Raw genomic sequence first — 69,665 nt, 5'->3', positions numbered from 1 at the left:
TTGATTTTGTTGCCCATTCCGGGAGACATCTGTGGCGTTAGCGCTAACCGACAACAAAGAGGTGAAGCAGGACTCCGGGTGAAGTAATGATGCCCACGAAACTGCCGCACGCCGGCAATCAGCACACGGCGCTTTGGCGGTTTAAAGGTCCGGAGCAATTAGAGAGGCACACGTGTTAGACATCGCACGCAAGCTGACGCGACCCACAACGAGCTGTAGCGGGGCTTGGAACGGGAAGGCTCTCCCGCGCCGCTTCCTGCATTCCGTAAACAACATAAATAATCTGTTAGATGGGCTGATCATAATAGAGATTTATTCCGCGATGCTTCTCAGCCGTTTGATCCGATCCATTTAATTAGCTTCCGGATGCTGGGTGTAATGAAAAGGTAAGGAAGAGCGCAGGCGCTCCATAAATAACCCAGGAAGCTTGGAATAACGACAGGAACCTAATGTCCAATTAGGTTAAAAGGGTGCGGGAGACAATGGCAGGCTAGGGAACGTTGCAAGCACGTCGCTCAATGAGGCACTGAGAGACATTGATTAAAAGCTAAATGGATCCATTACTACCCTCAGAGCGTTGCTTATCAACGGCTCCGGCCATTGTGAACTCCGTCTCACTCACCTTCCATCTGTGCGCACGAGCGCATGCACTGTGGAGAAGCACACGCGGTGTGGTGATTCAGTGCCCCGTGAGCTACGTGTCGGTGATCTGTGCAGCCCACGGAGGCCAATAATGTCCCAGCGTGAATGGCCTGATCTGATCATGTTTTCTATCGAGACTCAAGATTTTGCAGTTTGGTTCACAAGGGCCTTGGTCTGTATGTGTTTTGCGCGCCGTATACGAGACAAGCTGAGAAAAGGCGCATGAATTCCCAGCAGCCCCCACTGTCTGTCAGCGCTCTCCAGACGTGTCTGTGGTCTTCTGTGGTCAGCCGGCGGAGAGATACCCCCCAACACCCTCAGACGGCCACTGTGGGAGGGCGGGGAGGGGTTGGGTCAGCCCCTTAGCTTCTGGTATCGACTGGACATCCGTCATCAGGCTGACAGCGGAGGAAATCACACAACCAACCCTCCCAGTCGGGCGTCTCTCCAGCCGCCCCTAGACTTACTTCACGTTCCTGCTGACTGACCACCGCCTCCCCCCGTGGGGTCTGTCAGCACCTCACACAAATCAAACGACCACTTTCCTCTCGCCGCCGAGACCTCGGAGGAAGTGAAGGGCACCACGTCGGCCCAGCTTCTGCAAAGACATCCCAATGCTGGGGGTATCGGTGGGGGTATCGTGGGGGTGGGGGTAGGGCAGCCAACCCTAAGCAGTACGGTCTCCGAAGCCAAGCACCCAATGACACGTGTTGGGCTAACACATACCGAGGAGCATCTGCTGCTCCCCTGAGGGTTCCAGTCGAAAGGAGAAGCTTTCTGTCGTCTGAACAACTTTTTAATTTGTCTCCTCCACCAGTTTATAGCGAGATCACAGTACCTGCCCTGTGGCATCGCAATGCTGCCAGTCTCAGTGGGGCAAAGTTAAAGTGCACATCCATGCAGACAGGCAAGTAGCTAGTGGAAGGTCACATCACATGTAACTTTTACACCCCTCAGGAAGCGCCACCACACGTGAGCTATCTCTCCAGGAGGCTCAGAGACTACAGCGCCTAACCAGTCACCCCTGTGTGTACACGTGTGACGAAGGCGGATTTGTAAGGTGAGGCTTCAATGTTTCAAAAAAGGCTCGCGCATCTGTGCCATCTTCAGGAGGGAGTTTGTCGGCCTTGAAGAGTCTCCTCACCCACGAGCAGGACTTGCATTAGCGCTCCTCCTGCTCCCTGGGCGCAGCTTTGCGTGAGCCTGGAGATATTCTGTAAAGGTTTGGGAGCTTTATTTTTACGTGAACTGCACCAGCCGCTCACATCTCTATAAATATCCGAAATCATCATAAATTTTTGTCATGTCAGAACGCGACAAGCCCTTGGCACGAAACGAAATAACTCATTTCTAAAATTAAGTCTCGTGATGAAACTGGTCCATTATTAAAATTGATGAGATGCTGTAATCTTCACTTCAAACGCAGATCCTCGCGGTTTCCAGTGCAAGGGGAGGCGAGAGCAGCTCTCTAATGCAATATTATAGTAATTAAACTGCACCTCCCATAGGACACTTGCTAAACAGCGCTTCATTAAACTAACAACCTGGGTTCTGACACTTAAGGTCAGTACGCAGATGCGCGTCTCCCTGTACTACTGATCACAGTCACTGGGTCCGAGAGATGCTCGGGAACGCACACCAAGCTTTAAAGGAAGGGTTGGGCGATGCTTACCTTTGTGTTCAGGTATATCAGAGCTGCACAGATGCCTCATTTGCTGTCCTCATAAGAGTAAAGCAGTAGCTGCAGTGTGAGCTGGGAATGTTGATTCAGCAAAGGACTTCCCCCTGGGTTAATTACCATTCCTGCTGTATTCAGATCAGCTCAGACAACATGCAGCTCGCTTCAAATGGTCCTGTAAATGACACTTCCTCCCTCACCCCTCTCGGAGGTTTTAGGCCCTCCCGTTCAATTTCTGTGTGACTAGGTCATTCAAGATGGAAACAACAATTTGTGTTCATAGTTACAACCTCTTGTAGTGCTCTGGTATGGCTGGGTTCAATCATCAATCACACTTCCCTAATGTAACATGCATGCACATACAATTACACACTACAGTAATCCCTGAGTGCGAATAATGGGAATGGAATTACACTTCATTCCCTCGGTCCTTCCTTTAAAGCACCTGAATGGAAAACCATAAGCCATGAATCACAAACGGCATCTCCTAATCAACATTCCGGCTTGTTAATCAGATCCGACAAGAGGGTGCAAGGATGGTATTCCTGCAGCAGAGGAGGGGAGCATCACTGGGGGGGGGGGGTCATTAAGGCACACTGGTGGTCCATAGGGGATACCGAGAACTTGCACTGAGAGGGAGAACACGCCACTCAAAGATGTTGGGGGGGGAGTTAATTACACAGATAAGCCCGAGGGCTAGCGGGAAACGCCTGTGGAAGCAGCAGCAGCATGCGGCAGGCGACCCCGAGCTAGCGTCGCTCTGCTTACCGAGACAGAAAATTTGATTGCCTTTTTTTTCTTCCGAATTCCACCGCAAAGGTTCTGATTTTGGCTCCGGGACACAGACTCACCAAGAAGTCATTAGAATAGGTGCGTGTCTCTGAACCAGGGGTGGGTAAGAGAGGCGGAGCACTGCTACTTGGAGTGTAGTAAATATATGACTAAAACAATACCGAAACTGCAGTTAGGAGGGGAAAGAGGACCTGTTGGAAAGCAGGGTCAGACATGTGGACATACTATGCTGTGCTCTTGACCATACCCAAGAGATTGTAGACCAATTATCTTGGCAGTAAGTGTTTATCTGCAATTAAAAACACCATAAAAACATAAATACTCATAAAATAATAAAATAAATATGGATACAAAGGAATTTTTTTTCCTGTGCAAATGAGGTGAGAAGGCTGAAAGAACACAGGTTTAGTTCCAAAAGCTCTTTGTGATTAGCATACTTTCAATATGGATATGGCTTCAGACCCATGAAGACTTACATCTGTGCCCAGACTGGGAAGAATGGAACCCCTCCCTCAATAAAACTGAAGCTGTATAATTAGGATATATTCTTATATAACTGGGACCGCTTGGGAACTAAACAAATAAGAACACATACGCAACCAAAGTCAAAAGATTTTACCATGAGACCAATTTTTTAGCACATAAATACTAACAGCCTTGATAAAGAGCTGTAAGGATAATTTTATTGGGTAGCCTAAATCTTTTGGACTTTTGTTTAAACCTTTGCTTAAAAAAGAGCTTCTTTTTTTTTTTGCTGAAATCATAAATGTAGCACAGAGGCCTAAGAACTGATGTATACTAAGCAAATTGCAGGTTCTCCAAGAACAGGAAGCTCCTCACTTTGGCATGTTGATGAGCACAATCTGAGAACCACGGCCAATCAGGACACCGACATTCCTGTGGTTTTAGGTAAATAGTTTTGCATGAGCAAAAAAAAAAAAAAAAAACCAAACCAAAAAAAAAAACATTTGTCCAAAACTATCCCCACAGTACAAGGGTCTCCAACCACCGTTACATACTTCCCCCCATTTGAATGTGATTCTTCATGAATTGCTGTAAACCAGATGTGTCCCTGGCAGACTCTGTACTCATTCCACCAAGCTTGAGGCAGATGGTAGATCATTGGCTGCAGGGTGTCACCATGACCTCGCCTCGTGCTAGACACGTCCCTCAAACAACACCACGCAATTGGACGTACTCAGACACCGACCTGGGTCAGTCTTGCCCAGCCTTGGACAGGGTCTGTCACGAGGACCTTCCCCCGAAGGAGCAACAGTGTGGAACGAGATGAGTAAGACAACAAGCCTGCCTTAGCCTCTACGGCCTCCCCTGCAGTGGGAGGAGTGAGACTAGCTGAGACCTTAACGAGCCCAGCTCGCTTTCCTCTGAGCCCACGAGGCTCCGTTAAGACTCTCATGGATTTGAGTGTCACTCAGGGTGGATAATGCGGAGAAAGCAGACATGCCAGACATCCATCTGCTGCCAGCGAAAGTAGATGATGAAGACAGAGAGCAGGCAGAGAAGACACTGTGGACGCCATCAACTTATGGCACAAATGAAAGACAGCAGAAGAACAACGGCAGGAAATCCTCAGATCTTTTAAGCACTTGTAGACGTTGTCACAATTCGTGACTATGATCTCATTTAAGCTTTCGAAAACACTCCACCATCATTTTGAAATATTATTTCTGCACTGTAATGCTACACACTACACTCAGCGGCGAGCACTAGTGGCTGCCTCTTCGTAGGTAAAAAGAAAGATCCATACTGAATATATCACTGCGGGCAGGACGAGAATTATACACCTCACATGGAACTGACCCGCAAGTAGGGGTCAGGTTAGGTCAGAGGGGTGAAAAGACGATTAGTCTTCCTAGATAGTGTAGAACCGACAAGCGAGTTGTAAAAAAAAAAAAAAAAACCAACACAAAAAAACCCTTATCGAGTCATTACTCTTCCAACATCGCCTTGACTTGGAGTGAACAATGTACTCACGTGAGCTGGGACTGCCCCAAGGCCACTCATCACGTCTTAATTCACTTCCTGTCCTTTAAGCCGCCCCCACACACCTGCTACACTCACGATCCTGGCACAGAGAGAGAGAGAGAGCGAGCGAGCGAGCGAGAGAGAGAGAGTGGGGGGGGAAGCGAAGCAGAGTGCAGATGTCAGTAGATAAGAACAGGATCAAATCCATCTGAGGAGGGATAAAGTGAAGAAAGACAGAGTGAAGTCGCATAAAGTCTGTTGCTAACACTAGAATAGTAAAAAAAAATATCTATATATATATATGGTAAAATTTTAGGAGGTGAGCTTTAAGTCAGCAAAATGGCAGCCAGAAGTTTATGTAGAACTCATATGTCAGTCATAGACATTATTTTAGTCACATAATACTAATATTGTAGAAGGTGACTGTAACTGAATGATATCTTAATCCCTTACATTATGTGTGATATAAAGAAAATTTTAAAGAAAAATTGTGTGGTATAAAACTGTAGGCAGCATTTGGAATCCGAAGGGAGTTGGATATAAAGGTGAAGTGGCGTTATTAGTACTTTTGCCAGTATTTAAGTTAATACAGACAGAATGGTCTAATGCATGGGCAGGCAGATTCCTTGCAAGCAAACTCATGCATATAAACCAGCCAGCGGCCAATTAAAGGCAAAGACCAGAAGGAAGGGGGCGTGGCCAATCAGAGCCAGAGTCTGGAGCACCAGGGCCAGGGGCGGAGTCTCCTAAGGCAATGTCTCCATGGCAATGGGTTTACACAGGGGATGGACACAGTAAACATCTAAAGTATATAAATAAACTAGCTAATAACATTTATATATTGCCAATATGATATGGGATTACTAACAGTTGACGATGGACATTGTGGCTCAAACACATCCTTTAGCTTTCTCCACTGTAAACACCTTCTAGTGTAGGAGAACAGCTAAAAGGTGGTGCATCAGACCACATTAAACTTTCTTGCTGTTTGGAGTTGCATGCTTGGCGTCCCTTCCAACCACGACCACAGTCATTCTTGGGTGATGTCCTTCCATTTAAGAGGCTTCTGTACTGCAGCTCTGCCATAAATTCCTGCTTTGTGAGACTCCCAACATGCTGTTTTTGTCATTACTGACTTACAGCGGTGCTGTTTCAGTTCTTATACTCTGTAGTAAATCTTAAGACCATGGTACTGCCGTCTACCTGTTAGGTGCAAGTCGCCCCATGTCAATGAGCTATGATGTGCACCCATACGCTGATGTATTTCATCTGTGTTTGGTATATTCTGTCCTGTACACTGTTCCTCTTGACAAAGCCAATCCTTTTATGCAGTTCTTGAGACCAGATGTGTCATAGCTCATGCCCTGGCCAATGTTAATCCCTTCCTTTTGCACTGATACCTCTCGTTAAAATGTTTGGCCCCTTTAGTATCTGACACATTCTCCTAACTGGTCCTGGACCCAGTGTGATTCACCTGTTGTCGGCATTTGTAAGTATATATTAGGTAATTCAGCTTTCAAATTCATTACCATGTGTTTCTATCTGTTTTTTTCTAAAGGATGCAGTATGTATTGTGTGAGGGACAATACTTCTGAGGTAAAATATCTTTTTACAAGGAGGTACAGGAATAGAGTGAAAAGTAACACACCCTGAATTCATATAGCTTGTCGATTCAGAAATCTTCTTACACCCCAGCACCTTGTCTGCACCATTAGTTTGAAAATCCCAGTCTTCGTATGGGTCAGATAGACTTAGGCGACAGGTTGGTCTGTTTGTGTTCATGCACCTTGTGTTCAGCCCTTGACTGTACTTAATCCAGTCTTCCCAGCACAAAGCTAGATAGTGGCTGTCCTTGAAATGCACTGTTAAGTGTAACAGCTTTCTCGATGCTTTCAGTTGCTCAGTAATCAGCCATCATCATCAACAATGAAATAAAGCCATCTGGCCAATAGGAAAAGCTAGAAAGGATACCAGTTTATCTTGGCATCAGATCCATGTGGCACATACTCTTGGGGTAACCCTCCATTCCAGTACACAACACCATGGTACGTGACCTCCAGGTAACGTCCCTCTGGACATGGTGGGCACATTAATGACCATCTGCTCTCCGAGACCCAGTCAATGTCTCTCTTAATGAAGATGAATGGGAGAAGGTCCAAACCAGGAGGATGTCAGCATGCGGCTAACGACACACCTTCAGCTGTAATACCTGACATCCTGCAGTGACTGATGGGTAGCCGCACCCAAACACCGGCTCAGGAACCTCCAACTCCAAGCTTCTTCTAAAGTACCGCGCCGCCCCTCCCCCACGCGCTCGAATCCTGGGCCTTTAGGCTACCGCTAGTCTATGCCGCCACAACTGTCACAGACGTGACTACTAAAACACCATGCCGTTGACATTTTATCTTTTTAGCAACGTCTGCACCAAATGCTTCTTGTTGCAGGTCTTTGTGCCTGATACTCTGTGACCACAGGAACAAAGTTATATCACATGCTGAGAGCTGTTCAGTTTCTGTGACCTGAAGTGCCACTATGAGAAGCAGGTCAGTTGTTAGCAATGTTGTTTGTGACACTTTTAATTAGAAAAACATGGCAGGTAAAACCTGAAAAAGATGCCTGTGTGTATGGGGTTGAACATAACAGAATGTTTATGAAAAATCCACACTGACATTGACGCACATGCACACACACGCACACATTCTGATATGTTTCGAAATTTCAGTGTATTTTATTGTGTTTTATGAAAGCTGCACTTTGCACCTTTATGTGAATAGCCAGTGTTGAGGTGTAAACTTCACACTTTCACACACACACACACACACACACACACTGTATATAAATCTAAATATATATATTTAGATATTTACTGCTATGGATCTACCCCATCAAATTGACACCCTGTATGGTCCACCACAAGGGTAGATGCCAGAACCTTCACAGCCTTATCTTTTTGATCTTTTATTTTCATTTTTTCATGAAAAACGGACACAATCTCAAATGAATCTGTTTATTTCGGTCTGTGACTGTAAGATGATTTCAGCAGATTACTATGTCATTTGCTGTCATTTCCCTGCATTACTGCAGATCCTTTTGTGCCAGTACAGTCAGCAAGAGATGAAACTAGCAGCGCTCTGGTCTCTGCCATGGCATTTATTACAGGAATCAGTGGGATTAATATTGTGCTGCGGGGCGAACCTTACAGCATTTCCCAAATACAAAACACTGGCTTTGTCCGCCGGCTCTCTCAGCAGAGGAGTCAGCTGTACTTTAATTGGTATCATCTACTTGAAACGACCAGAGTAAAAGAATACAGTAGGCAGAAAAGGAGAAGCCACCAAGGGAACTTTAATATCTGTGGCCTTCCCGCAATATACTCTTTCCTGTACCCAGTAGCTGGTATAATTTGAGATAAATTAAAAAATAATTTCCAGAAATGCTTCACCCCAAATGCTACCATGCCTCCTAATTAACGAGGGCTAGTCTACCAATATAGCAGACGCATTATTCGCAAGGTTAGCTGGTGCAGGTTTGCAGCGTCCCTCCGAGCCTTGCCGAAGGACTCCGAATGGCCCCGCAAAAGCGAGCGAGACTGCGGCTGTGGCCTCTGCCGTGATGACGCGGCAGAAACGCGGGGCGCGTGGGACGCGTGTCCGCTCATTACCTTGACATTCACACAGCGGGTGACATTAGCCGCGCGCGAGAGAGCAAATAAGCTCTCTGAACCTTTAAAAGCAGAGGGGTGTTTAATCGCTTTGAAACCCCACCACTGGTGTCTTCAAGGCACGAGGGCACGCATTACAGAAGCGCTGGTAATGAGAGCGAGGCCCGTGACAGCAAAAGGGCACGAGGCTTTAGCCGCCAGCACCCGCGGACATTCGGACGTCCGCGCGACATGCCTTCTGGGTCTCGTTTCTAGGTGACTTTTGTATAAAGTCGTTTTGTATAAAGGCGTTTTGTATAAATCTTTCAATTCTCCACCCACGGTCCTATCAGAAACCACATCTAAGCGGGCGGTGGCAGCTCAGGTGTGATGAAAGAGACTGAAATGAAGAAATTAATGAAAGATGTACGTTGCCCTGCCGCTGACGCGTCGTGGCGAGAAATGACCGTTTCCATTTGTTGAGTAGCACTCAGACTTGAACAAATAATGGCCAGCATTTCTTTGTAGCCCACATGCCTAATACACAGGGAGGAATTGCACAGAAATAGATGAACACGATGATTGGCTACGTTTAGAAATTATACAACAGACGTAACAACACCTCTCTGGCGATGTCTCTCACCCGGCTATCTCTCCCCAACACAATCATATTGCCATAATCCCCCGCTGAGGCTTGTGTGGGCGTGAGCAGGTGACGAGATGGAAGACGGGTGGTCACAGGGTAGCCGGCCAACGCACCTCGTTTCTGTACTTACACTGCCCTCTGCTGGTTAAGGCTGTCCTCTCATCCCTACAAGGCATCGCTGAAGTTCGTTTGTGTGTACACCACAGACGGGAATCTTTTTCTTTTTTTTTTTTTGTAGTTCCTCGGCTTCACTGGTCGATTGTTTTGGAAATAAATATGGAGGGACAGAAAACAAAAAGAAGCCCAACTGTAATGATTCCAGGGGTAAAAATCTGACCCAACAGAGAACAGCAATTGCAGGCGATTTCGTGTTGCACTAGAGGTGGCAGACTGGCGAAGGCATTCTAGACATACATCACTTGGGTTTTTGCAGAGTCTTTCCAGCAGTTTCCACTAGAGGCCACCCTTTATTTCAAACACAGTCATCAATCTTTACAGGGTCTAATACGGCAGGGTGTTATCATCACCACCAGAGAATTACGGTCCAGCCACACAGTCATCTCAACGCTCACAAGCAGGTGTTTTGGGTTTTTTTTGCCTGTCATACATGCGGAAGCGCCTTTGTCCGAATGACACTTTCACGCCGAGCTGCCTTTAAGGCGGCTGATTCTCGGGAGTTTTCTTTCTTGATTCCCGTGCAAGCGCTCGCGAGTCGCCCTAAAATAAACAATGAAGTTGCCATGCCAACGAGAAGCAGAACTCTCTGTGCAAACACTCAAAGTGCGCGCAGAAAGGCAGCTCGAAATGCGGCACGCACTGCGGCTCAGGGGCGCGCGAGAGGACCGTTAAGCAGGTATCAGTTATATTTGGCACATCGCGTGTGCTCACAGAACTCAGCAAACCCAGAGTATCCAACGCACTGCTTGGGGAGGACATGTGCGAGAAAGGATGGAATCTAGATATTAATATGTTCGGGTACACTGTGAATCACTTTACCATCAAGTTCACGCTTAAGTACATTATCTGTAAATGTGTCGGTAGTGCTGCAATTTACATTGTCTATTATCACTAGGACATTCTAAGAAACCGGGATGACATGGGAAAATGCATCAGAGATAATTCCAGCCTACACTATCAGTGGATGTGTAGGTCACTGCATACATCACAGCCGCAGTAAAACTAATCAGCACCAAGCATGGCCTTTAAACAGCTGCGTGGATGTCAAATACACACACGGATGCCCAAATCATTGTTATTAACTTAAGAAAAAAGTTCTATAGACAACATTATGACATTACGAGGAGGATGGTGGAATCAAAGTTGTTGAAACCCTCTGAGGGGTAAAAGTGTATCCAAAACCTATACCCGCCCCTGGCAACGCTGCCCGCTACGCGCCTACCGACACAAAGGTACAGACCAGAGCTTAATCTTTAATTGCCAAGTTTCATTCAAGTTGGTAACGCCGATGACGGAATAACTTTTTTTTTCCCCTTTTTGTAATTTCCCCTTGCTTTTATTGTTTCTTTTCCAAATACCAAATAACGGTTGTAATCATTAATGCCCATTTGAACACGATTCACGATGTCGTTTAAAGCGCTGTCATCTGCGACATTCCATTGCGAACAAGGTGTGCGCTTGAAGTTCCACCTCGAGGTCTTCTGAGAAAAACAAAGACTTCTCAGGTAGGTACGTTACGCTACGAACCTTCCCCTTCAGAACTCACATTTAACATAAAGAATTATTACCTTGTTGTGGATACTGTGCTTCTTATTCTTACGAAGCTATTCTGTATTTCGTAAGCGCTGTCCATGAACGTGACCGCGTACCTAAACTAAATAACGCGATGACGTTCCATACAAGCAATCCAAAAACCTGTTTCATGAATGACCGAAAAGACCATTTTAAAAATCGTCTTTTTCTACAGCAGTCTGAGAGGCTATGTGAATGATTTTCTACTGACGAAAGAAGAATTGTTTCAAAGTGAACTAAAGAAACAGTCTATATATTTGAGGAATGCCAAACCTATTTTCATTTTTGTTTCATCTGTGAAAAGACTTTTCCTCACTCCCTTATCTTGACCACAAAATCTATCAGTATGTCAGACCATATTCAGTAAGGTCACCATGTTTGTAAGGTTAGACACAGTGCGATGCTCTCGTTAGCTAAATTTCGCTTGTCTTCAACATCATAACCTGTCATACGGCATTAATGGACTTGAAAATTATATTATTACAAAAGATTAATGGACAGGGACATTGTGAATCTAAATTAAATAATTAAAATATATTCAATTTCAACAGTCACTGCTTGCATTTGTTCTAATTACCATATTTTAAAGCCCATCAGCGTTATGTCTGCTCTCTACATGCTATTTCACCTTCTCCTCACCAGGATGCTGCCTGTGGCCCATTGTCGTCTTTGCCTGAAGCAGCGTTGAGGGAAATGAATGGAAAAGCCTGCAACCTACTGGTATCTCCCTCCGGGGTGCCCCAGTCTCTGGGTGCCACCAGTGGGCATCAGACGCCCCACATCCGGGTGCGTGCCACCTGCCCCCATTCTCCCCCACACTACGGCACCGCGCCGACTGGGAATGCCGTTGTCCTGCCCACCCTAAGCTTGCGCAGGCAAGTCCTGACCAACGGGAAGCATCAGAGCACCCTCGGCATCCCACGATTGTCGGGGCAACCCTCACTTCCTGGCCCAGCCAGCAACCCAGGTGGGGTGAGACCCAGTGGACCACAGACTGGCATCAAGGGTAAGAAGTCAAACCTACTGATGCTGAATTGTCACTGTAACACTGACTATAGGGCTTTTGTTGTTGTTTTTTTTTCAAATGCAAAGATGGAATGCAAGTTCTTTCTAAATTATAAACAGATCGTGACTGAGAAAGATGCTGAAATTAATTAGGACATTCTTGAGATGAAAGACTGACTTTTCACAGTGGAGCTTTTCTCCCTGCGTTTAGCTAGCCTCGATGATCAAATATGTCACCATGTGGGATCTTGAAAGAGTAGATGGTGCTCATAATTCATAAACAGGAATGTATCAACGGTGTGTCGTTTCAAAGCAAATAGGCAATCTCCATGCCTTCAATCCTGTCCCCACTCCTTCCATATTTCTCAGCCCAGTGATCTGGAATATGGGACATGATGGTCCTTGAGAGATACGGTGCCACGTTGCCATCTTTACCTCTCAGCGCGCTACATAAAACAACATAAACACACACGTTTTGACCACCAGCCAGCATGGATGCTGATGGACTTCTGCAATCGAATTTCACTTGTACAACAAACCAATGCAGCAATGACTGCGCTCTATGAAAACCAAGCGGCTAAAATGCTTCAGCATTAATGAGGTAACAGCAGACCTCAATCTCTGCCATCTAGCTGAGGGATCACGGCCACAGCCAAAGTCTAATACTTTCGTGAGGGCTTCTTTCAGAGCGTAATTCTGCCTTTTCTTCCCACAACAATGACACTGCTGATTTCCAAACTGGAGTTTATACTTCTGCATTGTCAAGCAACCACCAGTGTGCCTTCCTCCCCACAAAACCCTTTCCTTCATATTTTTGTTAATTAACCAAGCAGAAAGCTTGCTCCTAAACCAGCCATGCCCAGAGAATGAAAGGAAAGGTATTAGAAGTTAACAGAGCAGAACGGTTTTTCCGGGCCTCCGCAGGTTTGGAATTTTCATGAGTATTGTTGTGTTTCTTTTAATGTGAACAAAAAAAGGCATCATGTTTGTTTATGGACAACAAAGATGTAATAAACCTGCCAGCAACAACTATTACAAAATGAGATGAAAGGAATATGATCGTTTTGGTGCTTTTAAAACCACATGCCTTTCACGATGATCTGTTTCACTTCCCTTTATCAGACAGAGCGGATGTGCCGCACTGTCCTCAGTAAATATTTTATGTCATGGTGTGTTTGAGATGGGAGGGATTATATTTAGTTAAGTCACTAAGTTCAAGTTGTGAGATATAGTTGCCCATTTTCAGTGTAGTACATTACACCAAAACTAAATTAATGCGATTCTAAATTTACAGAATTAAAATAAGTATTTATCCAGTAGTAGGAAACAAACAGCATTTAAATGGAGATTTGTAATGAATTAACAGGCTGGCAGAATGACAATATCAGCTCTTTATCCTAAAGAATTATTATAGTCATGCCATATGGTGACACACTTTAGTAAATTAACTAATTAGGACTTTAAGAAAGAATATTTTTTAAGAAAGAGGTTTTTTTTTTTAATTCAAACAGTTTGAAGTTTAACTTCTTGATCTATCATTGTCTACATTCTCAATCTTTAATCTCTGTGACCACAATCAAAAATGGAAATTTTGTGATGTGCAAAGTATGAATAATATCTTCTTTACGGGCATAAAAATGCAGACAAACCATTTAAAAAATGTCTTCTCTTGCATCCCATTCCTCTGCTGTTTCCCAGGCTCTCAGTCACTGGTGCCAAATGGAAAACTACTGGGACAGAATGGGCTATCAAACCTGCAGGTGTCCAGCAGTGCCATGGTCGTGCAGAGCCTGAGCCCCGTGTGTTCAGCCGCTGTCCAAGTCTCTGTAGCTCCCTGTCCGCCACACTCGCTTGGTCTGTTTGTGCCTTTCACAGATGCCAGGTAAAATAGTCCAAAAGTCTGAATGATGCAAATAAATAAATGTACTTCTTTTTTTCCCCCCTTTGTTAATCCATGCATGTTCTGGTTATGATACAGACTGGATCAGTTGGCATTGCAACTGAGCCTTGAAGCTAATGCTTGTGCACTGGTGCAGGTCTGTGCTGTCCAGAGAGTCCCTGGCCTCCACCACTCTCAGCCTTGCTGAGAGTCAATCGATACGCAGCAGCAAGTTGGACTGGCCTCATGGCTATCGCGTGCTTCCACCGCTCGGGCAGCCGAACAGCTGCAGTCAGATGGCTGATGGAGCAGAGCATCTCAGCATCCCTCTAGGGACCGCAATGTCTGGGGCAACCAGTGCCTCCAATCCAGCTTCTCTTCCCGCTTATCTGTTTAAGGAGGACGCCCACAGCCCCCGGCATTCCGGACGCCCCAAGAAAAGGGCCCTCTCGGTCTCGCCTCTGTCTGACGGCATTGCCATCGACTTGAACTCCATTATTCGAACCTCTCCCACCTCTCTGGTGGCCTACATCGTGGGCTCCCAGAGTTCTCCAGCCTCTCAGCCGACCCCTTCTCCCCTGCAGTCTGAAGTATGTGGGCATCTCCTGGGCGTCAGGGGAAGCTGCATTCCCAATCCTAGTTTCGTCAACCCGAGCCCCAAAGTCAGCTCCACGCTAGGCGAGGCCTTGAACAGTTACTGCCACCCCGACACAGTGGCCTCCTGCATGCAGAGGTTGGAAGAAGGGGGTTCTCACGACAACCAATCAGGAGGGAGTAACCTGGTGGTGGAACATCAGCATTTGTCTGAACAGGAGCTCCCAATAAGCCACACCGCAGTGGCAGCTAACAGTGTCTCACAGAACAACTTGCCAATGCCTGCACAGCCTCAGCTCGGAAGGACAGCCACGGTCAAGCCCCTCGGCCTCCCTCGGGGTGCTCCGCCGCCCTATTACTCCCACCATGTGCATCAATCACCAGTTGGTCACATGGGACATGCTCGGAACCCCACAGACCTGCGGTCTGCACCACCTGCGGACAATCCTAGAGTTCAGCCCCTGGCCCTGGGCCCCATGCTGGAGGAGGACGAGGGGGAGCTCGAGGATTCCGACGGGGTGCACCGCTGCTGCTGGCTGGACTGCAGCGCCACCTACAGCCACAAAGAGGAGCTGGTCAAGCACATTGAGAAGCTCCACATGGAACAGCGCAAAGGAGAGGACTTCACCTGTTTCTGGGCGGGGTGTCCACGGAGACACAAGCCATTCAACGCTCGCTACAAGCTCCTGATCCACATGAGAGTACATTCTGGAGAGAAGCCCAACAAATGCACGGTATGCAGACTTGACCTACTATTAGAAGAATACACCTATTACCATTCACCTGTGAAGAATTACCCAGTTCCCTGTCCCAACTCTGATTACCATGTATCCATCTGCAGATTTCAAAGATATAATAGGCATTCAACATGTTTCATCCGTGAGTCTAATCTTCCAATCTCTGTCGTGTCTCTAAACATTGGTAACCAGTCTAGGTAGGAAGCAGATTTAAATGTTTTTTTAAAGTGCTGTTTGGACAAGGCTACCGAAGCATCGCAGGTGGTTTTTACCATTTGAAACTAAAATCTGGAGTTCCAAATGATTTAAGATGCCAAGCAGTTTAAAATCCATTGTGTGCTTTGACATGCTGTCACGCTGAGGTTAGGTGGAACAACCCTTCAGTTTCGGGTGCCTGTTCCTCTCGCAGCTCTGGCCACCAGCTAATTTGTAGAAGTCTGTGATGATTGATTGACAGTGACTTAAGTAATTATATAGTTATTTAATATTTTTTAAAAAGCACAAAAGACATACAGTTAGGCACTGTCAGGGAAACACTCTGCTTCCTGCCACTGACTTCTCCCAGCTGGACAAGCTGTCAGCAGGCGAGATCCTGCCAAAGGCCACGGTCTAGCCACAGACAGGCCCCGAGGTACAGTCATCTTAGCTTTATTGACTTTTATTCAACACCAGACGGAGTTATTTCTGCTGATGCAGCTACACGCTTTACTTTAGAGCCAGAGGCCCTGGAAGACACCAGAGCAAGGAGACTGATCCGCAGCCATGGTCTGTTCCGTGATAGCCGACGGGTTGGGGTTAGTGAAGAGGCGATCTGCGGTCATTTCTTGCCTCGTCTGATCTTGGCAATCATTAACGGCGCACATACCTGCGGTCGACCTTTCTCTCCAAACACTTACTCATTACTTAAAACTGCTCCTGTTGCCATGGAGCCCAGAACAGTTGGATGGTTTTGTCAAGCACGTAATTACAGACCAAAGAGAAGGAAAATGGTCACAGCCACTACCCAAGCTGAAAATATCCATTCCCTTTCTGTAGTCTTTTGTCATTTGCGGAAGTTTTCCCTCCCTGTAGAAATGCAAGCAGCTTTTGTCAAAGATTTATAATAAAGAATGAAAAGACAGACATGCCAGACCTGAATGACCAAAAAGTTACGTGAGCTTTGAAAGTGGAATTAAATAGATCATATTACAGGTCACAATAGCAGGGAGTTAGCCAAAACGTGTCTCAGCTTGTTCTGAATTTCTGGTGATGAGCTTATTGTTTACTTAAAGATATATTTTCTTTGTTTTTGCTGCTCAAAAAGAAACGTTGGTACATTTTAGTACGTGTAGTTTTAATCAAGCTGTACTCTACCTTTTCAGATAGGGCTACAACAAGATACCTTTTCTTTGAAGTATTTTTGTAAAGTATTTCGTTTGTGACGTTTTCCTGTTTTTGCACAGCAGAAATATCATGGGCTCTTACAATTATCCTTCATAACTCCTCATCAGTACATATTGCATCAAACAATAGACCGCAGTGAAGCGATAACAGCTCCCTTTTGTATCAGAAGCGCAGGTAATCATGTTCAGGGTTACCATGGAATCCAGTGGAAACTTTGGGCTGTCCACCAGAAATAGCAGCTTGAAACGCAGGCTGTCAGGAGGTTTGGCAGGGATCTTTGAGGATCATTCTTGAGTCGTCCGCCTGATCCAGCAGCTGCTATTGACTGTCTTGTGGTTTTTGTGATTGTCCTCTCGTTCAGCAGCTGGGGGCGGTCATATTTTGGTTCTTTTCACAGCCCTAAATGATGCCTGTCATTTATCTACTACCATTTGAGGTTTCAGGATAGTAGTACATCTTAACTTTTCTTTGGATTTCTTACTGATAAGAAGGCAGTTGCATTAAATGAAATGCCATACACTTATAGCGATATCTTGACCCTAAGAACGTTTATGGTCATCCATTTTGGCTCCTACACCCTGAGAAACTTGAAATTCTGGCCCTGTCTAAGTTACTGAATTCTGTGCTAATCATGTTACCTACCAAGAGGTTTGGCAGTATCAAACAAATGTGGGCAGGGAAAGTAGACTGGAATCCAGAAGCAAGACTTTAGTTTTGTTGGGTTTTTTTGGCTTTTATCACTGAAGCCACAAGCCTTTGTTTATGCAAACATGGGTACTGTTCCTCTGTTACATCAAATGACCCTTATCTTAAAACATTCTCTTCTGACCATTCTAATTACTCTAACACTTATTCTGGTTACATTCTGCTATGTTTTACAACACTCTGTCATTTTATTTGCCATGAACAGGCCTTAACCCCCAACTATTTAGAGCACTTAAAAATGTCCAAAGACTACCATGGCAGTAAACAATAATGGAGGGTGGCTGAGAGGGTGTAGTAGTTTGTTGTTGATGTGTTGCAGATGCCAGTGCTTTGAAACAATGGAAGGAGGAGAGGGGTAGATGCTACCAGGCTGCATGTCTGGCACGGGCCACAGGTGCCACGGCATGTCCACAGGCTGGCCGGGCCCTCGGGCCTTGTGCGGGAGCCGTGACGCCGCATCTCTTCAGCCCGGTGGCCTTTCTAAGGAGCCAGTGTCTGAGGCATTATTAAACGACTCTGAAAGGCTCCTTCGCGCCTAACACCGCGGTGTGTTTTCACCACGGTCCCGATCTGAATGCGTATTGATCCGGCTGCATTTCTGTCCCTGCCTTGCGTTCCTCTTGTGCTCGGCAGGCCGTCGTGATTGTGCAGGGCTAGTTTATCCCCCTAATGAGTAAATAGTGATTAAAGAAGACAGCAGTTATCATTTCAGGATTCGATAGTTCTTTGTCATAAAGTTCAGAGTCCTTTGCAAAAAAACAAAGACAAGACAAAAAGCAGAGCAGTCATATTTTTGACACATCTTAGAAACTCAATACCAGTAAACATTCTGTGTAATCAGTAGTCTGCAACTGTCATTTAGAAGCAGCCATTAGGCAGAATAGTTGTTGTGTTCTTTTTTATTTAGTATTTTGAGAGATTATTTTTCATTTATGTGAAAAGACTGTGAAATAGCGGTGCCTTCCTCCCGCTTCTTTGATAACCAAGTGTTTAATCCCAATTCCAGACACTCAGCTTCTAACACAAACACCATGTAATAAGAAGCTGGACTAAGAGAAGCCAAAGAGGATGGCACAGGAACTGAGTACCCACTGCGGTCGACAAAAATTATGCCAAGCTGCACTGGTACTCACTATTATTTGTTTATTTATTTACTTTACAAACACGGCCAAAGTGACGTCCTCTATTTTGTGGACATCAGTTAAGGCAGACAACACAAACTGCTCTCCAGGGAAGCAAATTATTCCAACACCGCTGCATTCCTCAGTGAGAAAACCACATTAAGGAATGACAGGATAAACGTTTTGTTCTTCAGAGTGCAAGGCAACGGTTTAGTAGAATTAAGGGTCAATCATGGAGCTCCCAGGCGAGCACAGTCAAGGTGATTATTCACAGCTGGTAGCTGCAGTTTCTGAGGGTCCAGGACGGAATCAAAACCAGTCATACAGCAGCCCATTCTCACACCCCGAAGGATCGATTTGACTTGACCATGTACGGATAAAAACTGTACTGGGAAGCCTTAAGGAAAAGGAAGTCCGGAATATTTCACAAGAAACCAAACAGCAAAAGTAATGAATGTTACAACCAATTTCCACTCTCTGGCAGGAGAGCAGTGGCGTGATAACAATCTCGGCTACTCTCCATAACCTCGCGCAATTAGACGCTGGATAATGATCGTGTTTTCTGCTTCTTGCCCCGATCTAAATAAGGTCATCGGTACTGTTCACAACTCAGTGGCTTGTGCGTAGTTCCAGCCGTGCCGAGACACATTCCCTGCTTGGCCCGGAGAGGACAAAGTGCAGGGGCCACACATACTTGGAGGGTGAGCTCACTGCACTGGAGTGCTTTTTTGCATGACGAAATGGGAAAACCCAGACAGAGATACTCTGCTAACGAAGCACAATGATAGAGAGACCTTCTGCCTCTCATCAGCGCTGATCACTGCTTATGTGTAGCAGCAGTACAGGAAGAGTACAGGAAAGGTTTTATAGGCCTCTCTAACTATGCTACCAGACTTGACAAATTTATGGAGTCTTTTAGATACGCAGGAAGCAGACAGCAAACTCAGGGAGGGTATAGGGCTGTAGGAGTCACGGGTAGGTGCCTGATTGGCTTGAACAGTAGAACACTGCCCCCTCCTGGTTAAAACACGCAGAGACACTACTTGGGCCCCTAAATGGTCCAGCAAAAGTACTTCCTCAATTCAACAATAATTGTTTTCTATGCCATCTCTCTCTCTCTCTCTCTCTCTCTCTCTCTCTCTCTCTCTCTCTCTCTCTCTCTCTCTCTCTCTCTCTCTCTCTCTCTCTCTCTCTCTCTCTCTCTCTCTCTCTCTCTCTCTCTCTCTCTCTCTCTCTTCCATGGACAGTTTAATGGCTGCCACAAGGCATTCTCCCGCCTGGAGAACCTAAAGATCCACTTACGGAGCCACACAGGAGAAAAGCCCTACACGTGCCAGCACCCAGGCTGCCTCAAATCCTTCAGCAACTCCAGCGACCGGGCGAAGCACCAGCGCACACACCTAGACACAGTGAGTCCAGGCCTACCGGCCCTACACCCCTGTGCCACAATCTTAGAAACGAGCTGCCATGTGGAATTCCTGGAGTGCCTCAGGGCTACCTGCGCGTGCCCGTGCATATCTGTGCAGAAACCATACGCGTGCCAGATTCAGGGCTGTCTGAAGCGCTACACGGATCCCAGCTCTCTGCGGAAACACGTCAAATCACACTCCACCAAAGAACAACAGGCCAGGAAGAAGGTAAGAGGGAACATGGCTGGATTACCATATCGGTGTCGCATACGCTCATCACACATGTCATTTAGGAAGTAATTCTTCAACAAACAGCACATATCTCGGAGGCCCAATGATATTCAAGCTACCCACAGCAAACGGGGAAGCCATATGTGCAGATGTTGTTTTTCTCTCACTGTGTACATATTTTTTTAACATGTGCTAACATATACTTGTGATATACAACATGCATCAGTTTTATAGGAGATGTGCTGATAAAACTGGTGAACTTATAACTTGTGTAGGAGCAGAGCTCATTATCACAGAAAGAAAAAAAAAATCACATCACCATAGATACAGCAACTTAAGGTATGCTGCTTCTTGACTGCAATGAAAAAAAATGTGTACTGGTAGCATGTGTTTTCTTCAGTTAATGTCAGTGAAGCGCTTAAAAATAGCATGCTTATATTCCAGTGCGAGTGCTACGCTATAATTTAAGCTGTTTTTAAGCACATCACTGACACGAACTGAAGAAAACACATGCTACCAATATTACTATATATTAATATTAATATATTATGGCTATGTGCTGTCCTTCCATAGTTCTGCAGTTAACCCCAAAAGAGGAACTTCTATTTGTTCATGTGTCAATATGATCAAAACCCCTTAAGGAAGCAAGTTTGCATATTTAAGAACCAAAACCATTTTTCAAAGACAGCCAAGAGTTTTGTTTAATTCCTTTTCCTGTTATTTAGCTGAGAGCCAGCACAGAGGTCTCCCGCGAGGAACTCTCCGAGTGCTTATCTATCCAGCCCCTGCAGCCCAGCCTGTCACCGCTGGATTTGATTCCGAGCGATTTGTGCCAGCATCCAGGGTCGGCCTCGGACGCATACACAGGTTTGGGGGTTTTTGGGGTTTTTTTTTGCATGCGCCGAAGTGTGATCAGTCACTCGTCGCGTGAGCCGGATGACTTCGTTTTTCTGTGTGTGCACGACAGGTGTGTTCTGCGCTGGCCGGTGTGCCCAGGCAGCCGACGTCCACAGCCCCGCGCCGCTGCCTGCTGTGACCCCTGCTCGCCCATCTCCGAGTGGAGCACGCTTCCCATTGGCCCCCCCGCCCCCCCCGCCCCCGGTCAACTGCAGGTGCTACCCTTTTACGGGCTTCTTTCAATGCAAGTCTGCCTCTTATATTAGGTGGTTTGAGAAATAATCCATGACACTTATTTTATCCACATTAGCATTGCTTGGGTGATCCATCTTGTTCAATCACAAAACGAAGACACTTCCCTATTAGGAAAATGGCACAGGAAATGAACTAGGCAATTTTAAGAAACAGGCTATAACTGAGGTGTACAGGTCTTGCAGAAAGTGGTTTAAATATAACACTCTAACCATGCCACAAACCGAACATCAATGTCAAACTAAAAAAAAAAAATGTGTAAAGGCTTTGAACTGCTAAGAAATTCATTAATTTATTCATTCTCTTGTTGGTAATAGCAGAAGGAGACCGCTATATTCCATGGTGACCACTATAGCAAATGAATGACAATAAGGGTTTTTAATTGCGTACTTTGAGAGCCGCGGCAGTCCGGTCCTTCCCAAAGACTCCTGCCGTGCCTAAAATTGGTTGCTGGTTCACAGGAAGTCTAAAGGAAAGTTTAAAAGGAGGAGGATAAAAAAGACTGCTCATGCTAAATCTCATCTATAAGCAGAGGAAATGAAGGTACATTTGTACTCATTTGAAACCACAGATCAGGCCAGACAGAGAAACTGCCACATAAGTTGGCCTAACTTCTGTATGCTTCTGTCGGAGTCTCTTCGCAAGGGTGATGAATTGGTTCACATAATCCTTGCCATTCTCATGAATGCATTGTGAAAGCCCCTACTCCTCACACCAGTACGGTTTGGTTTACTCTCAATGCAAGAACCTGCCATGGACTGAATTGCTATTTAGTTTGCATTCAGTCTGAGTTCACCTTGGCAGAGAAGGTGGTGATGACTGACTTAAACGCTCCGGCACTCTTTTTTTCTTTTTCTCTGATCTGCAACAAACGCGTCCTTGCACATCGGTTGTCATGGCTTTATGGCTGCAGACTCATAGTCCAAATAATCTGATTAAAATAAAACACCATTTTGCCTCGCCGTGAAAGGCACCAATGGGCTTTTTGTGAGCCTCACACGTCCACTGTGGCAGAGGCGCTCGGGGGAGGGGTCCGCCAGGCGTCACGGCCTGCCAGCAAAACCCATTCCTTCAGTGGGGCACTTCAAAGGTGCCCAGAGGGGACCCGCTTCAGGGCTGGCCGAGCCAGATGCCTCTGGCTACGTGCTGCGCGACTGTTCCAGCGACAGCGGCGGGCCTGCAGCGCACGGCGGGGACCCCACAAAGACGACCATCCAGTCCAGTAGGAGCGAACCAGGTTCAGCCACGCCGGTCTTAAGAGCCCACATTAATTGATGCTGTGGCCACCAAGCAGAAGAAAGCAGAAATGCACTAAGTGCTTTAAAGAATTGAGAAAATGGGATGAAAGGGTGAGGCAGACGGATTGCTGTAATTATCTCTCTGTGTGTTAAATCAATTGTAAAATCCCTGTGACCCTTTTTTTCAATGATTTTTCTATAAAGGGGAGTCGTTCTCATCTACTGCCACAGTTCTGATGCAGTTGTTACAGCCAGGCACGCCCTTTGTTCTCAGAGAGCTTGCAAATAACACACCATAACCTCCTGGATTGTTCGTTTTTTTGTAAACTCCCGTATAAATGTGGATCAGGTGCAGTGCTGCAGTGCCTGATGGTAGACTCTCGAGGTCCTGGACTAAAATGTCGCTCTCTCAGGTTCGACGATCCTGGAGTCCAGCAGCCAAGCTCCACCCCCCATAACCGACCTCCTCCTGTACTTCCTCATTCACACCACCACATGATTGCAGGGCAAAAGCAAAACTCGCTACCCAGAGACCCCAACCTCTCCGCTGCGTCTCTCCCCCGCCGTCAGGACAGTAGGTTCCTTGTGTTTATTTTTGTAATATATTTTGTAATATAGTAGTAATAATAATAATATTTGTAATGTCATATACAGTTTATGGAGTGGGCAAAGGATGCAAAGTCCAGCCAACCAAAACACATTTGAAGTGTCAGCCTTTTTCTAAGTCCCACCTTCCCGCGCGAGAATGCGTTAAAACTTCAAAGCGAAACAATCAAAGGGTCCCCAGAATCGAGGGAAGAATTCCAGGTGTAAAAAGAAAAACATGTCCAATAAATCAAAGTAGTAAAACGAAGTTGGAAAGAACTCTTATTATTTGTTAATTATGCACACATATACCTACACATATAAGGCGTATTAATGGAGAGGGGAAAAAAAAGTCCACCCACCAGAAGACAGGGATTCTGTATGCATGAGCCCCATGCGCAGTGTTATAAATGCACCTTCATTTCACTCTGTAGGCAGTGGATTGCTGCTGTTGTTGTTTTTTGGTTTTTTTCCTCCTTCTGATCTACATTACATCCTAACACCATATCTCATTAGCCGTCGGGTGTTTGCAGAGAGGTGAGCCCGCATGCATATGCAAGGCTGCGCCCCTGCCGCACGCGGTCTTTACGGCACGGGAAGAAACCCGGCTGAATGATTCATGAATCTGTACTTCTGTTGCAGCAGCAACAGATGGCTGTCTGTTAGGCAAAGTCAAAAATAGAGCCCTCTAATACAGTCCGTATCGTGTACTGTGTAAGCCTGCTCCCAGTCTTTTCCAAGCTCACGCTTCTTACTCAGAAGTGGATATCAGATCAAATTCTACTTGTGCCTTCTTTTGACTGCATGGCAGGGAGAGTTCAGTTAAGTAACCTATATCGAAATGGTTTGATGAATGCACTGCAAACCCCTATCAGGAAAAAAGGTAATACTCAAAACCTTTTGTGTGTGTGTGTGTGTGTGTGTGTGTGTGTGTGTGTGTTTGTCAAAACACTCCTCAGGTTTCCCTAGTGTGTGTTCCCCCTCCTACAGTGACTCACCACACACGGCGAAGTCGGTCGCCTCTTCTTCCATGAGGCTGATCCCTGTGTTGGAGGACAGTCTGGGTCCCTCGATCACGACTCACAGGGAAGGCGATCTGAATCACAGGCCACTCTCAAGGATCACAGGTGCAGGAGCATTCATGCCATGTTAACACCAGTGCACCACACCTTTCACTTACTATAGAGAACCTTGCAATGGGGAGAAATCCACAGCTCTAAATCCATGCTCACCACTGCAGTGTTCCATCAACACGTTCCATCAGAAGATTCCTTGGGGAATCAGGACCATTCGGTGGCAGAAGACAACTATCTTCACATATACACTCCGGATCAATGCCCAAGCCAGCTGTCTTGTGCCTACATGGAAAGGTGAAATCCAGCTAGTACGGTCTTCTGCACACAGGATTGTACATCTACCGTACACATCTGATGCACTGCTTACTTTTTTATTGTCTTTTAATCATAGGACCGATTGTGTGCATTTTCAAAGACAGAATATGGTCTATATTTTGCATGTTAAATTTTAAAATAATTTTTATATAATATCTTGAATTTCCATAATGCTAAGAAAACGCTAATCAATCATGTCTAAAAAAAACAGAACATTCCTGATTTTTTTTTAAATTTGCTTCACTGGAGGACGATGCCCCCTCTTGGATAAGTATGTGTATGTAAAAGAAATAAGCCTTAAAAGGCACTCACATTCTTACATTAAACCACCAAATAATGACTACTACTGTATCAGAGGTTGCTTATTCTGTTTGTGTATCATGGCATTAACTGCAATGTATTTGTTTAAATTCATAAAGAGGCAGTTAGGGCCATCATTCTGTCCTAGAGAGAGCTCTCTACTAGAGCCAGAAGTCAACGACATAAAGAAAAGCATTTTTGCAACACTGATAACCACAGAGCTAACACCTTTATTATTTTGGCTTACAATGGGGTATCTCAGTTGCAGAATAGAAAGCATCTAAAAGTGTTGCTGTCTGGAATCTTTGGGAATATATGAAAGCTTTGCTTTCAGGCCATTTGAAAGGGTCCAAGCAGGCCATGTAGAATGCCTGTGCAGAAAAGAGCCCCCTTAGGTCATATTTGGTCACTTAATTCTGAACTTCTATGGTACATTTGACATAGTCCACACACTCAAACTGCATTCTCTCCCATCTAGCCTATGAGGTAAATATCAGGAGGATACAGTTCTAGCAATAAGCTTTTCGACAAGAGCCACTTCTGACAAAGTCAACCAACACATATTTAATCATAGAAAAGGGTGATGATAGAACTCTCCGTTCTAAGATTGTATAAAGTGAACAGCACTTTTAGTTCTGTATCTAAGATAATCATTAGTATCCTTGACATCAGCACTTTGACTCATATCAGGTTTCTCGTCACCTCTGTGATTGTTCCATCTCTTTACCCAGAATCATATGCACAAGAATTCCATTTAGTACTACAGGAAGCTAAGAACAGGGATTTGGCCAGCAATAGCCTTAAACAAATAATGCTTTAGGAATTCTTGATTGTGGTTTTAATATGGTTTAAAATAAGAGCAATCTTATTTCTGCCTAACATGTTTAACCTTTGACAAATGCACTTGCCCATTAGTAAGAGTCCTTTTTGCACGACATAAAACTACTGCTTTGGTATTATGTAAACTGTACCTGTGTCACAAAAATAAATTCAAGACTGTAAAGCATTGACCTACTTTACTTTCTTTTTTGTAGTCTTGATTTGTTTGTTTGTGTGTGTGTGTGTGAGAGAGAGAGAGAGAGAGAAAGAGAGAGAGAGAAAACATCGCAGAAGAATCACATTTTGTGTGGGCAATATCAGAAACCTATGTACAAACTGGGCAAACTTGCATCTAATTAGGAGAAACCATTCTTTCAAACGCACTTTGGAATTAAAGTCACATTAACTAAGTTTAAGGCTCGTTATTTTACAATTTTATGTTAAGTGGGTATTTCCTAAACTCCAGAATTGAACATATTTTTAGTTTCGTGATAGGCGATTTAAGATGTGCCATCAGCAGGTATCCCAAGGCACCGTCCGCCTGGACGCAGCCGTGCGTGAGGGAGGCGCTCCTCCTTCCGCCCGGCGCGCCTTTCTCTGCTCACTCCACCAACCTTGACGTGGCGGGCATGTCAGAGGGGAAGTCCCGCCTTCGCAGCCACGCTTTAATAAAGTATTGATCAATTATTCTGCCAAATGAATCAATAATTGACTTGGTGTTGATTCAGACATATGTGTCTCAGCAGGAGGGCTTATTAGGTCCATTCGGATTCATCAGTTTATCCGACACTTCCCGAGGAACTTCACAAAGCTAGACGGTGAAGACTAATTTCTGACCAGCTTTTGATTTTAGTACATTTTTCTAATCGGCACGGTTATAAGTTCACCTACATTTATTCGGTCAATGCCGTCGGTTCCGGGCCTGCCGCCAGTTGAACACTCTCACCGTTCCTGAACTTTTATTTGCCTTTGTTCCTCCTCGCGCACACTCTCCCCGCCCCTGCGCGCACCGCTGGTTTGGTTGAGGCTGCAGGGCGCTTTATAGCAACTGTTGCTGTGGTCGAGCGCCATAGCCACCGTAGTCCTGGAGACTGTAACCCAACAACAACAACCCCGCTCCATCATCCCCGCCGCTGCCATCCTCATCCACACGACTCCGCACACTGCAGGTGAATATCGCGGCTGTTTGCTCCGCTCTATTACCGGACGCTACCTGTCGGATAGTCTTGCCACATAATATTTGATGGTTAAGAAGGAAATGCAAAAAATAATTTATTGTGTATTGTTAAAACCTTTTGAAGCTAACCAGCTGTGTCGGTCAGCTAGCTGGCTAAGTTTGCTAGCCATTTGGGAATGATTTCATTGTAGCTAGCTAGGCCAGTTCCTCATTTATACGCGTCCCTGTCGAGCTCCGCTGTTCGTGTACTTTTTCCGAGCAGTATTCTACAGCAGGTACGGATATCTTCCGCATAGCCATGGCATCATTCGACCGGTATGGGTTGTCGTCAAAGATGCAACAGTGTCTACTTGGCAGAGAATTAAGTATTGAAACGTGTACCTGTCTGGTGTAGCTCAGTCATTAGCTGGGATGGTGGTCTTTGGTTAGCCAGCATCCCTGTCCCCTGAATCCCGGAGCAGGTGTTTCCCCTCAGCCAGCCAATAGACATGGCCTGCTTACAAGCTGATTGCTATTATATTAGCTAGCGACGCAGCTAGCCAGAAAGCTAATAGACCAGTGTGTGTTGTCGGTGGTCCATGTAGTGATTTGAGGACCGTAATTGTATTTTCCTGGCTGCTTTTCATTCATGCAACCAAGCTAAGCTATCTAACTTCTCTGGGCAGGCTATCTTAGCTAGCTAACACACCAGTAATGCTTGCTAGCTAATGCAATTGTGCAGGTGCCTTAGCTAATAGAACGGGATCCTGTAGCAATAAGAACATTTTGTGGGCTGATTTTGTTTTATACATGTACTTAATGTTGTTTAAATGTTAAGTAGATACTCAAATCCTTGTCCACATTACATTGCTAGCTTGCTGCAGCACCATTTGTTGGCTATCTATTGTTATAGCTCTCCGCGGAAAGGTGCAGCTTGATTGCTAGCTAGCGTTAGCATAGCTAGCCATTTAATTAGCGACCAAGCTAGCTTAGCAAGACAGGAGTTGCACACTTGGCTAACCCTCTTTGTTATCGCCTTGGATGGTTTGTGCAGTGGTACTTGTGCGGTAGGCCTGCTTGTTATCCACCAACACTTTACACTAACACATTCAAACTGTTCGAAGGGGGGAATACTGCTCCACACTAGTACCTCGTCCGAGTAGCCTCCTATGTGCCTTAATACTGACTGCCAATTGAGCAAGAAATATTTTTCTTTAGACCTTATAGCTTTATTCATGTGCCTGGAAATATTTTTATAATACTGTGTGACTGTTGTATTTACTTGTGAAATTGTAACTCATATTGTTTGTCTTAGTAAGTTCACCTAGAGTGATGATTTGTGTTATTCATAACTGTCTAGAAATTGCACAAAGTCTCTGTTATTATACACAAGGTCAGCCTAAAATTCTTTAATATGGTGTAATAGATTTTTTTTTATGCTTTGTTAAAATCGACTTTTATCAGTTGCCATAAATGCACTACTGCCAATATCATATTTTCACAGTCTGCCAATGTCATATTTTCATTGCTAATCTTCATATACCTATTAACAGCCAGTGCTGTGTGTGTGTGTGTGTGTGTGTTGCCTTCACCCGTTATCTTCTGATGCAATACGTAGGTTCCTAGTCTATACCCCATGGAGTAAATGAGGAGGTGCAGCAACACTACTTTTCCACATGTAGAGTCTAGAGTGACTCTGGACACAATTTTCTATGAAGTAACAATTTCATTATATTATCAGCCAAGACATGGTGCACATCATTGTAGGATTACTGTGTTGTCCTTAACATTGCAATGGAATTTACCATTTTTTCTGTCTGAGCACAGATGGATATCACACTGCACGTTTTCCAATCTAAATAGTCAGTTGTATCTGCTTTTCAACTTTGTAAACAAAATGCTGACAGTTTCTTAGAATTGCATCAGTATCCGCTGTGAGATGTAACCCTGTTGTGTTCATTAGGCATGGGAAACAGATGCGCACCATGAGCAGGTTGGAAGGACGCAACAGGTGCATAGTAGGCAAACCTGGAGGGGCTGAACTGGTGGAGGAATTATTCAGGGCTGGGTTTCGTGCCCGTGTCGAGTACGGAGCTTCATTTTTAACACTTGCACTGTTTTTTGTTTCTTTGTTTTTTTTTCCTTTGGGAATGCGTTCAGGTGGTGGTAAAGTTTTGATTTGGAGATGGACTGAACAAGGAAAGTATTCACTACTAATGACACCATCATATCAAGTTGCAACAAAAATTGTTTTCATTCAGAAAAAATATGCAGACTCTGTGGGGGTGGGGGAGTTTTTGCTGCTTTCTTTAAAAAAAAGACATTAAAGTGAGCTTTAGAGAAAAAGAAATCACGGTTCAGATTTTTCTTCCCTTCTTTTATTGTCCAAGCACTTTGGGGTGATTTTGGGTGTCTAGCCTGCCCTCCTCCTGTCCAGAGGACAGGATGTCTGAAACAGCTAGTTATCAGATCTCATTACCACTTATCTGAAGGCGGGCGGAGGGCAGGGGTGGGCCTGTGCCACCTGTCCTTTGTATCCTGTTCCTTTTCCAATCACTTTAAGAGACGGGCTGGGTAAATAATTCATATCCATTTTCATTGCATTTCATCCTAAACAAACCTAAGACTGCTTATGTGTGGGTACAGGGGGTTGTTGACATAAGAATCCCTCAAAATCTAGGACTGCTTAATCAACTGAGTTTGTTTTTAGCCAGTTTTCTTCGACTTTTTTTTTTTTTTTTTTTTTTGGTGCCATTTTCAAATCTGTCATAGGAGACACTAGTGTGCACCGTAACACAGATTATATTTGAGCATATTTTGTTTACTATATGTGTGGTGAGTTCACTGTAACTCTAATGCACTTAGAACAATGCCAGCTGCCTTGGACTGAACAGGTGCAGCTGATAGGAGCAGTGCTCTGACATTTGATCTGATTCAGCCTGCCTGGCCCCGAGCCCAATGATGTAACAGGGTTTGACCCAGCTTCGTCGACAGCCCGTGGCAAAGCAGCGGGAGAGTGGGGTCGCCGATGGCAGCCTCTGTCAGGGTGGGGAGGGTGGGCAGAGCAAGTGCTGGCCTTCTCTTGGCCCTTTGTTAGCACTTGGCTTTTGAGGCTCCGGTTGCTCTGTGGAGTACAGAGCTTAAGTGGGCCACAGGGGAGCGCATGAATGCGGAGAAGGTGCAGAGGGCCTGGGGGACAGGAGGTGGGGGGGGGCATGCTGGAGGAGTCAGGCAGGTGCCTGTTTATGGAAAGGTTTATGCCTCCTCATCAGGCTTTTCCAGTGAGGCAGAGCGCCTGAAGGATGCAGTTGGGCTTTGTTTTGAGGCTCTGTTCAGCAAGACAATTCGCAGGGCCATAGGATGGTTCTCGGCCACGAAAAAACTCACAGCTCAGGAAAACGACATCTGAAACACGGCTAAATCTTTTGTTTAGATGCATTTTGGTCGTGTTAGCCTAGTGTGAACTGCTTCGGTGTTCAGGCTTGTGGCAACTGAAATCCTTCCTTCTCTGCAACCCTAAAATTGTGTACTCTTTTAAAATAAATAAATAAATAAATAAATAAATCGAGCTAGTTTTACGATCCTCTGTCCCGAAGACATGCGCACAGCAGGTTCTCCCAAAAACCATCCGGCCTAATCAAGTCGCTTGTGCAGTCACTGGAGACGGCTACGATTATCCTCGCTCCCTTAGCACATGCACGTGTTGCTGTGTAATCAGACATTAAGAGTTTGTATGTGTGCACACGTGTGTGTGTGTGTGTGTGTGTTTGTTTGGGGGGATGGGGAGGTGAAATGCACCTGAACACCACCTGCATTGTCCAGGTAAATGAGGAGTAGGAGGAGGAGGAGGTGACGGGCGAGTGAGTGCACAGCCTCAGGGGAGAGCCTTTCGGCTGTCAGGAGGCACGGGTATAATTAGCCAGGAGAGACCTCATGATGGAAACTTTAAGCCAGAGCCCGGGATGCAGCTGGAAAGCCTTATTCACTCTGTGTTCATGGTGGCTGGCTGGCTCGCTCGCTCGCTCTCTCTCTCTCTCTCTCTCTCTCTCTCTCTCTCTCTCTCTCTCTGTGTGTGTGTGTGTGTGTGTGTGTGTGTGTGTGTGTGTGTGTGTGTGTCTCATTCTCTCACTCTCCTGTTCTCTCTGACTTTTCTCTGTGCCTCTTTCTGACACACACTTTCTTCTCCTCCCCCCCGCGCAGTCTCAACACGTTTGACGTGTTTGTATCGGTGTGGTGGGTATCCGAGAAAGACCGCCCTTGATTACGCTTGACAAAAGTGGTCACGTTTTGCCAAGATGTGATGGTTCTCTTCTCCAGGCTGAGGAATCCTGTCCACTCAAACTTTAGAAACGCGCAGCCGGGCTACATGTGTGACTGCTGAGACAGCAGCCATTTTGCACTAGCCTTTAAAAAAAGAGCAGAACGTGAGACCTGACCGAGGAGCCTTCCGAGCCAATTAATTATTAACCGTCTTCATTACAGCGACCGCGGCCCGTGGCACGCTCCATTTATTACGTCACCGTGTTCTGAGCAGGGGGCGTGCGTCGGTTCACACGGTTTACCCAAGCCCAGGTTTCTGACAGGCGACCGGGAAGAACCGATTCAGTTGTCGCTCGACAAACATTACTTTCTAAGATCTGCTCGCAAATGGATGCGGTGCTGTGGACGGCTCAGTGGCACCAAGTACGATAGCAGGTGCAAAATCCGAACAGTCCTGCCTCGTTTCAACTATCTTAATACAAATATGTTGAAATGTTTGATGGAGCTGGGGGGGAGGGGTTGTTATTTCAGAGTTGTGGGCGAGACCCAGCTGGCCCAGGTGTCTCGCTACGTCACAGGTCCAGCGAGTCATCTGGGCTGGAGCAGATGGACGCAGACACCAGATGAGCGTCCTCTCAGCTCGGCGCGTTCCGTCCCGTCTCCCTTTTCCCGCAATTTTTTACACGGGGCTTGTGCGAGCGCTCGCGCGTTCAAGATTCGATTGCAGCCAGGAGATTCAAGCAGTGCGCACACACTGGAAGCGCAGCGGTTTTATTTGTTTTGGGGTTGCTGTTTTTATGATATATGCCTAATTTGAATTTTCGATGCAGACGGTGTCTTGCGCTCGTTTTTCTCATTTCAATAAAGGTGCTCTAATGATATACCATGGTGCAAGGCTCTGTGGCTTGTGCATGTTTTAGCGAGATGATTTGGCAATACTTTCCACTGTGTTTCTCAAGCTGAACCAAATTTAAGTCCTTTTAAACGTCTTTATTGTGCTAAGCTGCAGCGTATTTGAGATAAGTAGTGCATTATGTAAATTAAAGCACTTCCAGAAGAGGTGTGGTCAAAGGCACAGTGTAGCCAGGTACTGTACTGGTGGGCCAGTTCTTCCATTAACTCCCACTCATGCAGAGAGAGGAATATGCTTGATTGCGACTTCAAGCAGGGACGTGTTCTTCTATTAATTTCCTTAGAGGCCGTTCATGACATTAGTGTTTCCGGCAGGTTCGTGTCACGACTGCGAGGTGCATAATTTGGTGACTGACCAATGGTTGTTTATCCCCCCTGACCTCTCCATTCTACAGGCGCCATGCAAACCCCAGAGGTGGGCGCTGACTCTGCATCTACCGTGCCCCTCCAGACCAGCGTGCCTGTCCAGCCTGCTGTCTCCGCCCAGCAGGTGGCTTCTCAGGTGCCCGTCCAGCAGCAGGTGAGCCTCCACCTCCCCCCAGAAAAGACGGCGCCGCTGGCATGAGTGCATATCGCACGCCTCTGGTGACGGAGCTCTCTCCCCTCCTGTCCCAACAGGCACAGACTGTTCAGCAGGTCCAGCATGTGTATCCAGCACAGGTGCAGTACGTGGAGGAGAACAGCGGCGTGTACGCTAATGGAAACATGTGAGGGCATTTATTTACTTCTTAAAGCACTCTTCCCACATCGCTATAGAGAGCGCTGTGGTCTTAACTAGGGGCTCACGCACAGTCCGTAACACTGCCTGGACAGCTTTCAAAAGGATTTTGCATGAAACTACCTAGTAAGTATTGCAAATATTCGTTGTCGTTCGTCAGAGGAACCGACAACGAGCTACCATTTAGAGCCCAAGTTGATAGTTCGTTTCGTTGCTTAGCAACAAAAGATGCACAAATGTCCTTCCCCACATTTGGCTGAAGCATCCCACAACAGGGTGTCTTGCTGGGGTGGGGGTGGGAGGGCAGACGAGTGGGGGGGCAGGGGGCTGTCCAACACCTACCGATGATATACTGGTGCTGAGGAGGAGGCCCCGCCTTCCCAGCCTGCTGGGCTCGAGAGGCGGAGACTTTGCTGACATGCCAGAGCTGCCCCGTACCCAGCGGTGGCCACACGAGCTCTACATGGCAGTGTTCTCGACCAAACGACCCGTCTGGTCACGTCCCTCTATGCACCCGCTCTAAGAGTGCTTTAAAGAACTCTCACGGGCCAGGCTCACGCTGATGCTCTCCGTACTGTGTGGGACTAAAGTCTGTTATATTTAGAACGTTGCGTGGTGTCATGTTTCTTGTACAGCAAAGAAACTGGTTGTCATCGCACTGAAGTCAAGTGCACGTTTCTAAGTGACACCTTCACTGCATTATAATTATACTGTGCTCCTCGGGTGCTCTCTGTAGCCATGAAAACGCCACTTTCAAACTAAGCTGCAGACAGGTGCTTTGTGTTTCTCTAATCAAATAGGGGTCCAGTCCCCCCAGGTCAAGAATTTCTCTCAACTGTCAAAACGTTTAACATGGTTGTCATAAGTATTTCTGTGAATTTAAATGCTTTTTTTTTTTTTTTGCTTTTTAAGTGTCCCTTTTTGTTTTTATTTTACGTCACTATACGTGACCAGCGTTCATCATTTAATAATCTCTCTATCCCTCTAGGTGGTTAGCTCAGAAAGCACAGGGGGATGTATTGCTCAAATATTAATTGTTGTAATGAGTCTGTGTAAAAGAAGTCCAAGCCAAATGTTATATCACGAAAGAAACCTGATTGGTGTCGTTTAAAGAAAAAAAACAAATGACTGTTGTGTCCTATATGTGGCGATTCCTCTGCGTGCGTTTGTTTAAAAACTAGCCGGACATATTCGTATTCGGAGCCTCAGCTGTACAGCCAGAACAGTGGCGGCAACTACTTCGACACGCAAGGCAGCTCCTCCCAAGTGACCACGGTGGTGACGTCGCACAGCCTGGCCAACAATGGCAACGGCAACGGCAGCCTGGGCATGGGGCTGTCCGGCGGCCAGATCATCAGCAGCTCGGGTGCTTACCTGATCGGGGGCAACTCCATGGACAGCCCTGCCCCTCACGCCACCGCCCAGACCACCAGGGCCTCCCCGGCCACGGTAGGTCCCGCGCCTTGCCTCCACTGCCACAGCAGAAACCCCACTGCATCCCCGAGCTATGGCGTCTACGACTCTGTGTGTTGGTTGCGAGGCTCTTCCCTTGGAATGAACTTTAGTCAACTTTTAAACGGCCTGTTGGGGACTATTTTTATTTTTATTTTTTTGCCCATAGTACTGGCAACCTGACCATCCAACCCCCTTACCCCTGCAGAAATATATATTAAAAAAAAAAGCAGGTGTCTGCTAGCTCAGTTTTGACCTCTAGTGGAAAGGTGTGGTAGTGTTCTGTGATAGGCCTGTTTTTGCTTTGCTCTTGAGAAATTCTGCACCCCTCTCTTTATTTATTTATTTATTTATTTGTGGTTTGAAAGGAATACTTCTCCCAGACATGCTAACAGAATGCTAAGGAGGCTAACAGCAAATGAGAGAGCCACTGGCGTGGTGGTTGGCAGGATCTCGTTTTCACAACGGCGACTGTCCACTACCAGCACTGCCTGCTTCCTTGGGTGAATTATTCCTTCAGAACAGAGCAGGCCCCCGTGTGACTGTTGGCCTGCTGCACTGCGTGTCTGTGTGGTGGTTGGGAGGCTTCTGCTAATCTGTACCTTGGTGGTTTTCAGTATGGGTCTCTGCTGCTACAGCCTTTTATTATTATTTTTCACCCCCCTCCTTTTTTGTTATGGTCTCCCCCCTGCCCCTTTTTCCTATTTTTTCTTTTGCTCTTTGGTCTATCAGATTGAAATGGCGATTGAGACGCTCCAAAAGTCTGAGGGTTTGTCCAGTCAGAGGAGTTCACTGCTCAACAGCCATGTAAGTTGTAACCACGACAACAATGTCTTTACTCTTCCCCTCGCCTTCTCTTCCTGCGCTGTTCCGCGTTTCCTTTATAAGGCTGTTTCTTGCTTTTTCGTTTTATGGTGGTGGGGCTTGGGCGGTTTTTTTTTTTGTTGTTTTTTTTTCCACTGTTATTTATTTACTAATAAAGGTCTAACGGTGTGTGTGTGTGTGTGTGTGTGTATATATGAGGGGGGAAAGCTAAGACATTAAGAATCTCAGTTGCAAGTCTGTAACATGAAAAGTTTCAAGTCACGCTTTCTTAACCCACAATTGCTAATTTAAAAAAAAAAAAAAAAAAAAAAAAAAAGCTTCTTTCTGTATATAGTTGGTTGTGTGTCATGAATGTAACGCTTCACGATTGTATACAGAGTTGACCTCCCCTTGAGTAGGCTGACGTAGCCATCGGTGCGCTCTCCCCATAGCTGCAGTGGCTCCTGGACAACTACGAGACGGCCGAGGGCGTGAGCCTGCCCCGTTCCACCCTCTACAACCACTACTTGCGCCACTGCCAGGAGCAGAAGCTAGACCCGGTCAACGCCGCCTCGTTCGGCAAGCTCATCCGCTCCATCTTCATGGGCCTGCGCACGCGTCGCCTGGGAACCAGGTAGGCCCAGCCTGGCCCGCTGCACAAAGGTCCCTGCTCTCTTCAAACCCCCGCCTCCCCACGTTCATGGATGCAGCGTCCAACCTGCTTACCATGGCCATGTTTTGAATGCAGAGGGAACTCCAAGTACCATTACTACGGGATCCGGGTGAAGCCCGACTCTCCGCTGAACCGTCTGCAGGAGGACATGCAGTACATGGCCCTCCGGCAGCAGCCTGTCCAGCAGAAGCAGAGGTATGTGCTCCAGGCTCTTTGATGTGACCTTAAACCAGTGATTGAGCTGACTATCAGTTGCACGCGATCCACGTCATCTGTGTGATCCGTGCCTTTGGGCAGGTTCAAGCCGGTGCAGAAGGTGCACGGCATGTCGGCCGAGAGCTATCCTGGCAGCGGGCAGCACACCCCCAGCGCCGCCGAGCAGACCGTGATCGAACAGAGCCAGCACCATCAGCAGTTCCTGGGTAAGGCCGGATACTCGCCGGCACCACCGTGTGGGTTGCAGCCGTGAGTGGCGCTGACGTGACTTTCCGTCGCCCTGCAGATGCCTCTCGGGCTCTGCCCGAATTCATGGATCTCGACCTGGGAGAGAGCGGAGTGGACGGCACAAGCGTGGAGGACGTCAAAGCCCTTCAAGCACTGTACAGAGAACACTGCGAAGTTAGTGGCTCAAACATTTTCTTCCAGGCGCAGTGGTAGTTAGGTGGTTCAGGTACTTGGGGCAGCTCAGTGGTTAAGGCACTTGGCTTGTAATCGGAAGGTTGCTGGTTCAAGTCCCACCACTGCCAAGTTAGCCCTGTTGGGCCCCTGAGCAAGGTCCTTAACCTCAAGTTGTACTCAGTCATAACTTTTAAGTCGGTAAAAGCCGTAAATGTGAATACCATGGCCATATGTATACGCAGGCCATCTTGGACGTGGTGGTAAACCTCCAATTCAGCCTGATCGAGAAACTGTGGCAGACGTTCTGGCGCTACTCCCCCTCCAGCTCTGTAGAGGGAGCCACCGTAACGGAAAACAGGTCAGTCAGCCTCACCGCACCACTCCTCCACCCACGTCATAACAACCGTTCCGCCACCAACCGTTCGTCTCCACGGTGTGCAGCGGCGTGAGTGAGATCGAGGGGCGCCTGCCGCGGCCCAGACTGCTGCTGCTGTGTCGGAGCGAGGCAGTGCTAAAGTGGATGGGCGCCTGCGACCACCTGATGTACCAGGCGTTGGTCGAGATTCTCATCCCCGACGTGCTCAGACCCATTCCTAGTAAGACTAAGGGGTCTTATTGCTAATGCCCATTGCTAATGCCCCGCACCCCCATGTGAACACGTCTTCTGCTTCTGTCCTCACCAGGTGCCTTGACTCAAGCCATCCGTAACTTTGCCAAAAGCCTTGAGGGCTGGCTCACCAACGCCATGAGCGCCATCCCCCAGAAGATGATCCAGACCAAGGTTGGCTCCCCTGTTCACTGCTTAGCCTTCTGTGAATTAATGCCCTGTCTCCATGGTAACCGATATTTGGTGCAGCCAGGTGGAAAAGGGAGATCTAATGAAGTGCGTTTAGAGCGATTCACCCAAAAGTGCTAACAAGGCGAGCAGTGAGTAAAGGCTGGAAGCGGTTAGAACGGCCTCGCTGGCACACTGCTGACCCCACCAGCCCTCATCCGGTTTTAGAAACATTTACAAGTCTACTTTGTAGAAGTCAGATTTAGAAATTTAGGAGATGAGCGTGACCCTCCCATTTCTGTGCGCCAGGTATCCGCTGTTAGTGCCTTCGCCCAGACCCTGCGCAGATACACGTCGCTGAACCACCTGGCCCAAGCAGCGCGGGCCGTCCTGCAGAACACCTCCCAGATCAACCAGATGCTGAGTGACCTTAACCGCGTTGACTTCGCCAACGTGCAGGTCAATCCCAACACACTTCAATCCTGCGTCCCCCGCTCTGCCCTCGGGTGGATCCGTAAGCCCTGACACCGTGCTTGCCCCGCCCCCTTTGTGTTGTGCCCTATAGGAGCAGGCCTCGTGGGTGTGCCAGTGTGAGGAGGGCGTGGTTCAGCGGCTGGAACAGGACTTCAAGGCCACGCTGCAGCAGCAGAGCTCCCTGGAGCAGTGGGCCGCCTGGTTGGACAACGTAGTGAGCCAGGTCCTCAAGCCCTACGAGGACCGGCCCAGCTTCCCCAAAGCCGCCCGCCAGTTCCTGCTCAAGTGGTCCTTTTACAGGCAAGCATCAGCGCCCCCCCATCAGGCAAACATGCCACATTACACAGTTTTGCAATGTTTTTTTTCTTTTTCTTTTTTTGTCTTTTAAATTGACTTTTTATGATGTCAGTTCAGATTCTGATGCTAATGATGCTAAACACAAGGCATTTTGTTAACAGATGTAAACCGGATATTTCATTACGTCTTCGCAGTATTTAAGTGACTTAAGACTGCAGTTCCTCTGCTTGGGTCGCATGTACTAAAATAGACTTGATGTCATGGGACTGTAGAGAATCGTACAGGAATTGAATTGGAGATTATCCTAAAGGATCCAGTTTGGGGCATGCATGCTCCTGAATTTCTAACCGTCGTGTTGTCCCACAGCTCCATGGTGATCCGGGACCTGACCCTGCGCAGTGCCGCCAGCTTCGGCTCCTTCCACCTCATCCGCCTGCTCTACGACGAGTACATGTTCTACCTGGTGGAGCACCGCGTCGCCCAGGCAACCGGGGAGACACCCATTGGGGTCATGGGTGAGGTAAGGAGGCGAGGCCACCCCCCCCCCCACCTCAGTGGGGGACATGCTGTGGTGGTTCCTTTACGTTGGATCACATAAGCCATTCTCTGTGGTGGGTTTGCATGGAGATTAAGTGTCGCTAGTCATTAGCGTTAATTGGTATTGGGTTGGAGGACAGAGTTTGTGCAAGAGTGGTTTAATGATGAACAGCAGAGCTTCAGGTCTTAAAGTTAATGGCACAGTTCTACGAAGGCTGGTGAAGATCAGCATCGGAGTGCCGCTTGTTAGGACGATAATCTTAATTATTTTTGTGTTGCCTCTGTTCTAGTTTGATGAGCTGAACGCCATGTCACCCACCAACATCGACAAAGGTAAGCTACAGGTGTGGCGCACAAGCCATGACTTCTGCTGCTGCTGCGCCGTTTGAATTCTTGAGATGAAAGTGAGCCACAAATGCATTCAGCGGGATCTCGGTCCTGCTCGCCTTCATGAATAAAGTTTTCTTGGAGCATTTCTGTAAAGGCACTCCATTCACTAGTGTGAGTACATCAGTGAATACCAATCGCTTGTAAATTAGGCATATGTGCACTCATTCACAATTGCCATAATCCACATCCTGGAATTACACACGTCTGCCATATCTGGGATCTATCTGACTTACTGATAAATCCAAGTAATCCGAGACTTTCGACATGTCCAAACCAAATTAGAAGGAAGAAAATGTCAGAGCTTCTCATGTGGACATTGTCGGATTAACTGTTCAAGTTATATTTGTATTTATCTGTTATTTAAAGTAAAAGAACATGTATATTTCTTGGATCAAACACCAACCATTTCCTCAGCTCACAGGATGACCAGACCAGCTCGCCTAAAATTCATTAGCTCAAAAAACAGAAAACATCTGGATGTCTTTCAGAAATTCTGCATACTTTATACATGGTCAGGAGCAGCAGGAAATTTTGTTTGCACTCGCGAGCATTTTGAGACTACAAACATTTCATGAATGCAAATATTTGCACAGACATTTTTATTTAGAAAGTATTTATGAAGAATTTAGTTCTGCATTTACTACTCTTGCGTATCAGACGGCCGCGCTACAACCGAGCTGGCCGTGCGATGCTGAGCAGCTCCAGGGCATGCGTTCTGTGTTCCAGATGAGGTGAGCGAGGTGGACAGCGACCTGGACGAGGAGATGGAGGAGGCCGACGAGCCGCTAGCCAAGCGTGAGAGGGCAGAGGCGGAGGTGATCCAGGTGCTGCACGTGGGGGCCATGGAGGACGGCAGCAGCGCCGTGGTCGGGGTGTTGCAGCCAGGCATGCTGGGCGTAGCGGGGCAGCCGACGCCTCCGCTCGCGGGCCCGGCCGAGCACGTGCTCGGCCCGGCCGCCACCACCAGCACCATCCGCCACTGCGGCAGCGCTGGGAACGCCTATGCGTCTGTGTGAAAGGGTGGAGGCCCCATCGCACCCTCACTCTCTCTAGCTTAGTTTTTGGGGGTTTTTTTTTTCCTCTCCGTGACGCACTCCTTCATCCACCATCGCCCCCCTCCATCTTTATCTTTTATTTTTTTTTATATATATATATATATATATATATATATATATATATATATATATATATATATATATATATATATATAAATAAAAAGCTTTCTGTCTCTCTCTCTCTCACACACACACACACACACACACACACACACGGCAACACTACCCATGATGAAAGCTGCTCTTTCTGGATGAGCTCGAGTCCTTTGTCGTACATTATGAACCTCGTCATGATCAGAGCAGCCCTTGAAAGAGACGGTGCTGACAGTCCATGTCTAAAGTGCTTGTGTTGATGATAGGAATATTGAGGTTTTTAAATCTTATTCTTTTTAATGACAACGAGCTCAAATTCAATCCACTAGCTCCCCGAGGAAAACAGAAAAAGTAATCACTGTTTGTTTGATTCTGGAAATTTTATTTTTTACTTTAATGTGTCACTTTTCTATTTATTTGTACTATTGGTCATTGTTTACGATTTTCTATGTGGCTTTGTGTTGGAGTGGGAAATATTGCTGTATACTGTGCTGCTATAACCTCAGGCAGGCTGGAATCTCTGAACTTCTTGAGCTTGCATCTTCATCGGACTTTACTTTTGCATTGGAGTGTTCCCCTGGCCTTCTGTTTGTGGAATTAGTTGCTTGTTAGCTTTTGAGAGGATTCCTTTTATGTACACTACATATACAGTGCATACTTGTGGGGTTTTGTAAAGAAAAGAAAAAAAAAAAACACATTTCCTTTTCTCTGATTGGACCAAAAACAGGAACGCGTGGCGGTTGGCTGTTCCAGGCTGTTGTAAAGCTTTGTTTCCTTTCTCACCTGTGCCGTGTTGTAAAACCGAGCGAATGTCAGGGATTTAATGTACCTCGGGTTCATCACAGTGCCTTAACCCAACAGCAGCTTCTCATTTCGTCTAGGCTGTCCTGCTGAGAGAGGCCGTCCCTTTTGTAGTGGAAAGCACACTGCCAGCCAGTTGTGGTTGCTAGATTGCTGATGCCTGGTCTCTGAAATTGGATTAGTGGTCGTGCACTTGTGGTCTGTTATCAGTTTGAGTAGATGCACTTCTGAGTCGTGGCCTGACGACTCAGGAATGCAGCTGCTTTTTTTTTTTTTTTTTTGTGGTAAGATGTCTTTATTGCTTCTTAACTGCTCTAGGTCTGTTCCCTCTGTTGCCTCAATGGTTAAATGAGGGAGTGTGTGTGTGTGTGTGTGTGTGTGTGTGTGTGTGTGTATATGAGGGCTGGAATCGAACCAGGTTGTATCTTGTTGATCGTTAGGTTGTTTAAGTGGAGCCGTCACCCTACCTCACACCAGCTGTGCCAGCCCTTGGCCATGAGCCCTGCAGTTCTGACATGTTTCATAGTTCTATCATCTCCACTCGTCCATCTCAGCACACTGACTCTGCCCAAATTCACGTTGTACCGTCAATCCATCTAAGACCCTGGATATCTGTATAGAGGACCAAAAGTTGCTGTTTGCTATCATTTTAAAGACAAATATTTATTGCTCTAAATATAAATCAATTCCAACATTTTCTGTGTGGTAGAGCTGGTACTAAGTAGGTGGTATTGTTTTGTAGCCCTATTGATTGGTTGAGCCATTAAAATTGACTGTGAACGGGAGGGTCAGTTTAATTTGCCAGTTTATTCATCATAATTCAGAGACCAATTGGGACCAATGTTTTTTCAACAAAAAACAGGAAATGAGTTGGCTCTCACTGGCCACTGGTGCTGATTTATATAATGGACTACTTTCCTCCCCAGGTACTTGACATGTACGGTTATTGATTTCCTGTCATGTAATGGAAAAACACTGGAAAACCATATTGTCACTACTGATATATATTTTTTTCTTTCTCTAGATTTGGGTAACTTTTCCACACAGTTTCAGTTTCATATGTTTTTATTTTGTTTATTTGCTTTGTGTATGTTTTTGACTGTTTACATATCAAGTATGCCTGACTTCACATTTTAAAGTTTTCCAAAGGCCTAACTTACTAAAAACAAACCTACAGCATGTCAGTAAAGAAACCAGGCCATGACTGAAGTATCATGGTCTTGATTTAGAAAAATGCCTGAAACATTTCTGTAACTGATAATCATGACTGTTTATAGAGTGCAATCTGTGAAATAGAAAACTGTCACTTTTTCAACACTAACAAGTTGTTGCTGCCACTTATGAACTGCTACAGCCAACAAAATGAAGATTTTGTAATTATGTCATTTCTGGCACCTCCCAACTTCCCAACATGGATCTGCTCATGTTTCATTTGAATTTCCCTGTTTGGATCTGTCGTGTTCTCTTGTATCCTCTTGTGCCTGGAGTTAGCGCAGCTCTTAGCTATGGGTTGGTTCTAAATGAAAGTGCTTTTGGTCTTGCATGCCTTTTTGATTGTGCTGCTATATCACGACTCTGTTTCTAGGTTTCTTTTGGACCGTACCACAGTAAACAATCCTGTGCTTGTGTGTTTGTTCCAAATTATGTGGCTGTTGCTGCCTTTGGCCAGAAGATGAATTGCGTACTGTTTTAATTCAACTTGAACAGTTTTTAATTTATTATTATGACCCTGGATAGCCTACCTTTTTATTTTATGTAACACTAAAGTTAGCCTTGCTAGCTTTAGTCAGAATCCAAAATGATCTTTTTTTCTTTTCTTTTTGTCAACAACGAATGGTGCATATCGGCACAAGGCGGTGAATGGAATACATGACCTATTACTTAACATATCAAACCCCCAAGCTACTGCAAACAGGAGAGAGAGGGAAAAGGAGAGAAGCCTCTCTTTAGCCAGGCAGCTTCACTGACCAGAGACTTCAGTGCCTTTGATTTCACTAAGACCTCCAGCACCAGAGGAAGCTCGCTGGCAGACTCTGCAGTAATGTGAAGAGCAGAAAAGGTGCACGGCAGTTGAGTTTCAGCTGGCTAGTCAAAGCAAGGTCTACCCTTAGCCATGGTCCAGGTCTCCCCACTGCCCTCAATGAGCCGGCCCATCAACCCGACCTACCGCAGATATGCACGTACAACATTTACAGGCACACCACTCCACCTCGCCGTTGACTCCGATGACTGATAACTGTGGGGTTTTGTATGGATCTTTTAACATAGAAAAATTATGACAAGTAGAACTATATTGGGATTTCGCCAATAAGAACGCTGCACTCTCATGGTCATCATGCTGTTCCTTTGTTTATTTTTTTTCCTCTTTCTATTGTACTTGGAGTGAAGTGCTTGTTTCTGTATGTTCTGGAGATTTTTTAATGCTTTTGGGATATTTTAAAGTGCCATTTTGACAGTTTACTTAGTGAGTCGTCGCCTGCTGTAGCGCGTCCTAATGCAAGCACAAGCATTGTGGTACTTTCGAGCGACCTGGGCCAGCGTTTGCTCGGAAAAGCAGTCTTGGTTGTAAATAACGAAATAAAACGGAAGGTTATTTATTTACCCTCCCTTTCTTTGACCAGTTTAAGGATGGAGATGGCTAAAGTGTACATCGTGGTTCTTCTCCCTTCTCTTTTTTGATCATGTATTGTATTTTACATTCACATCTGCACTGTATGAGTTTTGGTTTGTTTTTTTTCTCCCCGTTTCTTTTTTGTGTGTTTCAGTTTCTCTTAGTAAATTATATTCTCTGAAAAATTGGTAAGAGCTAACCAATATGTGTAGAGTGATTTGTATTGTGTATTTTACATGAAGGATAACAAAACTGGGGAACTTTTATATTTATAAAGGCATATATTAACATTTAGTGTGTCATTCTGAGGAAAATATAGGAAATATCCAAGACACATGTAGTTTGTTTCTTCTGAATATTTCAGACTTGAGCTCAGGCTAGCTTATTAGTGTTGTTTACTTATTTGTGGCTTGTCTTTCAATTAATAAACATTTTTCTTGTTGAAAACAAGGTTTAGGGGTCCTGTCAGTATGGAATAAGGCCCTCCTTCAATGCAGCTTTGTCTCTGGATAAATCTTGTTTATTGTGCTTGTGCAGAACACCCAGCCTCTGATTATCTCCTAATAGGTATGATAATCTTAACTCCCCACTTTTTGAACAGGAGCTAAACATACATATGCACGCACGCACACTTAAGCATGTCATTTTAACCCAAGTGGCCCTCAGTCAGACACCACAACCAGATGTTATTAGAGCCTCCTGTTTACTGACCTAGAACTCTGACCCTGAGGTACGATCATGATGCTTCTGAATATGTAATGGCCCAAAAATTCACAAGATGGCAAAACTCACTGAACAGCCTACTTTCAAATATATTTCAATTAATTGCCAAAACGGATAATTACTACAAAAGAACAAAAGATCAAGTTTGTGTTGCTATTTAAATTGAATTTTCTTTCCATACAAATAGTTGATTTCACAGGCTGCACATTGTAAAAGTAGCAAAAAGAAAGCAAGCCATTGTAAATCGACTGTAGTACAGACCACGTTGCTGGGATTGTCCAAATACTCACCGTCTGAGTCCTCAGTCAGCTTGTACTTAACGCATAAGAGCACTTGTTCAAGCTCCAGATAATATGGGCACCTTTCTTTCCCCTGTAGTTTCATATGGCTTTCAGTCCTCACACAGAAACACAGTCCTGGGCTCCAGTTCATGTCCGATCAAGACGTTATTGGAATTTATTACATCTTTCACTGATAAACCTGAACATCTTACAATGCCAGTGAAAGAAGGGAATTAAAAAGAAATCGAAGCTATAAAACATTAACTGTTCCCCCAGACTGAGGTATCTGTGTAATCTGCCTCAAAGCCAAGTAGGAATCAAGTATGTATGAGACTGAGAAACATCACAAGCCCTTTTAAGTGCATTTACATACAAATGACTGTTATGGGTATGACATTTAAAACAAACACATCAGAGATCAGCAATGGAGGAAGAAGAACAGATGAACCCAGCAATGTTTTAATAGCCCTGCCACCCAAGTTTAGGGAACCTGCTATGGGTGAGGTCTGGTTATGCTAATTGATGAATCATGTATCATATGGAGAGGGACTGGTTGAGGTGTTGATAAAGTGCTATAATAAGCTATAATTGCATTTAACTACAAGAAAAACAACTGAGGATTTTTTTTTTATTGCCTATCCAACTGAAGTTGAACTCACACTGCCCGTCTTGACCACTCTGCATCTTAATGAGCAAGGCAATGATGGGAAACCATTTAGTCTTATTGTACTGCCACCTGAAAAAAAGTCAACGCTACATGATTTGTCAGATATGCTAAAGGCTTACTCGGTTCTTAACTGTCTCCTACTGAGCAAACGTTTTAACCATTTGTGCAGACTTAGGCAGAACAGGACTTCAACAGTTCTGGCCCCGTAGTCTGAAACCGCAGGTAGCTTTAGAAGAAAAGGACCAACATGGGCCTTGTTCCAGCACAAGTGATTCTATTAACACACATGTCAGTAACTTTATGGCTGACTAAGAAGTCATTAATGTAAATCATAAAACACTGCCCTGTATAGCACTGATTATCTGTTGGCTTAAAACTTGTCCCTGAACACTGTGGAGGGGAGGGGTTCCAAGACACGGAGTAAGGCCAACTGAACGAACACCCAAAATGTCTGGGAAAAATACATAAATCCATGTAAAGACACAGCATCACTTGGATCCTCTCTCATTCATCCCAACATCTGCATGTGAAGAGCTGAAAAACACAAACCACAAACGTCTCCACTGCATAGACCGCTGCACTGCACTGTAGACTCCTCACTTGACATATCACAGGTTCTCACACCCTCCTCGCGTACTCACAAGAGGAACAAGGTCACGTAATACAGTCATCAAATGGGGAAAACGAAATTATTACAAACTAATAATTTGTCGTTTCAACGCAATCGAGCAGCGACCTGCCAGTGCTCTTCTATAAAGAAGCTGGGTGGTTTTTAACGAGGTCACACTCCTACAAACTAGGGCTCGTGCACCTGCCGCTCACGGCATTAGGCTGTCTGACTGCACTGGACTGGGGAAAGAGAAGATTTGAAAAACAAAAACAAATGACGAACACTAGCGCCCTCAGTTCAGTTGGGTGGGGGTGGGGGTGGGGGTGATGCACGCTCAGTCCAGGGGCTGGGGGTCAGCAATGGGCATGGTGTGCAGCACCTCGTCCAGGAGCTGCAGCGCCCGGTGCAGGTGGATCTCGATCCAGCACGGCGTCTCTTTAATGCTCTGCCTGGGGTAGTCGGGCCCCCAGCCCTTCACGAAGCTCATTCGCAGGATGCACAGGCGACGCAGGTCGTCTACGCCGATGCCGGCAGCTGCCGACAAGCCTGGAGCAGGGGAACCAACACGCCGAGGCTCAGTGTTGGCACAGGTCGCCGGCCAAGATATAAATCACTCATGTTCCCACATGTGGGGGTGTAAGTGGAGATTAGAGGCATACAGGCTGGACGAGACAGAGAGAGAGAGAGAGAGAGAGAGGTGTACTCACTGATCGCGGGCGCGATACCCCCCACGGAACCGGGGCCGGGGATGTTTCCGGCCACGGCAGCAGCCTGTGCTGCTGCGGCTGCCTGCGCTGTCGCCGCCTGCTGCTGCATCTGCCGGTGACACTGTCGCAGATCGAACACCTGCGGCGGACGAGAACGAGTGAGCCGTGCGGCACACACGCACCGGGGACCCCCAGCGGGCTCAAGACCATCAGCCTCACCTTGATGTACGCGCTAGGGTAGATCTTGTGCACGGCATCGCCGGGGGCGCGGCCCGCCTCCCGGTCCAGGTAGTAGCTTTGCACGAAGACTGCATGGTCACTAAGGCAACGCACCCACACGTCGCCCTCACCACGGCACTCCAGCTGTACGCCCTTACCGATGTGGAGCCTGTGGAAAGCAGCAGCGTGGTGAGCTTGCGGCCCCCGTGCGTCGGGACGAAAGCGCTGCGCCCCCTTGACCACCTCACCTCGCTCTCTCGATAGCGTCCGTCCGGTGCACGTTGCTCAGCTGGCCCAGGCAGAAGCGGTCGCCTCCGGACGGGTCCACATAGCCGTCCACGGTCACCACGGGGCAGTTTGAGGGGACCTTAAAAGTCTCCCCGACCTGCACATCCATCTCGAAGTAGGCGATGGAGCACCAGTACTCAGGAGCTGGGAAAGTATGGAAAACATTACAGCATGGACCAGAACTGCACAGAAACTGAACGCATTGCGTTACGGTGACCATTTATCTGCGGTGTGCGGCATGCACCTTCACGCAGAACTGAACCCGGGACTAAAGGGGGCAAGAAGGGCAAACTCTTACCCGGGTGGTTGGAAATGGGTGGCTGAAAAGTCATGTCGCTGTGCACAGGCCCTGAGGAGAAAGAGCGAACAAAAAGGTTCTAATGAAACAGTGGCAGGCGGGAACTCGCCTGCCACGCGCCATCAGAAAACCAGACTCACAGTAGTGTCCTGGGTGGTGCATCGGAGGGTGGTGCTGGAGGTGGCCGTTCTGATGGTGAGGTACGGCTGGCGTGAAACTGCTGTTCCTCGTCCAGGTGGGCGTGGCATCTAATGGGCAGAGGCAAAACAAAAACACAGGCCTTCAGCGCAACGAGCCTCAGACACCTTCCCTAATGCCCGTGTTCGGGGCACCAGTGGATCGAGCGGGTGTTTAAAAGAAAACGTCTGATGGAAAGACAAGGGTTCCACCCCCCCGCCTTGTCCATGAGGAAGCGGGGGAGGGGGCATGGATTTAGGCGACGCTGAAAAGCTTTCCAGCTCCGAGTGCAAAGGCTGACCAGCGGAGGCCCAGCGGATGGAACGGAAGCTTACTGTGATGGTAAGTGGAGGGCTGGCCTGGGGGAAAGCCATTCTGCTGTGTGCCCTGCCCTCCCCCTGCTGCAATCTGGAGCAGACCCTCACTGCTATGGCTCCCTGAGAGAAGGCTACTGGTCTGAGCTGAGAAGAGAGAAGGGAGAGAGTCAGGGTTGGGAACGCAGGCACACGAATCATTAACACCAATAACACCACCTCTCTTCATGAGAAAGCTTTTCAGCATGACCCCAACTCTGACATGGTGAAAGACAGGCCAGTGGGTGAGGACCAACATGACAGCCTCTTCGAGGACACATTCCATGAGGAGGTCTCACTTGTAGATCCCACCGCAATGCCGGAGAACGCGGAGGCCGAGTTGCTGCCCTCTGGTGGCGGGAGCAGGGCAGGGCTGCTGAAGGTCTCTTGGGCCACAGGTCTAGAAGGAGGGTGCTGGATGGTCTGGACGTGGCCCTCGGAGCTGGGTAAAGATGACGGGCAATCGTAGTCATACTCATCTTTGACCATGAGGCCAGGGGGACCTGGGTTAGTGGGGGAAAAATAAAAACAAACGTCCCACCAGCGATGTGGTTTATGAAATCTATAAAGATAAGCTGGACCGCAAAAGGAAAGCTAGGATGCAACTTCGTATCAAAAAGTAAATATCCTGCTCACCAGAACCTGACAGTGTGAGTCCAGACAAGTCTGCAAATAAAAAAAAAAACAATTTCCAATGTCAGTTTGAAGCAAATAGAGACAAAACCCCAAATAAGGGCGTGAAAGACCCTGACTGACCGATCCCTGGGGACACCACCCGCTCATAATGGTAAGGGTTCACGCAGACGCTGTCGCACTTCAGGTCAAAGGCGAACTGGCAGTACTTGACGTGCTTTAGCTCGTTCTTGTGGAGGTCCGGCCATCGCCACAGTCGTGCATATATCACATGAGGGAAGCCCTTTCTCCCAGCCACCTGAACCCAGAACAAGGACAGAACTTCAGCCCAGAACTGTTCCGTCACCTCCCAGTTGACTTCAGTAATTAATTCTACCTTCTGGCTTCAGCTAATTCAATAATCCTATCAGAGGGACATGGAGAACAGACATGGAGAACAAATAAAGACGTATAATTACAAGAAAGGGATTGGGCAAAATTTGAAAAGAGAAGAAAAAAACAAAAACAGTGAAACTTTTACAGGCCACGTAATAAACTTAAATAGGTGGTGTCCAGAAAAGACAGAATAATCCATACAATACTCATCACTGTCACACCCTGCTGATGGCTTGAGTTTGCTGTGCCTGAGGCCACCTTACCTGAAGCCGGCCGTCCAGAGTCCGCTGGATGGTTACACACTTGCTGGGATGGGCCCCGTTTGTGGTAATAGCGGTGATGAGAGAGTCAAGCTCATCCTTTTTCTCCTTAAGCTTTTTCACCAGGCTTTCAATTGCCCGTTTAGCGAAAGTCTCGCTTTCGCCGCCTTGCCTGTGACACATTAGACTGTGCACAATGCTGAGGCAAGCGTCGTTACTGGTCGGTGTGTTCGTGACTGACATGCTGACTTAAGTTCCTGTTTCCCAACTTCACGTCTCAGCAGATGATCAAACACTGGGTTCTGGTCTGTCCATTCACTCAAACTAAAAATGTAGCAGGATTCAAATCAGCAAACTCTTAAACTAACGTAGGGTACAATTAACTGATCTGTACCGTTATCAAGATTTACCTTTCATCTTAAGGCTTCATGATACTTGTGCATATGAAAGCAAAATAATGCATATTTTTAGTAAAACTAAAAGGTGTAAACACATTTCATCTTAAGTGTGAAGAATTTTACCTTAGGTTTTACATGCAGAGTTGTGTACCTTTCACTTAATGTCAAAATGAGATGTATAGATTTATATCATCAACTGACATATTTGCTAGCGCGTTGATGAAATAAAGGAAACCATAATCTCGTTTTAGTAAACTTTCTGAAACTTTTCCAAGTGCCCTTATAAACTAAATGTAATAAGTACCAAAAACACAATTTTATATTATGTGAAAGTATCGTAAAGCCGGATGAGAAAGTAAATTAAAAAGAAAACCAGGCTAGCTAGTCTGTTACACTGATAACGTTAACTAGGTTTGGTCTGTTACACTGATAACGTTAACTAGCTAGGTTCTGTCTGTTACACTGATAACGTTAACTAGGTTCAGTCTGTTACACTGATAACGTTAACTAGCTAGGTTCTGTCTGTTACACTGATAATGTTAACTAGCTAGGTTCAGTCTATTACACTGATAACGTTAACTAGCTAGGTTCTGTCTGTTACACTGATAATGTTAACTAGGTTCAGTCTATTACACTGATAACGTTAACTAGGTTCAGTCTGTTACACTGATAACGTTAACTAGCTAGGTTCTGTCTGTTACACTGATGACGTTAACTAGGTTCAGTCTGTTACACTGATAAAGTTAACTAGCTAGGTTCTGTCTGTTACACTGATAAAGTTAACTAGCTAGGTTCTGTCTGTTACACTGATAACGTTGACTAGGTTCAGCCTGTTACACTGATAAAGTTAACTAGCTAGGTTCTGTCTGTTACACTGATAACGTTAACTAGGTTCAGTCTGTTACACTGATAACGTTGACTAGGTTCAGTCTGTTACACTGATAGCGTTAACTAGGTTCAGTCTGTTACACTGATGGCGTTGACTAGGTTCAGTCTGTTACACTGGTGACATTAACTAGGTTCAGTCTGTTACACTGGTGACGTTAACTAGGTTCAGTCTGTTACACTGATAAAGTTAACTAGCTAGGTTCTGTCTGTTACACTGATAACGTTGACTAGGTTCAGTCTGTTACACTGATGGCGTTAATTAGGTTCAGTCTGTTACACTGGTGACGTTAACTAGGTTCAGTCTGTTACACTGATAACGTTGACTAGGTTCAGTCTGTTACACTGGTGACGTTGACTAGGTTCTGTCTGTTACACTGATAACGTTGACTAGGTTCAGTCTGTTACACTGATGGCGTTAATTAGGTTCAGTCTGTTACACTGGTGACGTTAACTAGGTTCAGTCTGTTACACTGATAAAGTTAACTAGCTAGGTTCTGTCTGTTACACTGATAACGTTAACTAGGTTCAGTCTGTTACACTGGTGACGTTAACTAGGTTCAGTCTGTTACACTGATAACGTTGACTAGGTTCAGTCTGTTACACTGATAACGTTGACTAGGTTCAGTCTGTTACACTGATGGCGTTAACTAGCTTGGCTACTTTAGCACCAATGTAAAGGCAGACTGCCAATGTAACTTAGCTTACCTTAGCTATTCGAGCTACCACACATGAGCATAATATTAGTGTTAGTTCTGATGTACGCTCGGCAATTATACATCTAACTATCTATATGAATTTGCTGGGGATAGCTAGCTAACTAAATAAGTTAACTATACAAAATATGCAATTAATGTAGCGTTAACTAGATGTTAGATACAGTTAACTAGACAGTTAGTGTCTGTTAGCTTGGGCTATATAGCTAGCTAGCAACACAACATTGCTGGCTATCGCCATCTAGCCACTAGCTAACAATAAAGTTATTACTATTTACGTATACACAAGGAATACGAACACAGCTACGCTATAGCCGTGCCTGAAGTACAGAAAGAATAGTTACCTTAACGATTCAGTGTTGCGTGAGTTAGCTAGGCTAGCTAACAGGCTAGCCAGACTTTTCCATCGGGGTGCCAACTTCCAGCCGGAGTAGCTATTGCTAGACCTCAACACGGGACCCTACATTGGATTGTGAAAACTGCAGAAATATTAACAAACTAGAGCAACTATTTAACGCAAATATGTAAATAAGTAGTAAGCTAAACAAAAACAATGTTTTGGTCTTGATGCACCATCTTACGCCCAGAGACTGCTTTGATTTCGTAGCTAGCAATATGGCGAGCCGCGCATGCGCACACAGCTAAGTAAGCTAGCTGTCCAGCGAGAAAACAAAAATATGCTACGAAAGTGAGACCCCCGACTACCACTAGAGGGCGTTTGTGCTGTATAAGATGCTGCGAGTGTAGGACCCCCGACTACCACTAGAGGGCGTTTGTGCGGTATGAGCTGCTGCAAGTGTAAGACCCCCGACGACCACTAGAGGGAGGTTGTGCGGTATGAGCTGCTGCAAGTATAAGACCCCCGACTACCACTAGAGGGCGTTTGTGCGGTATGAGCTGCTGCAAGTGTAAGACACCCGACGACCACTAGAGGGAGGTTGTGCGGTATGAGCTGCTGCAAGTATAAGACCCCCGACTACCACTAGAGGGCGTTTGTGCGGTATGAGCTGCTGCAAGTGTAAGACACCCGACTACCACTAGAGGGCGTTTGTGCGGTATGAGCTGCTGCAAGTGTAAAACCCCCGACTACCACTTAGAGGGCGTTTGTGCGGTGTTGAACAGACCGTGTCCGCAGTGCGACGATTCCGTGGTCCTGACAACCTCGAGGCGGTCGGTCCTTCGCGAGTTCATGAGACCTCTTTTCCCAGTCTTTAAACACCATTCTCATGGACAGATTTTTTTGTGACCTTTTTGAAATTTCGCAATTCTGCGAACTTCGCTAATTAGTCTACTGCACCCTGAAACAAGTGATGCCTTAACAAACCTAGAAAAGGGCCCGTATAAATAATGAAAAAACACATTCGCGTTTTATTAGTATCATTATTCAGTTTTAGTAGCATTCGTGTAATAACATGGATTATTTTTGCTAGAGTTTATATTAAAATGCGCATCTTGGAAGATAATTTCATAACTGCTGTCTAACCTCAGCATTCAGGATAGCCTTTTATTAAATGCGTGGACACGTGTTACGTGGCGACAGGCTAATTAATGTTTGATAAAGTCATTCTGAAAGGGCTTCTTCAAGTTCGTAATGTCCTATTGAAATGAAATGGATGGACTCTAAAGGGTAGAGATTATAATAGGGGTGAAATGACTGACTACAGAAAATGACAATTTATGCCTCTGGATGTAACTGAAAGAAACTGAACCTTTCTCCAATTTTCCAGTGCTGGTTTCAGTGGTATCAGAGAGAGGCGTAAGAGCATCAAACATTTAGTGAGCTTAGCATTACATGTTATCTACATAATACTACAGGAAACGGCATACACTGTAACGCTCGTGATAGTTATTAGATAGAGGAAGGAATGTGTTTATTTGCCATTTAAATATTTCATATGTAGGCCTGTATTCATCTCAACAACCACCTTTAATAGAGGCAGACTCATATCCACAAGGCGGGTCAGAACATTGGGTCAGCCACACTACAGCACCCTATTAGATGCCTAATTCAAGAGTGCCAACTCAAGCATGTGGAGCTGGGTGGTGTCGCATAACTGGAGAAAAGTGAGACGTCGAGGCACATAAGGCAGGGCTTTTGGAGGACACACGTGAGGATGTAGAGGCTGAAGGGGCTGGGGGCCACGGCGAAAGCCTACTGCGGGAAGTCAGGAATCTGTCGGCCCACCCCCCCACCCACCCCCCGACGGAACCCCACTTGGAATGAGGTCTCATCCTGAGTGATGGCCGGCAAGTTTCCCAGCTCTGACACCTCCTTATCATTGGCTGTGGGGAAGAGAGTGTGGCAGAGGCTTGTATGGCATGTGGCGCTTAGTAACCATGCAGTGCCCAATCAGAGTTAGAGGTGAAGGACAAGAATAAGAGAATCCATTCATTTTTATTCTCTGCACAGTGCAGGCGCGCTCTTTGCGAAAGACGCTTCAGGTTTGAAATCTCAATGTACACTTGGAAATAATGTCTGACAGCAAGGGAATAAATGAAAATAAGTTAGTAAACAAGGCAGAGTAACTCTGAAGATACCAGTGGAAACCAATTTGTTTAGCTCTTTGCTCATTCCTTGAGAATTGCATGTTTTTTTCAGTAAGGGTGCTCAAGAAATACTATTATAGGTATGCATGAACCTGGAGGTTAATAATTCTCTGACTCCAAATGAAAACACTTCATCGTGCACCTGGTAGTTTAAGTAATAAAGTAATTTCAATCTGTATTTCCATGTGCATTTTAATCATACTGTCAAGCCAAAAAAATGCATGACATAAACTGCATAAGTGATTAAATTTAAATAGGTTCATGAAAGGTAGAATATTATCAGATATATTCTCAACTAAGAGGGTCGGGGTTTTTTCTTGTTGGCGATAATGTTGTTTGGCTAAAAGTTAATTACTGTTACTGCTAATTACATGATTACACAAGAGAGCTGCAAGATGTCTAGATTCTATATGGACACGCATGGGAAAGCACTGTGTTCTAACCTACACAAAACTGTTAAAGAAATACCTCAATTTACAATAGCAGGTGTACACTTAATGAAATCCAAATGGCCATCTCTTTTGCTCCATGACCTCTGGTTAGCATTCTATTAATTTCATGACAGGCACATGAATGTTGAGATATTTGTACACGCTACTGTCCTAATGACAGTGTTTTTTATTATTATTTCTATGTGGAGCTGCTAGATAATTTGTTAATTATCACACAAATGTAGTGTTAATTATCATGGTGTGATGACTTGTTAATATCTCTCATTCACTCGACCTTATCTTTTCTCATATTGGTTGATTCAGAAGAGTTTGTTGTTATCTTGCATAGCTCTTCAGTCCTAACTATCTGCAACCACATTCTGCTACCACCATGCCCTCGTATCTCTGCTGGAAAATAACGTGGCCATTCTCATTTACATACAGAAGAGAGATTGGTTCCAGCTTGGTTGGCACACAGCAGGCTTGTGAGACCTTCTTAGGGCTTTTCAGATTGACTAGCGTTTGGATGATGGCATGCTGGGTGGGTGTCAGTTGCGACGTTATTGGGTAATTGCACGACCCATGGCACATGTACGCCTCAAATCCCGGTGGGGCCAAGATCCACGAGTCCCAGCCAATGTCCTTAAAATCCACATAGAGCGAAGTCCTCTTGCAGTGGCTTTCCTTGGCATTGCGACGGGTTCTGGGGGCATTGTCGTAAAGGACATTGGAACGCATTTGCATTAAAAGGGCCTCATTCTGCTGCTTCTTGTCATCTTCATTTTCACCTGCCCAGAGTCCGTTAAAATTCTGCAGGTCATTATTCCCGCCCATGCTTATCCGCCCTGGCTTGTCCTTGTGATTTTCATGGTGATTATCACTCTCTTTATCTGAAAACACAATTAGCACTGGTTCGTGTTTCCCCTTTGGGTTCCGGTCAATGTCCAGCAAAGTTAAAATCACGCCAGCTCGTTGGTCTTTGTCCAGCAGCTGGTTCTCCATGGCATCATTATTGATGTTCTCAACATGAAGCTGTAGCCAGTGGCTGGTGGTCCCCGTCTTCCTCCAGCGATGGACGGCATCCGTCAAATCGAACACCTCCCATCCGCTCTCCTTGCGGTGTCCCTGCTTCGCCACCAGCTCCTGCACTCCAATCAGAACGTTCTCCACTTCTCTGCTCTTCCCACCCTCAGGCTTCTGCCAAAGTGAAGATGCATCTTCACCCAGAATCTCAAAAACAGTCATCTTCCAGTCAACTCCATTATAGTGAAGAGGATCCCGATGGACCAACATGTAGAGGCGGAGCTCAGCGGCAGTAACGTGTTCGTGGTGAGGGACGGAGACGTTGAACATGAGGGGGTGTGTCCTCACCCCTCTGCCTGTCACACTGGGGGGAGATGAGTCTGTAAATCAAACATCAACAGTTCTATATAAGTTAAATTAGAATATGCATATAAATATGAATATAGTGTATGTCTAATTAAGGTTGAGCTCAACAAGCTTGGGCTATTCACCAAGAGATGGTGTTGCATGCAGTTACGTCAAAAAGAATTTAATGCTTTCACGGCCTTCGATCTTTCCATACAAAGGCATGTGAACCACAGAAAATATTCTATTATTACTTGCAAAGTGATGCATTAGTCATATAAGCACCTCTTAAAGCAGTAATTATTTAATCACAAGTGAATAAATGAATCCATGATGAAAAATTCATAAAGCAAATTAGGTCTTTAAAAGTCCTTTTTGAGAAAAGGTATTTAACAACGACCATGCATCAGTGTGATTGTTGACATTTAAGCCTAGATCTGAAAAGATCAACAGCCTATGGTCAACATTAGGTTTTAATATGTTTACAACATTAATTTCTAATCAAGTTGCATTGGTCAATCCAATAACTTTGAAATCAGATTGTCGTCTTTTATGGCATCTGGTGTAAAGATATTTGAGAATAATCATACAACCTCCAATGAAATGAACATACATTAAAAGCAACTTAACACAACAGAGAAACATTAATACCTTCGTTCTTGAAACTGCGTGCGATATTAGCGGCAGGCACGGTGGTGCGGTCGTTAACGTACTGGTTGTACAGTTCCAGCATGTATTCCGGCGGCTCAACGTGAGCTGTACGAGGCCTTGCCTGTGGCCCTTGGTCGGTTAAATTTAACATGTAGAGGAAGTGCCCCAGCAACGCCTGGACATCTCCATTATCCTCCTGCTCCAGCATAGATGGATCCACAGCACCAAACACTTCAGAAACTGACAAGGGCTCATCAAGGGATGGAATCGGACTTGCCTGACCTCGGTGTGGATGCAGCAGGACACAAAGGATTATGGTCCGAACGTAGCCGAGCATGGACAGCTCTATAACAGCCATTGGGTGAGATCAAACCAATGCCAATGTAAGAAGGAGGAATATGGAGATAGAGCAAAAGAGTACTGGACTCCAGGTGCCTGTAGTAGTCTTGTGAAAGTGTCCCTCGATTTCTCACTTCTGTGGCAGGCAGATTGATGTGGGTGTGGTGTTGGTGTGGAGGGGGGTGGGGGTGATTGATATGAGGGTGGTCGTGGGCTAGAGAGTGTGGGAGAGAGAGGAACAAACCGCATCGTCCTTGTTGATCTTGTGATCCAGCACAGAGGGCAGGACTATGCTGTCAACCTCGTTGTGCTGACAAGTCTGGAGATGTTGCCACTCGGTTGGTCTCTGGCCCTCTTGTAGTGTGGCTGGTGACAGCTGTAGAGTTCACCATTCATCCTGTATCTTCTTTCCATGCATGCCTCACTCTGTGACTTTCAGTTCAAACTTGAGGTCCCACCAGGAATGGACCAGCTAACAAACCACTCAGTTGGCACAGACGTGGATTTCTCTGTCTCTGCCTTCCATATTATGATAAATCATAAAATACTTTATTGGGGGTGCTACTGAGAATGAGATTTGGCTAGATCATTAATGCTGTTATATGTATATCATTATAGTCAGCTGCCCCTTGATTTGATTTGTGCAGAAAGCGCACGAAGGATAATACATTATATAATTTTTTGCGGGTGTGCTTCAGAATGTCCACAAGGGGGCAGAGCATTGGCTGACAATAAACAGTATGACAATACATGCGTATGCGTATTTGTGTATTACTCTCAAAATATGTTTGAATAGATGTTCTTACTGTGTGCTATTCATCATCTCGTCATCACGATTTAAATGTAAATGTGACTAGAGTTATAATTTAATATAAATAGACAAGGCTATTTATATTAAATTATATTCTTCAGTACTTCTCTTATCAGTTCCTTTGGGTTTTAGTTGAGTAGGCAACGATGACCCACTAGTTCATAATTCACAACGCAAACACAAAAACATACAAGCTTACAAACCAAATAAATGCAAATACAAAGGTAAAACGAGGCACACAGTGACGCGTTGCAGGAAAACAATCAACAGCACCAAACTTCAAAGCGGCCGCTGAGCACACGTGTAGCACTTCAAAAAAACACTTCTGTGCAAGGAACGACTGTAGCTCTGAGCAGCACGACGACGGATGGGCATAAACAAATGAAGCAGAAACCCGCGGTGAAGATTTCCATTCAAAATTCATTTTTGTTGACTATGACCTATGATAATAACAATTTCATCTGGAAAAAAACATGGAAGAGCTGTGGAAGAGGTCTGCGCGGGCAGAGTTACAGAAAAGCTTCCTGATCAGCTTTTGCTAACAGAACAGTCAACTATCACCTGTGAATTCTGCTTCATATGCTTATTTGGTCTTCCTGAAGCCTGTGTTTGGCTTCTCATTAAAAAAAAAATTTAATTTGTTGAAAAAAATCTGTCAATTTAAAGTAATTAAATACTGTATTGATAGGAGCGTATCCCATTGCGCTGACTACTGTGGAGCATGGACGTCACGTTTCTATTGGTCAGTCTTGGTTGGAGCGATGCCTTGGTCCCATTGTTTGCGATCTCCACCTGTGCATCTGCCTTACAGCCTAGGCAGTGGTGTGGAGCTGAGGTGCCACCGTCAGTGCAACAGGCCATCCATAGATGTCCTTCCAGGGCTACGAGCCCACAGTGGGGTGGACATCGCGTTTTCAGGCACCGATGTGGCGATGATCTGAATGTCAACAAACAAAACCACATGCTGACATGCCTGCCTTTTGCTTTCTGTTTTTTTCTCTCTCACACACAAACGCAACTCCGCTATTAAGCACACTGTCAGTTCATTCTGCACCTGCACGACCTGTGTTATTATTTTGTCAATTTGTCAGCCGTCAAAAAAATTGTACACACAGACTCAGTAGATTCCTCCAGACAGCAAATGTACACTTTTGCCATCTGGTAATCATTCCTGTTTGATTTTAGCAACCACATGATTAGAGCTGTTGGAATTCATCAAAGAGGAGCAGCTCAGCTTTGCTGTAACTGCAGGGTGCACTAGCTATTTTTTCAGCATAAAAAACTATATGTCTATTTTCTGTGCACCTAGGATGGAGCTGAACAAGACTTACACTAAAATAAGCTAGTATGAGTTTATAAAGGTATGAAGCGATACCAAAAAGGGGAGGTCCAAGCATTAATTCATGTGAACATCTTCTCTTACCTGTTGTGTGAACAATGAAATGATTATTGATATACAGTAATGAAAGCAGATTTACATAATCATTCAACCACAACGTACCACTTTATATGCCGGGACTAGATACACCATACCTCGCAACATGAGTAGGAAAAAAACAACAAACCAAAAGGTCAGGTGTGTGAGTGTGTGATTCAGAGGAGGATAATAAATGTACCCTATGCAATTATCGTTTTTCTCAAAAACCGAAGGAAAAGCAGAAGTGCTCTTCTTGACACATCAAGTGCTTTTCTTTTCCACACTTTTTTTTTTGCTTTGTATTCTTTGTTTTGTTTTGTTTTGTTGCCATGCTCCTCCTTATGTGCTGTCCTATTTAAGTGACAAATAAGAATTGAACTATTTTCCTCTCCAGAGTGTTGCAGTGGTAGTTAGTGCAGTACAGTAGGCAGAACACCGTGGCAGCAGGCAGTGGGCCTCCACGCCGAGCTGTAGGTCTGGGAAGTAGTGCCACCATTCAGCAAGCCTCTCCAGCAGGGACGGTGCAGGGGACAACATCCCATTCTATGATAACCACAGAAGCGGATTATCTACACCTGGCAATCTTAGCTGATACAAATTTAGACAAACAGGACTCCAAAGAAATTCACGGTACAAGAGGTGAACAATATAACAGGCCTGACTGGATGTGTCGACAGACACCTACAAGTACTTGTTCTGTGAGTGATGATTGCTGATAACATAAATAAGCTTGCCCAACATTACAAAGATTTTAAAAATATTACGTTACATACAAATATCACAAGGTTCAAGACAACCCACAATTTTTTTTTTTAAAGTCCCAAGATTAATCAGAGCTGTGACATTTCAAAACATTTAGCCAAAGCGCTATGGTTACATTTAATTTCACAGTCATCGTGTATCCAAATTCTCAAATGCATTTTATTAACAAATATAGCCTTACTAATGATTTAATATCATATATCAGTGGATGACACATAAAAGCCAGAATGAGACCTGGAATACAACATTGGTACTCACAATAGTGAAATAAACCACAAAATCAACAGTTTGTTCTGGTATAGAGCCATGCAATTTGCATGTGTATAAAAATGTGGACACGTAATTTTGCACATACTAGTAATATCAGTGCACTGCAAGTCTAATAACGGTCTAGAGGTTGTTGGAGGAACCCCAGAGTTTGCAGGGTATGAGTAGGTTAACAAGGTCCTGGCATCCATTGGGCTACAACAGCACCAATTCAGTCTGTTATGTTAATAACAATTAGGCAAGTAATATTGTTCTCACCTTGCATGCCAATATTTTAACACCCATCTTTAAAGTCATTAGTAATCTATAACAGTTCCAGACTGCCACCAATGTGAGAGAAGCCAGTGACTATATACTCAGATACAGAACAAAAACATTTTTGGTTCCATTGTGCTGCATATTTTCCCCATTAGTTCTGATTCACCATTTCTGCTTGTTGCTATGGTGAATCTTTTTAAAGGCTATTCTGATTAATAAAGAGCATTTTTCTGAAGCGGAAATGCTGAACTATGGCTCCTCCTTCTGTCCCACTTTGGTGGGATGCAGCTTCCAAGCTAAAAGAAACTCGAAGGTTGATGGCAAAGAATACAGCCTGAAGGAAGGAGGGACCAAGCAGAGGTGGCCTCACACCTCCACAAGCGGTAGGACCGAGCTCATGTTATTGAAATCTGCTATCGTGTCCCAGTGACAGCAGTTTAAAATAGCATATTCAGACATTTTTAAGAGTAAATACTGTGTAAACCCCAGCAGTGTATCAAATAGGCTATCACACCAGGCCTGATCACCAGAGGAAGCTGCTCTATCAACTTCTGTTTCTCTGATTTACAAAAACATTTTCAGTGTCTATATTAGCCTGCTAACTAAAATGTATTTTTACGTTACTTGTTACAACAGACTTTCAATGACAAAGGCTACACATCTGCAGAATGAATTGTTTTTAAACATTTGCTGCTCTTACTGGTGCTAAAAAGAATAAATCAACAAAACGCAACATGTACTGGTGCAAAAAGTGACATTAGCAAGGTAAAAAACCAACAGATAACATAACAAGCCAGCTACATGACCAGAAGACTATGATGTTTAAGAAATAGCATTTTCCTGAGGCAGAAATGTTGCCTTCTGGCTCTTCTTCCGTACCGCTGTTACTCTAACCAAAAGCACGAGATGCCACAACACACAAGTACCCAAAGTCAAAGAGTCTCATATCCCATGTTGTCCTCCTTAGCCACGTTAGCCATCCTGCAGCTGACACAGTGAGGCACCAGCAACATGCTGCACCAAGCCAAGCTGAGCAGCGAGACGAACCTTGGCGGATCTGTTGATCTTCGGCTCACGAGCACTGCGCACAGAAAACCCATATGCAAAGACGAGACTCAGTGGTTCAGTCACAAAACATACAGTTTCTGGCGCCACATCTAATCTGCAGTTGCTTTTTTCCAAAGGCAAGTTTCCTCCCAACATCTGTGACTCAAACAACATGCATCCACCTGGCTCAGAATAAGTCTGCATATTCTGCATTTCATGAAAATAACATGCAGCACAGAATAATACAATGTTGTTACACAGTTTGCTATGGCAGAAAAGGGCCAGTTTGGTACCACAGCAAAAACGGGAAGAGCTGTGTGTTTGGAACATGAAAACACTTGCGTGGAAGCACAAACGAGACAAGAATGTGAAATTCATGGTTAATATTTGATAATTAAGTTTCACTTATTTTAATGTGAATGTAGTTTGTTTGAATTTTAATCATTAAAACTCAGAACCTTTTGTGTATTTTACTTTCATAAAGATATCTGAAACTAACGCAGGGGCAGCTCAAGAATAATGAATCTGGGGAAGTTCTTGCTAAAGTGGACGTTTTTCCTGTTAAAGTTGGTTTCATTCTGTCCTTCTTTAACAAATTAAACATCCAGTCTGCAAAGATGTATTTTTAAGGCTTGTAGAGTTGCCTTTTCAAACTCATGTTTCTAATATTCAATTTGTTACTACATTTCCTGCTTCTCCAGAGGGCAAACAATCAAATTTTAGGACTGGTCTGTCATCTGCACTGATAACATGATGAGACTTGTATATAAAGGTCATCCAGAAATTTAAGCATTTGGCTTGTGGGCATCATTCCATTTCATATTAATTTGCACTCTCTGTCTCTCTCATTGACATTCCAAGAATTGCCTGTAGCAACCTATGGCACGGACAGTTATCCGACACATTTAATTGACTCGGCTAAGATGATAAAGTTCCTGATGATGTTTGCCAGACTTTATGGTAATTCGTTGTACTTTTAAACCTAATGTGTTTGGGAACATGCCTTGCTCTAGTGCTTGCCACTCAATGTTCCCATGCCTGGTAAACAGTAGTTCCTGTAGGAGAGATCCTTTCAGTGTCTTCTAGAAGTTCTCTTTTGATTTCGGCCGCTCCGTTGCCACCTTCCATGCTGGAGTTTCCCTTCTCCGCAGGCAGCCCCCGGTGCTCCATCTCGAGATGCACGCAACCCGTCAGGTCGCTGTCCGTGTAGACCCTGTTCCTTACCCCCAAACTGAGCGGGTTGGCACTGAGCGCCTTATCTAGGTGTGCGCGAGCCTTGGGGCCACTGCGGGCCGTCCCGAACCGGAGCAGCGAGAGCTGCCGGCTGCAGCAGCAGGTGCCCCGCTTGCAGGCGGCCCGAAAACCCCTCTTGAAGTTCTCGTTGAAGTAGCCGTAAACGATGGGGTTAACGCTGGAGTTGGAGAAGGCCAGCCAGTGAGAGAAAGGGAAGATGTAGCCTGTCAGCACCTCCAGAAGCTCACCCTCGGGCCGTGCATAATCGGTCAGCAGCATCAGAGTCCACAGGGGCAGCCAAGAGACCATAAAGAGAAGGGCCACAACAAACAGCATCTTGATCACTTTAATCTTCCTCTGTGATATCGGCGACTTCCGCTGAGGCACGGAGTCAGTCTGGTCCACGCTGACCAGGACGGTGGTCGAGTAGAGCTTGGCACCGATGCGGCCGTACATCAGGACGATCAGAACCAGGGGAATGAGGTATATGAAGGCAAACAGGACTGTAGTGTACACTTTCCGCATCTGCGGCTCGGGCCAAGTCTCGTAGCAGGAGTACAGTGGGTAAGACAGGTTGTAGTTGTTGTTGTGGATCATGAAGTGGCCTCTCTCTTGCTCGACTGTCAACATCAGGACCGAGGGGAACATTATGACCAGAGCCAATACCCATATCGTCCCAATGGTTGCCTTAGCAACAAAAAGCGTGAGTTTGGGCTTGAAAGGGTAAACTATGCAACGGAACCTTGGGATAAAACAATGTTTTGCAAAGTGGGAAAAAGAAGGAAAAAATGGATTCAGAATTTGTACAAGTCACACTTTTGCTGTATTCTAAATTTATTACTAAAAATCTATTTGTATTTTTAAACAAATGTATTTCTAGTATTCCTTTTTATGTCAAAATTCTAATATTTCCTATTTCACCTAGTGGAGTTAAGACATTCAAATAGTGGCTAAGTTAAAACATTAAAATATTGTATAGTCAGTCACTCAGTTGATATACACAATTGCTCCCTTTTAATGCTTTACAAAGAGGTTTGTCAATATATCTGTCCAGACCCCTCTTTTGCCTTTTGGGCCAGGTTTTAAGCATTTCTGAAATTATTTTCAACTGAAGCCTCCCTAAACAACAGCAATGAATGAACTACACTGAGCTACGCTCATTTCTCTAACCCCAAACAAAGTTTCTAAGGATGTCTGAGTAAGCATTGGTCAAACCGGAGTCAATGTCCCCTTTCATTTTAAAGCAAGATGCTGAAACCAGCTCTTAAGGCTTTCCAGATTACTTTAAAGACAACGCATACACAGGTGTGAACTGTATTTACATATCTCACTTCGTCTTGAAGAGACATGTCATGGTCGTCTACGATCTCAGTGAGGGCCTATGATGATATAAGTCAGATCTAATTTTATTTTAGCTATTCATAATCTGACAATCAACGTCTAAACAAATACATATCCTAGCAAGTACATCCTTCAAGCCTGCCTACTCAATTTAAGTTTGAATGTGAAGTGTTAAATGAAAGAAGCACCTTGTCTCGCTATCAGAATTTTGCTGCCTCTGCAGGTACTGGAAACAATGTTGGTGATTGGTGGTGCTGCCATTAAATTTACAGCAATAGTAATTCAATGACAGACTAATTTCAAATGGCAGTTAATTGACCGATCCTACTTTCCAGTGACATTTTCTAGAATAAATTAATTACATTTTGTATTTATGCATAATGACAATTTTCCCAACTAAACCGCAACAATTAATACGGCGCTACGCTAATGAATTAACCGCTTGTTCATTAATAACATCGCTTGTTTGTGGCGATAGGCACCCTTCACTGTCCGCGGCTCTGTCCTAACAGCTGCTTGCCTGTGTACGCGCTGTCATGATGTGAAGCTTACATGAAATATTGGTGGTTTGGCGTGGTGGGAAGGACTGGCGTCGCTAAGGATGGACTAGCGTGATCATTTTGGTATCAACGCTGGTCTCGTCATGGGTACCTTTTGCAGTACTTCAGCACACAGTATGTCAGGCTGGTAGTTTTCTTTTCTTTGAGGGAGGGTGGCAGAGAGCCAAGTTTAAGAGTCTCGGCTCGCTGCTGCCCAAAGGGTCTGCGGTCTTTATCCTCCACTTCCGTGCGCTGTTTGGTAATTCCTGCTGTATTTGGGCAGCACGGGATCCCTGCCCTACTCAGCGTAGCGCTATTCATGTTCAATACATCAGTGTGCATCATGCAGTGTTTAAAAATCCTCCACTGTGGGGAAATAGCAAGTGTAAAGGGTAAAGCCCCCCACTACAGAGTCCTTTAGCACCGGAAATGGAGGAAAACTGGCATAATGTATGTCATATCTAGTTTCCAGATTATTTTAGAATTAGTCATGTTAGACTTTTTCTTTTTTACCAGTATTGAAGCTTTTGTTCAACGTACGCATGGGCAGCTTTGTATTACGGAACTTGTCACCTTTCCCGCTACGCAATTGTGAGAAATTACTGTCAGTTATATAATGCTAGTAGGAACCGCAGAGGTTCGTTGCTGTGCGTCTATTTTTGTTGCAATAAAACCGGTTGTTACTATTGTATAAGAAAAGAATTGGTAGATCTTATTAGAAAGACCATGGGCAAGAATTTCTAAAACATGGCCTGGACTAGAGAGTTCTATTATCAGCTAATAATATGATTTATCTGCATTGATAATTGTATCAGTACATGGTATGTTCCACATGTTTATCCTGGATCTGAAAAGGTTTTAGTTGATAAGAGAGGGAGTGATTTCTACAGCACACCACCATTGTTTACCTTCTTTTGTTTAGTAACGAATAGTAATAAATGCTTAAAATATACAGCATAATACAAGTCTTTGGAAGCTGGCAGCAAGTCTCTCTGTAATAAAACAGTGGACTAGGTTACCTGAAATCCTATCATGCCCTATTTGCAAGCTGTGGACCATTGAAATGTGTATTGAAACATATTTACCATAGACATTAACTCTCCTCAACAACCCCCTTTTCAAAGTAAAAAAAAAAAGAAAAAAAAGAAAAGAAATCAAAGCATATTGCTCCACCAAGATGGTGCAAATAGAAACACGGCGCATAGCAGGGGTCTGGCAGCAAATCTTGATAGAAGAGGGGGTTGCAGACATACACAAAATGTATTCCCTCTAATGCTGTATTCCCCATATTGGAATATTAAAGAGATGTCTTTGTTTGAACTGATACACACATTAATATCTTCTAAATATTCTGTGCGTTTTGAGTCAATTTTTTTGAAGCTTTGCATTTATCAATTAAGCAATACATGTTCATCTACTTCTGCTTTACCACCCATTAAACATTATCTTTACACACCAATTACAAAAAGAAATACTTTATAACTTCACTGGCGTCGAATTTTGGCCAGACACTTTTAGTTTAGAAAAGCCTGCATCAGACTTTAAAGGGACTTTTGCAGTTAGGTCACATAGGCTAAGAAGGATACACATCAAGAACATACCCGTTAGATAGTGTGAGCTTTGCATGTTAAATATGACAGGTTCAGTCAAGCCTCTGACTCTATTTACAGAGTGATTGATTTTTTGGATAAAAGGACATAAACACTTACCTATCAACTGCAATAGCCACCAGTGTGAAGACTGAGGCACAGACAGACATTCCTTGAACAAGACCGCTCAGCTTGCATATCACATTGCTGAAGGGCCAACCTATTGACAGGAGAACTGACAACTCATTAGAATTCTGCACCACCAATCACTTGTGCCTTTGCAGACTTGCATGACATACTTCACCTGTATTACATCAAAATGTGCATATCACAGAGGATTGATGAGTGCTGTTACTCTCTACGACTGTCTGATAACTATCTTTTTTGAGAAATTGAACACTGATATGATCTCAGCGGTACGAATTTTTATTACAGAGATGAAAAGTGTATATATACACACACACACACACATACTTTTCACCTCATCTCTGTTTTCATCACACTCTCCCACTCTGGGTGTAGTTTGTTCAGATTGTAACCCAACACCTGTTGTCATTGGTGTTGACCCCTAATAATGGCCAATAACACTGAGATTCTCCTTGAATCTGATCCAACCTGAGGAGTGAGCCACTTGCCTGTGATGAGGTTGTCCACTAAGGTCGTAGGAATGCAGAAGATCCCTATGAGCAGATCGCTGATGGAGAGGTTGAGGATAAAGATGTTGGTGACCGTCCACATGCACCGGTTCCTCAGCACTATGAGACACACCACACCATTTCCCATCATGCACAGCAGGAAGATGAACAGGTAGGCCAGGATGAACACAGCTGCCATGTCCAGCGAGTGCTGGTAATACGGAGCGAACAGGATCCGCTCTGCCTGAGTTGAGTTGGTGCCACTGGTGGCGTTGGTGTCGGGGAGCAGATCTGACGTCAGGTAAGGGGCCAGTTCCCACACCCCTCGGCCCACTCCTGCTTTGTCTCTGTGAGATTGTCCGTCCATGGGTGAGAGTAGCAAGCCTGAAGGAACATAGATACAGAAGTGTGGGAGAAAAAAGAGGGAGAAACAGAAGGAGAGAAAAAGACACTGACGATCACTTTTCATCATTATATTGTTTTCACAGTCAATAGTCATTACATCATTTTCTCCGATCTGTCCAAATACTTACTGTCTTGTCACTAATGCTATGTAGATTGCACTTTGCATAATGACCCCTGAGAACTAATACCTGCAAGTAATTGGTTGCATAATTACCACCCTGTACTGCTTGCTAATAACTGACCTCTTAAATGTTATTATTATTATGTGTTATGTATAGCAAGCTGTTGGTAATGGCTCCTGAGAATGCAGTCTAACATATAATCAGCGCCACATTTCTAATAACTGGTTAGACACACACACACACACACACACACACACACACACACACACACACACACACACACACACACACACACATATATATATATGAAACAACTTCCAGAGCACTATAACTACTCAGAAACATAACAAAATTTGTCATTTTTACCTTGTTAAAATACATTCTTTCCATGTACGTTATTAAGAACTTTTAAGACCTTTGTGTTAATAGTTTTAAAAGTCTTGCATTATAACAGAAAGTACCTGCTGGTGAATTCATCTGCAATACTGTATCTACATATATTACATATATAATGTAAATAAAATAATTTCAGTATAAATAATTTGTAGATAGAGCTTGGATATAAATAAAGATTTTACCCAACACTCATTTCACAGTCTTTGCATTTTAATCATGAAATAGAAGAGCTTTTAATTGCTCAACATTTGGAGTGGTTTGTAAGTCCTAGGTGAATACCCATCAAAAATCATACAGCAGAGTGTGTCATTTACACTACTAATGTGTTAACACTACTATGTGTTAACTCAAGTGTCCAAAGAGTATTAAGGGCTGCAGCAGGACACTTGAACATGTAATTGATATTTAAGTAAGAAATATTTCTACATTTCAAAAATATCTTTTTATATGCATTTTTATATATTATTTATTTATATTCATTTTTATATTGTCATGCTCCAGCCCCTGACTTCCAAATGTCACATATACATATACACAAATATGTGTGTGTGTGTGTGTGTGTGTGTGTGTGTGTGTGTGTGTGTGTGTGTGTATATATATATATATATATATATATATATATATATATATATATATATATATATATATATACACTTTTAACCAATCTGTAATGCATCACGTTTATGCAAGTGCTACGCTATTAGAAAAAATAACATATCAATACTGTACATTATAAGCAATCTAAAACTATTACTTTGCCATGCGACTAAACGTAAAATGAATACTTTAGTTTTTAACAGTCCTACTGTCAGGAGAAACCAAACAACTATTCTTACCGTGGAGTGGAATAATAAAATAATGGCGTCCCGCAGGAATGGTAGAGAAAGAGCGTTAGAGTGACCACGACACAGAGCGAATCCTGTTTCCAGTGCTGGAAGAGTTCAGGCGCTACAGTCGCTCGACTTCAGCCTGTGCGCTCCGAAGGCAAACCGCGTATGCCGTCAACCCTGGCCATGCACCTGAGTGTGCGCGTACGCACAGCATCAGACAAACATTAGAACTGAAATATTACAGTCGGTTTATCGTTCTTTATTAACCAGACTGTGATTGATAACACTGGCTGTCGATTACGGTATTTAATAGTAGTTAACCCATTCATTGCCTGGTTTTAATTCAGCACTCTGTGCACTCTTGGTTACTGGTGCAAAAATGTCCTCTGTAAGCTTTAAATGCTTGTTACATTTTTTAAACTCTCCATAAGATGGAATTAGTCTATAAACTGAAAAATAGAATCATGGTTGAGGACAAATGAATGTGAATAAATATAGTGCTATTATTTGTGAAGTCCATACAAACACAAATATAGTCTAGAGATCTTAGTAAAGTTCTCAAAAGCCACAGATATTTCACACCTTGACTCCATCAGGCTACTGTAGAGCAAAGAACGCTTTAGGTGGTTTCCAATGTCTGAGAAGGAAGTGGGGGAAAACCAATACAACGTGGACCTCAGTTTTCATCAGGACCCTCTGGTTATTACCACCATCACACTATCAAGCAGAAATGAATTTTTCCGTACTGTGAGCACACGAGAACCTTTTAAAAATTTTTTTTGCTTATACACCGCATATAAAAGCGCCAGCCAAGATGTTCCACTCCCAATAAAAAGCAATCTCATCTTATTTAAACTAGTGAGTGAAATGAAATGTCATGAATTAGGGAAAGGATTGTTTAGATTTCAGCTGTGGACAAATCCCTGAAACCAATTTAGTCAGCCACCAGATGGTTAATCGGCATCTGAAAGCTTGCTTGTACTCTTCAAAATGGTTTTAACGATCCTCCAGACAGTTTGCATTGTCAGTTTACATATTACGTAGAAATAAGGGTTTGAATATCATGTGTTGGGATCTCTGCTGCTTATAATAATAATAAATGGTGTTTTGTGCCTTAAGGCTGAGTGATATTCAGGTGCTTTGAGTCTTTTAAAACTTTTGAGTATTAAGTTGAGCCATCGTTGGCATTTCACTTTAAATCCTGGGTCCCTTTAAACCAGCATGTTCCGTGTATACCTTTCTTCTAAGCTCTTCTTTTCAAACACAGATCTGCTATTAGCCTTCCTTTCTACGTGCATATGCAACTTGTAGGCGCCTCAGAGGAGAAGAATGTCAGATAATACAGCAAAATAACATACTAATGCTACCTAACAATGCTGAAACTTTTAGTTTCCAAATACCCTTTTAAATGATGGCAGTGAAAACATTAAAACCATTTCGCCAAAGTGTTCCTAAATGGTTTAATAACAAATACATTCCTTTTCTTGCTAAACATTTACAGTCCAGAATCTCTGAAAGGCTGGACAATTATTTGAAGACAGTTTCTTTTTGGAAACCATTTCCTAGTACAGAAATGGTGCTTGTTAAAATACAAATTATTATCTGGCACGTAATGCTGGTCTGCTTTCCATCCTTATTCTACTTGTCCACAGTCCAGCTTTCTCATCATATCCCTCTCTCTTCGGAGTTTCTCATAATGTCTACTGCTCTAGGTTACTGGCCTGGCATAGAAATGGTTAACCTCGTATTCCATTGACAGAAAACGACAGAGTTTGTTTAACT

The 69,665-nt window shown here is 44.9% G+C and overlaps 5 protein-coding genes across 10 annotated transcripts; 2 read left to right on the top strand and 3 right to left on the bottom strand.

Annotated features, from left to right (window-relative positions):
* The first annotated feature begins 10,773 nt into the window (after nt 1-10,773).
* On the top strand, nt 10,774-24,903 carry glis3 (GLIS family zinc finger 3). Of its 5 annotated transcripts, none has more exons than XM_081702842.1 (11): nt 10,775-11,066; nt 11,776-12,139; nt 13,837-14,020; nt 14,175-15,345; nt 19,805-19,966; nt 20,084-20,194; nt 20,923-21,064; nt 21,165-21,309; nt 22,998-23,158; nt 24,129-24,296; nt 24,410-24,903. In XM_081702842.1, exons 2-11 carry the CDS (start codon nt 11,827-11,829, stop codon nt 24,541-24,543), a joined length of 2,691 nt encoding a protein of 896 aa, XP_081558968.1. In that variant the 5' UTR covers nt 10,775-11,066; nt 11,776-11,826; the 3' UTR covers nt 24,544-24,903. The 5 variants fall into 5 exon arrangements, with proteins under 5 accessions (XP_081558971.1, XP_081558972.1, XP_081558968.1 ...); XM_081702843.1 differs by having other exon boundaries at nt 10,775-11,070; XM_081702845.1 differs by lacking the exon at nt 22,998-23,158 and having other exon boundaries at nt 10,774-11,066; nt 21,165-21,338.
* A 1,784-nt stretch (nt 24,904-26,687) lies between these two features.
* On the top strand, nt 26,688-39,872 carry rfx3 (regulatory factor X, 3 (influences HLA class II expression)). Of its 2 annotated transcripts, XM_035535656.2 has the most exons (17): nt 26,689-26,848; nt 32,403-32,527; nt 32,626-32,714; nt 33,907-34,174; nt 34,910-34,984; nt 35,434-35,615; nt 35,730-35,849; nt 35,952-36,076; nt 36,157-36,272; nt 36,515-36,630; nt 36,714-36,868; nt 36,956-37,053; nt 37,357-37,506; nt 37,613-37,821; nt 38,185-38,338; nt 38,646-38,688; nt 39,472-39,872. In XM_035535656.2, the coding sequence occupies exons 2-17, from the start codon at nt 32,408-32,410 to the stop codon at nt 39,759-39,761; spliced, it is 2,310 nt and encodes a 769-aa protein (XP_035391549.1). In that variant the 5' UTR covers nt 26,689-26,848; nt 32,403-32,407; the 3' UTR covers nt 39,762-39,872. The 2 variants fall into 2 exon arrangements, with proteins under 2 accessions (XP_081558967.1, XP_035391549.1); XM_081702841.1 differs by lacking the exon at nt 34,910-34,984 and having other exon boundaries at nt 26,688-26,848.
* A 4,583-nt stretch (nt 39,873-44,455) lies between these two features.
* Nucleotides 44,456-51,529, bottom strand: smad4a (SMAD family member 4a). Its single transcript, XM_027003451.3, has 12 exons — nt 51,240-51,529; nt 48,900-49,220; nt 48,385-48,559; nt 48,265-48,294; nt 47,928-48,131; nt 47,611-47,736; nt 47,239-47,346; nt 47,099-47,149; nt 46,761-46,944; nt 46,513-46,681; nt 46,294-46,432; nt 44,456-46,132 (listed from the first exon to the last, which is right to left on the bottom strand). The coding sequence occupies exons 2-12, from the start codon at nt 49,137-49,139 to the stop codon at nt 45,921-45,923; spliced, it is 1,638 nt and encodes a 545-aa protein (XP_026859252.1). The 5' UTR covers nt 49,140-49,220; nt 51,240-51,529; the 3' UTR covers nt 44,456-45,920.
* Nucleotides 51,530-53,271: 1,742 nt separating this feature from the next.
* bmp10l (bone morphogenetic protein 10, like) lies at nt 53,272-56,397 on the bottom strand. Its single transcript, XM_027003440.3, has 2 exons — nt 55,893-56,397; nt 53,272-55,276 (listed from the first exon to the last, which is right to left on the bottom strand). Exons 1-2 carry the CDS (start codon nt 56,248-56,250, stop codon nt 54,237-54,239), a joined length of 1,398 nt encoding a protein of 465 aa, XP_026859241.1. The 5' UTR covers nt 56,251-56,397; the 3' UTR covers nt 53,272-54,236.
* Nucleotides 56,398-61,816: 5,419 nt separating this feature from the next.
* npffr1l3 (neuropeptide FF receptor 1 like 3) lies at nt 61,817-66,372 on the bottom strand. Its single transcript, XM_035535813.2, has 3 exons — nt 66,131-66,372; nt 65,616-65,715; nt 61,817-62,768 (listed from the first exon to the last, which is right to left on the bottom strand). The coding sequence occupies exons 1-3, from the start codon at nt 66,327-66,329 to the stop codon at nt 61,817-61,819; spliced, it is 1,251 nt and encodes a 416-aa protein (XP_035391706.1). The 5' UTR covers nt 66,330-66,372.
* Between the last annotated feature and the right edge of the window lie 3,293 nt (nt 66,373-69,665).

Source organism: Electrophorus electricus, chromosome 19 (genome assembly GCF_041902795.1).
Source record: "Electrophorus electricus isolate QZ-2024a chromosome 19, ASM4190279v1, whole genome shotgun sequence".
Lineage (NCBI taxonomy): Eukaryota > Metazoa > Chordata > Actinopteri > Gymnotiformes > Gymnotidae > Electrophorus > Electrophorus electricus.
This window is presented reverse-complemented; position numbering and strand designations above follow the sequence as displayed.

Excerpts from the sequence above, each read along its gene's own strand:
- bmp10l (XM_027003440.3), bottom strand. The coding sequence starts at position 56,250 with ATGGCTGTTATAGAGCTGTCCATGCTCGGCTACGTTCGGACCATAATC. Across the intron at positions 55,277-55,892 it reads ACGCAGTTTCAAGAACGAAG|ACTCATCTCCCCCCAGTGTG; the intron begins GTATTAATGTTT and ends TTTGATTTACAG.
- rfx3 (XM_035535656.2), top strand. The coding sequence starts at position 32,408 with ATGCAAACCCCAGAGGTGGGCGCTGACTCTGCATCTACCGTGCCCCTC. Across the intron at positions 36,631-36,713 it reads GCCACCGTAACGGAAAACAG|CGGCGTGAGTGAGATCGAGG; the intron begins GTCAGTCAGCCT and ends CACGGTGTGCAG. Across the intron at positions 37,822-38,184 it reads CTCAAGTGGTCCTTTTACAG|CTCCATGGTGATCCGGGACC; the intron begins GCAAGCATCAGC and ends GTTGTCCCACAG.
- npffr1l3 (XM_035535813.2), bottom strand. The coding sequence starts at position 66,329 with ATGGCAGCTGTGTTCATCCTGGCCTACCTGTTCATCTTCCTGCTGTGC. Across the intron at positions 65,716-66,130 it reads AGTGGACAACCTCATCACAG|GTTGGCCCTTCAGCAATGTG; the intron begins GCAAGTGGCTCA and ends TCCTGTCAATAG. Across the intron at positions 62,769-65,615 it reads GTGGCTATTGCAGTTGATAG|GTTCCGTTGCATAGTTTACC; the intron begins GTAAGTGTTTAT and ends TTTTATCCCAAG.
- glis3 (XM_081702842.1), top strand. The coding sequence starts at position 11,827 with ATGAATGGAAAAGCCTGCAACCTACTGGTATCTCCCTCCGGGGTGCCC. Across the intron at positions 15,346-19,804 it reads AGAAGCCCAACAAATGCACG|TTTAATGGCTGCCACAAGGC; the intron begins GTATGCAGACTT and ends TTCCATGGACAG. Across the intron at positions 21,310-22,997 it reads CCGCCCCCGGTCAACTGCAG|GTTCGACGATCCTGGAGTCC; the intron begins GTGCTACCCTTT and ends TCGCTCTCTCAG.
- smad4a (XM_027003451.3), bottom strand. The coding sequence starts at position 49,139 with ATGTCAGTCACGAACACACCGACCAGTAACGACGCTTGCCTCAGCATT. Across the intron at positions 46,945-47,098 it reads ACCCATTTCCAACCACCCGG|CTCCTGAGTACTGGTGCTCC; the intron begins GTAAGAGTTTGC and ends ATACTTTCCCAG. Across the intron at positions 46,133-46,293 it reads GGGTATCGCGCCCGCGATCA|GCTTGTCGGCAGCTGCCGGC; the intron begins GTGAGTACACCT and ends CCCCTGCTCCAG.